This window comes from Pinus tabuliformis, chromosome 8, assembly GCF_031772625.1.
Source record: "Pinus tabuliformis cultivar Carrire ecotype Pingquan chromosome 8, CPIR1, whole genome shotgun sequence".
Taxonomy (NCBI): Eukaryota; Viridiplantae; Streptophyta; class Pinopsida; order Pinales; family Pinaceae; genus Pinus; species Pinus tabuliformis.
This window is the reverse complement of record NC_142294.1, coordinates 1,525,093,400-1,525,165,488: the sequence shown is the minus strand read 5'-3', so window position 1 is coordinate 1,525,165,488 and position 72,089 is coordinate 1,525,093,400. Positions and strand designations below refer to the sequence as shown.

Here is a 72,089-nt window from a genome sequence, read left to right as displayed (position 1 = left end):
TTGACTGTTTTTTGCAGAAATAAAATATGCCACTGCTGTTCAACTGTCACTGCAGTTGAAATTACAATTTCAACACTCCCCTTTAATTTCAACTGCTGGGTTATCAGTCATACCCAGACATTTCCTCAAATACTCAAAACCTTTTTGTTCCAAAGGCTTGGTCAAAATGTCCGCAACCTGTTCCTGAGTTCTGCAATGTTTTAAAACAATTTCTCCATTGTTCACCAATTCCCTGATGTAATGGAACCTTGTATCAATGTGTTTCGTTCGCTTGTGAAACACAAAATTCTTGGATAGGGCAATAGCTGAGCTATTGTCACAAAAAATAACTGTTGCTGTTGCCTGCTCTTAGTCTAAACTCCTTAACATCATTCTCATCCAAACCGCTTGACATGCTGCTGTTGTAGCTGCCACGTATTCTACCTCTGCTGTAGACAACGCCACAATGGGCTGTTTCTTGGAAGCCCATGAAATTTCTCCTGAACCCATGTGAAAAACGTAACCAGATGTGCTTTTCCGATCATCTACACTTCCAGCCCAATCGTTATCGGTGTAGCCAACTAAATCTGAGCTTTCTAAAAATGTATATAAAATGCCAAATATTTTTGTACCTTTGACATACCTCAGTATTCTTTTTACTGCCTGCCAATGTGCTTCTTTTGGCCTCTACATGAATCTGGAAATTAAGCTAACATCAAACATTATATTAGGCCTAGTTGCAGTTAAATACATAAGGCTGCCAACTATGCTCTTGTACACGCTAGGATCAAAATCCTTGCTGTTGTCCTCTTTGCTGACTTTTAATCCCATTACTGTGGGAGTGATTTCTGCCTTGTTGTCCTGCATGTTAAATCTGCCCAACACTTCATTTACATATTTTGCCTGTGAGATAAAAATTCCATTTTCATTTTGATCTACTTCTATTCCTAAGAAGTATCTCAGCAAACCCATGTCAGTCATCTCAAACTTTTCTTTCATGACTGTTTTGAAATTTTCAATGAGGTAGTCATCATTACCTATAAAAATGACATCATCAACATATAACACAACTATTAAAATTTTACCATCCTTTTCTTTGATGTAGACAGTGGGTTCTCCCTCACACTTCTCAAATCCATTTTCCAGTAGATAGGAATCTATCCTACTGTACCATGCTCTTGGTGCTTGCTTCAGCCCATAAAGAGCTTTCTTCATTCTGCACACTTTGTGCTCATGGGCTTTCTTTTCATAGCCTGGAGGTTGTTCAATGTAAACCTCTTCCATTAACACTCCATTTAGGAATGTTGACTTCACGTCCATTTGGTAAACTTTCCACTTGTTTTGTGCTGCTATGGACAACACTACTCTCACGGTTTCCATTCTTGCAACCGGTGCAAAAGTTTCCTCATAGTCTCTCCCATACTGCTGCTTGTATCCCTTGACAACCAATCTTGCCTTGTGTCTTTCTATTTTGCCTTCAGCATTGCTCTTGGTCTTGTAAACCCATTTAACTCCAATGACTTCTTTACCTTTTGGTAGTTCAACCAAATCCCATGTTTTGTTTCTTTCTGTGGCATTCATCTCTTCATCCATAGCTTCTATCCATTTCTTATCTTTAATTGCATCTTCGAAATGAATAGGGTCATCAACATGACAATACAAAGCAAACAAAGAATTCATTCCTTCATCATAAATATCACTTAAATTTTAGAATTTCTTACCTCTTTCATTCAGTGTGCAAGTGCTTGAAGATGCACTTGAATTTCCTCCTAGTGGTGTGCTTGGAGAAGCACTTTCATTTCTCCTCAAGGGTGTCCCTTGCTGTCCTTGAGTTGGCACTGCTGTTTGGGGATGTATTTCAGCCAACTCTTCATCATCTTCATCATGAGACAAACAATTTTTAACATTAATTGTTTTATCTATGCTTCCATCCCAAGCTTCCTCCTCAATAAACTGAACATCTCTACTCACAAAAAACTTCTTGGTGGATGGGATATACAGCCTATAAGCTTTGGATTCCTCACTGTATCCAATGAAAATACATTTCTCCCCTTTGCTGTCTAATTTCTTCCTTAGCTGATCTGGAATGTGTGCATAAGCCACACATCCAAAAACTTTCATGAGGGTGACTCCTTGCTTTCTCCCACTCCATGCTTCTTCCGGCACTTTGTTCATGATTACTTTTGTAGGGCATCTATTCAGTATATATACTACATAGTTTACAGCTTCAGCCCAATAATCATTTGGAAAATGCTTTGCCTTCAACATGCTCCTCGCCATATCCATGATTGTTATGTTCTTCCTTTTGGCAACTCCATTTTGCTGCGGAGTGTACCTAGTGGTAAACTGCTTATGAATTCCATTTTCTCTACAAAAACATAGGAATTCTTTGGAGATATACTCACCTCCTCTATCAGTTCTTAGAACTTTGATATGCAGCCTGCTTTGATTTTCTACAAGTGCTTTGAAATTTCGAAATTTTTCAAACACTTCACTTTTGTTCTTCAGGAAATAAACCCAACTTTTTCTAGTAAAATCATCAATAAATGTTAGAAAATATTGGCTGCCTTCTAGTGATGGAGCTTGCATTGGTCCACATAAATTTGAGTGGATAATTTCTAAGGGTGTGTTATAGACATTTTTGTGCCTTGCAGCTTCGAGCATGAAATGTCCATAATCCAAGGGATCCAAAGTCCCTAAAAGTGTTGTTCCAGCTCCTAAAGAAACAAGGTCAACAAATTACAGCTTCTCCCAGAAGTTCTCCACCAGAAACTGCTCAAAACTAGTCAAATCAGGATCAATTCAGATGCTCCACTAGCTGCCTGCGTTGCAAAGCACCCCAGTACACTAGCTAGGTGTGTTGCAATGCACCTAAATGCACTACCAGGGTGCGCTGAGCGAGAAATTCCAAATGGCAGTGTCATTCCGCGAGGTGTACAGACAATGGAAGCTTCCAGAATCTTCCTCAATGACACTTGCATCATTGAGTTCGACTAAGGATGAGTAAGAGGCTCTCAGCCTCCAAGTGGAAGCAAGAACTGACAGAGAGAAGCCACAAGTCAAAACATAATCTGACTCATCCTCTTTGCATACATCTATATATGGATCTCTCATTCCAGAGATCCAGAGGCTGGAATTTTGTACTTTGCAGAGAATTGTTGTTGGTTTGAGATTGAGATTAGTACATTGGGTGATTTATGCTTTGTTGGAGGTGAGGAAGGGATTCCTTTGTTGGGAGGTAGATGCTGGATCGGGACTCACTTGGTTGTATCTCCTCTTGGACTTTCTTATCATATCAATAAAATTATTTGAGTTTCTCCTACATGCTGTGTATCAATGATGTTTTGTTATATTTGCATGTTTAGCTTAATCTGATCCTAAGCTTTTTATGAATGTAAATCTATATCTTCGTGTACTTTCTCTCTTCTGTGATCTTGCAGGAATTTGGTGAAGCCGGGCCGGTAAGGGAACAGGGAGCTGGGAGCTATTGAAGAGAGGAGTGATTGGATCAACAAACTAGTGCAAGACACAGGTTAGTTTATCCTTCCTCTTCGTTTACATTTCATAAAGAAGAATACTCAAGTAGTTTTCCTTGTTTGTTGCTAAGGCACTGTCACACCTTAGAGTGGGATAGGGGCATTCTGAATAGATACTTTTCCCAACAACAAAATGGCGACTCAGCTGGGGATCATATCTAGTTAGTTTATTTGTGTTTCTATTGTTGTTCTTCTCATAAACTTAGGAGTGGCGAATCGAACTGCATTTTCCATTTACAAATGCAAAGTAGAGATCTGCTACTCTAGTCCATTCACTGGGCCTGTTTATGATCTGAACAGCTGATCCAAAAATGCTCTAACAGCCCTTTGCGATAGCTCTTAGTCCTCCTTTAAATCATCCCTCTAATTGTACCTTATTGATAGCTTTTATCCGGCCAAAAACCTTAGATCAAACTGCAAACCGTGACCCAGAACCCGAAGACAATTCTCATTTCTGCTTCAGCGCAGGCTCTGTGAAGAGACTCTCCATTTCAACGCAGGTCCCGAGAGGGCTACCTGCGCTGCAATTCAGTTTCTCTGTGCAACAGGTGCGCTGATCAGCGTTTGCCCTGTGCAGTTGTGGTTCTTTTCTTCATTTTCTTCAGTTTTATCTCTGATTTTTGCAGCCTGTTATCAGTGTGTGTACCTATCTGAAAATCCCTTTTCTTTGCCTTAATTCCACCTCAGTTGTATAAAAGAAACTGTACTTGTTTTTGTGTATTTGTTACATCATTTGCAGTTTCCCATTACAAAAGTAAACTAGTCATACTGTCGCCCTTAGATCTAGACCTGTCGTAAGTGTCGTTTTGATCTTAGGAGTGAGTTTGTTTGCTGTTGACAGTTGATTACGCTTTTACTTTTGTCTTTTGGTTTGAATTTATGAATTTCTAGTGTCGAAACAAGTGTTTATTTCAAAATCATAAAGTGTCGTAATCGTCTCTACTTTGTTGATTTTGAAAAAGAAGCCTGTTTGTGTTTTTCACTTGAAATCGAATTCAAATTTGTACAACAACTTTCTTTTTAGGCATCAATATTAAGAAAGTGAAAACAAATACATGCACAAGTGCATTTTCATTTTGACAGTTTGTATGGATTGATTTAGGAAAAGTGCATTTACAGTGTGCTCTATGCTCTTTGAGAAAATATTGTGTCTTTCTTTTCCCCTTGTAGCTAGGATTTTCATTGTTGAAAAGAGATAAAAGCTTGCTTATCATCTTTAGACTGCATTTAGGAATTTTATCTACATCTCGTGGTGATCCAAAAAGGCAAACTTCTAAGAAAGATCAACCTAAAATAAATTGAATGAACTTAACAACGCATTGGAACTTAACGCACAACATAGAGGTATAGGCTAGAGACGTGTTTCGGCGTCGTAAAACCTGATAACTGTTGGCCTCACTGATGGTTGGGTGATTCCTCCTGAGAGACGATAAGTGCCAGTACGGATTGTGCTCCCACGTACCGTCGAGTATATATTGGGAGACCCCTATAGGCTCAAAACCTTTATCCATAGGAAGCCGTGTCGGCCGCCCTACTGATCGCAATGCACTGAACACAGCATTCGGGAAGATTGACCGCCCGTACCCTAAAAAGTATTCTGCGATTTTGCGATTGGTTTGGCACACCCTCTACCTAGAACTCCAGAGCAGTCCCTTTCATTCCTTTTCAGACTCCTTAACGGAAAAGGTCCATCTGAGCACTTGTCACTTCAGGCTCATTAAAAATCGAAGGAGACTAGAGTCATCTGTTGCTTTTTCTCGACTCTTTAAAATTGAAAAAGCAAGTTGTGTCCGAGCGTCGTTAAAATTTATTTTAAATGGAATATTCACAGCCTTTTTCCTGCGTTGATCTTTAGGTTGAGAAAATGGAGCCTACCAACCAAGGAATTCCCCTTGGTGGAAATCCTAGTCCCTTCTCCTCTTGGGGAGATGTTGGTGCGCCCCATATGGCCACATTTTCGCTTCCAGGATTGACAATTGGCTTGCCGGTCTGGCTCTTCTCAACCAATGTCATTCAGAACACCACTATTCCTGAACAGTCGAATCAACAGTTAGACGAGTCCAGAGTTTCCCACCAACCTTCTACTTCCTCTAATTCTTCCTCTCTTCCTTCCTCTTCGCTTAACGGGACTGGTAAAGCTAAAAACCAAGTTCCTAAGGAGAAGAAGGAAAAGAAGAAGAAAGAGAAAAAGAAGAAGGAGCCAAAGGCAAATAAGGGAAAACAAGTGTCATCTAATGAAAATCCACACATAGCACTGACCAGGCCTAAATCGCCATGTGTCATTTGCAAGGGAGACCACTTTCACAGAGATTGTCCTTGCATCCCTCGGATACTAAGGGACTGGTCTCCCCATTTGCACAATCCGGTGTCGTCAACCTCTGATAGCCATGTTGAAAGCACACCGTCAACTAGCGAAAGTGAAGTCCCAGGACAAAGAGGGAGAGTTAGACATCCCTGTAGACTGTGCAAAGGCGACCATGCCCTCCACCGTTGTCCCTTCTTAGACGAGGCTAAAAGAGTTTTGGATGATCATCCGGTTTCACCGTTACGACTCCCTCCTGGATATAAAAAGCTCTTGCCGAGTCCGTCACTAGTTGAGAACCCAGCTGGCCCGCTCAAGTGGTCGGCTGAAGCGTCTATCATTGAGGATAAACCAACTAAATCCATACCAGACGAAAGTCAAAAGGTCGAGGCGGCAGTTGACCCGGTCTTGCCTTCAGAGGTTTTATCTTCGAATGATACAGTCACTGAGGAGAATAAGGATGACACCATCCAAATTCTCTTCATCAACATAGACTCCGACGAACACAGGGGCAATCCACCCATTCCTTTATCACAGGAAGGAAGTTCGTCAGAGCCATACCCGGCCGTCTACTCGGTCCCATCACCAAGCAACCTAGTTGTCTCCTTCGACTGGAATCAACTAGGCAGACCCCGTTTGCCAGCAAGCATACCATTCCAAATTATCGTTCAAATATACAGAATGGTCATGGCTGGCACCATCATTGATGAGGGGGCATCTGTGAGTATCCTTTCCTCTATTGCTTGGAAAGCGCTTGGTTCGCCATCACTTTTACCTGAGATGAGAAATCTGACAGGCTTCGATAAAGGAACCAGTCGACCTTTAGGGATCCTCCCCAATGTGCCCATAACATTGAAAGGGAAGACCGTTCAAATGAATGTGATGGTCGTTCAAGGACCCTTGGATTATAACCTACTCCTTGGACGAGACTATATATATTGCATGGGAGCCATCGTCTCCTCACTCTTTAGAGTAATGTGTTTTCCGCACGAAGGAAGAGTGGTCAAGCTCGTGGACCAGCTTTCATTTCCCGGATCACGCATCGCAAATAGTCATATACCATCCCTAAATGGTCTCTTCACGCAAGAAATGTCTCAACCCACGGTCCATCCTCCCGATGAGCGTGAGTGATTCGGAAGGATATGACTGGAACCCAGGGGGCATGCGTCCTGGTCTGCTTTGGCAGGAAAACTTTGGGTATAGGGTAGGTTTCCGCGAGAGAATATGACTAGTTCGTACCCCATCCGTGATTGGAAGAGGGGTTGTTCTAGAATAAGATTCTTTTGTCAAAGTTATGTGTTTGGCGCTCGTTGTCACTCACCTTTGTCTATTTCGGTAGACATCGTCGAAGAAGTGTTTTGTTTGCTGCGCAAATGAGACAATCTTTGGTAACCTGAAAGAGGTAGGCCTTTCCTGGTAGAACAAATGTTTTATCTGCAAATTGAGGGGTAACCTTGAAATCGTACTTTATACCTAGGGGCATGCAAACCTTTTGGAGTGCAAGCAAAGAGCGGTTATTTATCTGTTTTTTGGATTAGTCGTTTCCTAACTTGCATAAAGGAAGGATGTGGGGCAAAGCTTTGTAAGGCGCAAGCTCCATAAAAAATGGCATCTTACATGAGACATTCTTATCATATGACTGGATTATCGAGCAGTTTTAGCACATAGTTCATGCTCGTTAAAAAATAAACATAAGATCGAGCAGTTTTAGCACATAGTTCATGCTCGTTAAAAAATAAACATAAGATGGAGCAAGAGTTTCAATCTGCGTTTAAGCTCGTTAAAAAATGAACTATCCTCTGGTAAATAACCACCGTGAATGTAACATTATTAGCCATTAAAGCCTTGGTCGTGTTTGCACCGTCACCTCCACTTTTCCATTGGCCGATCATTCACCTCCATTTGATTGTTTACCCATTTTGAGGAACAGCTGCGAAGAGTGATTTCACTAGCCATCCTTGTGACACTGCCGTGATTGGAAAATTCCAACCCTTACCTGGAATCAGCTGCTACCCGTCTTATCACTCGTTCCTCAAAAGACGAGTCTTCTTTAAGTTCTTTTCATCTGACTCGTAAAATATGAAAAGATGGCCGAGTTTTGGCCTTCCAGCTCGTTAAAGTGACCGGAAGTGCTATCCCTCCTCTAGATTTTAATCTTTTTGGACCTGAGGGATTATTGCACAAAAAGATCGAGCGCTTGTTTTGTTCGGCTCGTTAAAACTATCGAAAATTCATCCCTTCTGTATTGTTTTATACTTTTTCGGACTTAAGGGATTAGATGACGAAAAAGGACTTCCGGAGTTATCTTTACGTACCTTTTCAGACTCCCTAAAAAGGAAAAGGACCGAGTTATCTTTGTCGTTAAACTCGTTAAAAAACATTAATAGCGACAAACTCATCTTTAGATGAGAACGAGTTTCACTATCGCTAGGCTCGTTAAAACATAGCGATGGGTTTGCCCAAAGGGCAAATTATAGAACAAGCATATGTTATCCTCCTCAAGCTTGACAAAAAAAAAGAGGTACTGGTCAGCAATGACTGGGGAAAAATTGGGAAGAAACTCAAAGAACCTTTATTGGTAGCAAGTCGCTCTTGAACATGACACTTCCACTCCGTGCCTGAGTCGGGTTGGGTTGTTTCATTCACCGGTCACATCACCATGGTCTCGCCATACCATCCACCTTTGGGGTAAATGCTACCAATCCATCATACAAGTGTCGCCGGTATGTTCAAGAGAAGTCATCCAGAGAAGTCACCCCTGTCCCATCCACTACCATACATTATACTTCATTCTTTCATGACCGCCACCCTGAACCATATATCATCAGATCGTTTTCACCTCCATCAAAATCATTTTCTCCGTTCCGTGTCATTGATGTGGGATACATTAAGGCCCTCCTTTGACGGATCGCTTCTTGTCGACATCAGCTCATTATCCAAGAAGTTGATCTAGGAACACCCCCTTCAGTACTTTGAAGCTTGCATGCCTCAATGGCAAGTTTCTCACTTCCGGCGACAGGTATACATCAATGACCTTCGACCGAAAGATTTTGCGTGGTGTTCGACGCCATGTCCTTTATTCACACCACGTGAATTGTACTGCAGTACCTTGAGGGTCATTATCATTATCGGTGATTCCTCTCGCGCTTGTTAACAGTTTACATCATTAACTGGTAATCAAGCGATGTCTTTCCATGTTCGACTTCAGAACATTTCTCACATGGATCGACTTGTACTTAGAGTGAAGATCGGACGAGATTGAAGACCCCGGATCTAGTTTCATCCATCCGGGTTGCGATATATATTCAGGAAAAATAAAGACATTGACATGTACAACATTGCAGCACAGATAATCATCCTACCAAAAGGATGATGATTTCATCAAGATCATCAGTCTACCATCAGACGATTTTCTGTCCTATGTACATATAAATGAATTTATAAAGCTAAGCATGGGAATGCCCGCCTCAGCTAGATCATGAAAAAAGTATGAAAAATAATGTATTGTATTGTATCTTATTACAAGTCTCCTCCCAGCATTGAAAGAACTTCGGATCCTCCTAATAAAGCATTTCACCCGATAAACGGCCTCATACTTTAGGGGGCAACTGTTATAGACATTTTTGTGCCTTGCAGCTTTGAGCATGAAATGTCCATAATTCAAGGGATCCAAAGTCCCTAAAAGTGTTGTTCCAGCTCCTAAAGAAACAAGGTCAACAAATTACAGCTTCTCCCAGAAGTTCTCCACCATAAACTGCTCAAAACTAGTCAAATCAGGATCAATTCAGATGCTCCACTAGCTGCCTGCGTTGCAAAGCACCCCAGTACACTAGCTAGGTGCATTGCAATGCACCTAAATGCACTACCAGGGCGCGCTGAGCGAGAAATGCCAAATGGCAGTGTCATTCCGCGAGGTGTACAGACAATGGAAGCTTCCAGAATCTTCCTCAATGACACTTGCCTCACTGAGTTCGACTAAGGATGAGTAAGAGGCTCTCAGCCTCCAAGTGGAAGAAAGAACTGACATAGAGAAGCCACAAGTCAAAACATAAGCTGAATCATCCTCTTTGCATACATCTATATATGGATCTCTCATCCCAGAGATCCAGAGGCTGGAATTTTGTACTTTGCAGAGAATTGTTGTTGGTTTGAGATTGAGATTAGTACATTGGGTGATTTATGCTTTGTTGGAGGTGAGGAAGGGATTCCTTTGCTGGGAGGTAGATGCTGGATCGGGACTCACTTGGTTGTATCTCCTCTTGGACTTTCTTATCATATCAATAAAATTATTTGAGTTTCTCCTACATGCTGTGTATCAATGATGTTTTGTTATATTTGCATGTTTAGCTTAATCTGATCCTAAGCTTTTTATGAATGTAAATCTATATCTTCGTGTAGTTTCTCTCTTCTATCATCTTGCAGGAATTTGGTGAAGCCGGGCCGGTAAGGGAACAGGGAGCTGGGAGCTATTGAAGAGAGGAGCGATTGGATCAACAAACTAGTGCAAGACACAAGTTAGTTTATCCTTCCTCTTCATTTACATTTCATAAAGAAGAATACTCAAGTAGTTTTCCTTGTTTGTTGCTAAGGCACTGTCACACCTTAGAGTGGGATAGGGGCGTTCTGAATAGACACTTTTCCCAACAACAGGGTGTTTTTGCTTTTATGCTTTTCCCTGATGGAAAAATTTCTCTGTGTTGTTTTCCCAATTTACAACCTTCACAAAGGCTGTCTGATTTCTCTATCAATGGTAATCCTCTTACCATTCCTTTTCTGCTCAGCAAGTTAAGACCTCCAAAGTTGAGATGTCCAAATCTTAAGTGCAACAACCAAGTTTCATCCTTTGGTACTCTTTGGAAAGCCTCTTGGGTAATCGTTGCAATTACTTCTTTGTTTTTCAAATCTGCCTTTATTCTGAGAGGGAACATCCCGTTCCTCGTCATCTTCACTTCAGCAATGCATCTGTTGTGTGTGGAGCATGATTGTTCAGAGGTCTTTGTTTCAGCCGGATGTATACACCAGGAAGTTTGTACACCCCTCCACGCAGGGGGGTGCGGGGGGGGGGGGACTTGTCTCCCCCGCGGGGGTCCGGGGGGGCCGATCGCCCCCGGCTGGGGCTCGGGGGCAGCGCCCCCGAAGCTAAAAACAAATGTAAAATTGCCTTGTAAAAGTATAGTAATTTCTAGTCAATCTGGGCCGTTCATTAGGCGGATGATCTGACAGTAGAACTTATGTTTAGTTTAGGGTTTTTTGCCCTAGAAGGCAACCCCTCTCTTTGTATGAGGGTATTGTATTTGAGGCTGTGAAATAGATGTGTATTCTGTGAGCGAGAAACAGAGAGGTGATACCGAGAGAGAAAACAGAGGATATTACAGCGGATCTGCTGTAGGTTGTGTCTCTTCATTTTGCTGGATAATAGAAAGGAAGGACTGGCTGTTCGGGGTGGACGTAGCCCAAACTGGGTGAACCACGTATATCTGTGTCTCTCTTGTTTTGTGCGTTTTCTGTGTTTATATTTCTGCAATATTTTATGTGTTCCATTGCTCCGTAATATATAATTTTCTAACAACTGGTATCAGAGCTGAAGGTCTATTTGGCTGATAAAATCGCAGGAAAGAAGGGTTCCTGGTTCGAGTGGGAGCAATGGCGGAAGATGGTAAGTTTAGGGTCGAGAAATTTAACGGCCAAAACTTCTCCCTGTGGAAGATGCAGATGGAAGATTATTTGTATCAGAAAGATCTATACCTACCATTGGGCGGAAAAACAAAGATGCCGACGGGTATGAAAGACGAGGAATGGAACCTTCTCGATAGAAAGGCACTCGGAACAATGCGGTTGTGCCTTGCTGCGTCAGTCGCCTTCAACATTTCGAAGGAAACCACGACAGAGCGTTTGATGCAGACGTTGTCGAAACTATATGAAAAACCCTCGGCCTCAAACAAGGTATTTCTTATGAAATGGTTATTTAATATGAATATGTCGGAAGGTGGATCTGTTGCAAACCATTTAAATGATTTTAATACAGTTACAAGTCAGTTAAGTTCTGTAGGGGTAAACTTTGATGATGATGTTAGAGCTCTGCTTTTCTTGTGCTCATTACCAGAAAGTTGGAATGGTTTGGTAATGGCCATTAGTAACTCCGTTTCTGGATCTAGTACTTTAAAGTTTGATGATGTTGTCGGTGCTATCCTTAGCAAGGAAATGCGACGGAAAAGCTCTGGTGAGACATCCGGAAATGCTTTGAGTGCAGAGTCTAGAGGAAGAAAAATGGAAAGAGGAAAGAGCTCAGGATATCGCAGTAAATCAAGGAAAGGCAGATCCAAGTCTAGATTAGGGATAGTGTGCTGGAAACATGGAAAGAAAGGACACCTAAAGAAAGACTGTAGATCTCGGAAGGTAAAAGAAGGAGATGCACAACAAGAAAACAATCACGAAGCAAATGTGACAGGTGAGGTGTTACAAGTTGCTTTGATTCTTTCTTTCGAATATATTACCGATTCCTGGGTGGTAGATTCAGGGGCCTCATTCCATGACACACCTGATAAGAAATACTTTCATGACTATGTTCAAGGAGATTTTGGACAAGTTCGTTTGGGTGACGATAAACCCTGTAAAATTATTGGAATGGGTAAGGTTCTTGTAAAACAACAGAATGGAAACCAATGGCTACTAAAGGAGGTAAGGCATGTTCCAGATCTAAAGAAAATTCTGATTTCAACAGGGCAGCTAGGCGGTGAAGGTTGTGTGACAACTTTCACAGATAAAGCTTGGAAGGTCACCAAAGGAGCCCTGGTAATAGCAAAAGGCGAAAAGGTTGGTACATTGTATTTATGCAATGGTATTTCTAACTCTGTTAATGCTTTAACTTCCAAAGGAGTAGATGTAGCATTATGGCATCATAGGCTCGGACACATGAGTGAAAAGGGGATGAAGATTCTTCACTCAAGGAATTTGTTGTCGGGTTTGAAGAATGTTGATTTGGACTTCTGTGAGAATTGCATTTATGGAAAACAGAAGAGAGTCGGATTTCTCAGAGTTGGGAAAGAAAAGAAGAATGAAAAATTAGAGCTTGTGCATACAGATGTATGGGGACCTGCTCAGGTATCATCTCTCGGTGGCTCTCATTATTATGTTACTTTTATTGATGATGCAACTAGAAAAACTTGGATTTATTGTATTAAGAATAAATCTGATGTATTTGATACTTTCAAGAAATGGAAAGCTTTGGTTGAGATTGAGACATGAAAGAAATTGAAGTGTCTTAGATCAGACAATGGAGGTGAATATTGCAGCAAAGAGTTTGATAGGTACTGTTCAGAACATGGAATTCACAGAGAGAAGACAGTTCCAAGAACACCACAAGAAAATGGTGTGTCAGAAAGGATGAACAGAACAATCATGGAGCGTGCAAGGTGCATGAGATTGCATGCAAGATTGCCTTTACAGTTTTGGGTAGATGCTGTAGATACTGTTGTTTATCTAATAAATAGAGGGCCTTCAAGTTCCTTGGATGGTGGTGTTCCGGAGGAAGCATGGACAGGTAAAAAGGTAAACTACTCTTTTTTAAAGCCTTTTGGTTGTGAGGCCTTTGTCCATATTGATAAAGAAAATAGAACAAAGCTTGAGGAAAAGTCAAAGAAATGTACCTTTATTGGATATGGTGTTAATGATTTTGGTTATCGCTTATATGATTACGAAAATCACAAAATCATTAGGAGCATAGATGTAATATTCAATGAAAAGGTCTTGTATAAGAATCAGTTGCAGGAAAAGAAACAGGAAAAGGAAAACAAGGAATACACAGTTCTTGATGAAATCACTGAAAAGGTAAAGGTGCCTGAAAATAATAACAATCAACAACAGTAACCACCACAATAGCAACAGGCACCCGAAACACCTGAAAGTGGTGTTAGAAGATCTACCAGGATAAGTAGACCCCTTGAACGATACTCTCCTTCATTATATTATTTATTGTTGATTGATTCTGGTGAACCCGAATGTTATGAAGAAACAATGCAGGTTGAATGCAGGAAGAAGTGGGAGGTAGCCATGGAAGAAGAGATGGACTCCTTAATGCATAACCAGACTTGGGATTTAGTCAGGTTGCCTGCAGGAAAAACTACATTGAAGAATAAATGGGTTTACAGGCTGAAGGAAGAAGATGGAGGAAAACAGAGGTACAAAGCTAGACTTGTGGTGAAGGGGTTTGCACAGAAGAAAGGTATTGATTTTGATGAAATATTTTCTCCTGTTGTTAAAATGACTTCAATCAGAACTATTTTAATTCTTGTAGCAGCTGAAGATTTGCATCTTGAGCAGTTAGATGTAAAGACAACCTTTCTCCATGGGGATTTGGAGGAAGAGATATATATGCAGCAACCACAAGGATATGAGGTGAAAGGGAAGGAGAAACTAGTGTGCAGGTTGAAGAAGAGCTTGTATGGCTTAAAACAGGCTCCAAGGCAGTGGTATCTAAAATTTGACAAGTTTATGTCTGAACAAGGTTATACTAGATGTCACTCTGATCATTGTGTTTATTTGAAAAAGCAAAATGATGGCAGCTATATTATATTGTTATTGTATGTAGATGACATGCTTGTTGCAGGATCTAACATGCAGGAAATAAATGTGCTCAAAAGAAAATTGGCAAATTCATTTGCAATGAAGGATTTGGGAGCTGCAAAACAAATCCTTGGTATGAGAATAACTAGAGACAGGAAAAATCGTAAATTAACATTGTCTCAGAATGAGTACATACAAAAGGTGTTGAAAAGATTTAACATGCACAATGCAAAACCAGTTAGTACACCTTTTGCTAGCCATTTCAAACTTAGCAAGGAAATGTGCCCAAAGACCCAAGAAGACATGGATTATATGTCTAAAGTTCCATATGCATCAGCAGTTGGAAGCTTAATGTATGCAATGATCTGCACAAGGCCTGATATTGCACATGCAGTGGGAGTTGTAAGCAGGTACATGAACAATCCAGGAAAGGAACATTGGATGACAGTGAAATGGATTCTCATATATTTGAAAGGTACCACAAATCAAGCATTATGCTTTGGTGGTTCAAACATCTCCCTACAAGGATATGTTGATGCAGATATGGCAGGTGACATAGATAACAGGGGGAGCACTATAGGATATGTATTTATTGTTGGAGGAATAGCTGTCAGTTGGGTTTCAAAAATCCAAAGTGTTGTTGCACTCTCAACAACAGAAGCAGAGTATGTTGCTGCTACAGAGGCTAGTAAAGAAATGATTTGGTTACAAAGGTTTATGGGTGAATTAGGTAAGGAGCATGATATGGGCACGTTATACAGTGATAGCCAAAGTGCCATTCATCTTGCAAAGAACTCAACATTTCATTCTAGGACTAAAAACATATAGCTCAAGTACCATTTCATACGATCAGTGTTGGAAGATGGAGAGTTGAAGCTGGAAAAGATACACACTAGCCAGAATCCTGCAGATATGCTAAAAAAAGTTGTAACAAGGGAGAAACTGAGAATATGCTCAGTTTCAATTGGTCTTCAAGGATGACGATGAAGATGAGAAACAACCAGGTCCAAAGAGGAGTCATTGTCCAGCAAATGAAGCAGCAGTGGAGTTTCTACAATCATTCTCCAAGTGGGAGATTTTTGTGTGTGGAGCATGATTGTTCAGAGGTCTTTGTTTCAGCCAGATGTATACCCAAGGAAGTTTGTACACCCCTCCACGTGGGGGTGCGGCGGGGGCTCAGGGGCAGCGCCCCCGAAGCTAAAAACAAATGTAAAATTGCCTTGTAAAAGTATAGTAATTTCTAGTCAATCTGGGCTGTTCATTAGGTGAATGATCTGACGGTAGAACTTATGTTTAGTTTAGGGTTTTTTGCCCTAGAAGGCAACCCCTCTCTTTGTATGAGGGTATTGTATTTGAGGCTGTGAAATAGATGTGTATTCTGTGAGTGAGAAATAGAGAGGTGAGACTGAGAGAGAAAACAGAGGATATTACAGCGGATCTACTGTAGGTTGTGTCTCTTCATTTTGCTGGATAATAGAAAGGAAGGACTGGCTATTCGGGGTGGACGTAGCCCAAACTGGGTGAACCACGTATATCTGTGTCTCTCTTGTTTTGTGCATTTTCTATGTTTATATTTCTGCAATATTTTATGTGTTCCATTGCTCCGTAATATATAATTTTCTAACAGCATCTTTTGTTGGGTGCTCTATCCATGATGGTGCATACGTCATTTAGAAAGAAAACATTGTACCCCTTTTGAACAAGTTGTCCAATACTCAAGAGGTTACACTTCATTCCAGGAACATAATAGACATCTGCTACGGTTTTCTTTTCACCTTTCTTTGTAAATATTTTAACTTCTCTTTTTCCCATAACAGAAATTTTACTATCAATCCCAAGTGTGACTTGTGACTGCACACTCTGATACAAATCAGAAAACAGGGCTATGTTTCCTGTCATATGGTTGCTGCAACCAGAATCTAGAAACCATATATCTTCACTGTTTGTTTCAGCCATATTACAAGCTAACAACACATTATCTTGGCTGATATTTTCTCTAGTGATATTTGCACTAGATCTATTGTTCATATCATGCTGCTTCTTTTTACATTCACTAGCATAGTACCAATATCTTTTACAATAATAACATTGGACATTGGATTTTTCATACCTTTGTCCTTGAGCATGATGTTGTCCACTTTGTTGGCTACTGCCTTGGCCTTGGTTCTGATTTGGATTGCTGCCTCTTCCTTGAGAATTTGCTGGACTGTTCCTTCCACCTCTGTTTTTGCTTCTGCCTCTTCCTCTCTTGTTTCCTCTGCCTTGACCTCTTCCTCTTCCAAAATACATCTGGGTCTTGAAGGTTTGTTCTAGAGATGAGTTTTCATTTCTACTCAACCTTTGCTCATGTGTTATCAGTGATGCATGAAGTTCATCAACTGAAAAGTTTGAGAGATCCTTTGTCTCTTCTATGGTGGTGACAATCACATCAAACTTTGAGGGTAGGCACCTCAATAGTTTCTCCACAATCCTCCTTTCTTCAAGAGTTTCTCCATGAGACCTCATCTGTGTGACCAATCCAATCACATGTGTGAAGAATGAGTCAATATTATCTGACTCCTTCATGCACAGATTCTCAAAATCTCTTCTCAGCAACTGTAGTTTTGCTGTTTTCACTTTCTCCATGCCTTGATAGGTTGTCTTGAGAGTTTTCCATGCTTCTTTGGATGTCTTGGCTGCTGTTATCCTTGTAAACACACTCTCATGCACTGCTTGATATAAGAAACAGAGGGCTTTTGAATCCTTCTTCCTATTTCTCTTCAATAGATCTTTCTCTGCCTGTGTCAAGTTATTAAACTCTTCTTCATTTGCTGGTTCTTCAAAACCATATTCAACAAGTTCCGATAAATCTTGTGAGGCAAACAGGGCTCTCATGGTTATTGCCCAATAGTCATAGTTTTTCCCATTAAACTGTGGGATCTAGGTATTAAACATACTCATGCTAGTGTTGGCGCTGGTGCTGGCCATTCTTGCAATAATTGACTGTATTTAGAAATTACTGACAGTCTTCAACAGCTACACAAAAAAAATGAACTTGAGAAAATACCATGATTCTTTTGTTGAGACTTCACTCTGCTGGAGAAGCTGCTGCAACAAAAGGAACCTTCCTTCAGCTTCTTTGATGTCTTCAAAGAGCCTGGAGCTGCTCTGATACCACTGTTGGGAATTTTTTTGGTAAAATTCCAAAAACAAATAAACTGAACAGAGAACGACGCTCTGTTTTGAACACAAGATCTTTACACAACGAAACAAAAATTTATTTGCAGCGGACAGAGTTTTTCACACACCAAGGATTTCTATTCATTAATAAAAATTCACACACTGTTGTATCTACTCTATATTCTATTTTGCTGCTGGAGCTTTCTTTTACATTCACGCACTGTTGCGTGTTACAGATGCACTGCTGTGCTTTTTCACACTCCTCTCTCACTCACTCTCACTCTGTCTCAACTCTCTATTGAAAAGAAAAACTAAAAACAATATATCTTCCGGGTGATGCGTGAAGAGGTCACAATGGCCACCAACCACATTTACAAAATGTTATGGACCTCTGATGCAGTTTGCTGACAAAATCAACCTTTTCTGGTACTTTGTTGATCTACAGGAGCTGGACGCAGTAGAATACACAAGAACCCATACTCCTTTTAATGCACTTACCTGATCGAGGCACGTCCTTCTTGTTCTCAGCCATTCTTCTTCTTTAATGTAGCTGGTGAGCAGTAATGGTGTAAAGCCGTCTTTCTTCCTTGGGAAATCAAAGGTAGGTTAAAACATAAATGAGGCATGGTGGAGGAGTACGCAAACCCAGAACAAATCACAATCGTTGGATCTGCAGATGAACGGCAGGATTACATCGCAAAAGGCTATCGGGAGGCTGAGACAAGGTGAGAGATGGGCGATTTGCGATGTGCGATAATATCGCATCGCTAAAACATATCGCATTGCAAAAGACAGCGGCATAAAGCGCGTAAGGCGAAACTTGCGATCTGCGATTTGCAATCGCATCACATCGCAAAAAGGTGGAGGGCTTAGCACAGGGGTGTTGCGATGTGCGATGTGCGATCTGATCGCATCGCAGGGAAAGAACTGACTGCTTTTTACAGAAATAAAATATGCGACTGCTGTTCAACTGTCACTGCAGTTGAAATTACAATTTCAACACTAACGTGGCTCTGATCTTCTACAAAGAGTTTGGCTAACCCAAAGTCTGTTATTTTGGGTCTTTGTTTATTATCCAGTAAAATATTGCTGGCTTTAATATTTCTATGGATTATCCGAATTTCAGATTTCTCGTGAAGATAGGCCAGCCCACGCGCAGTTCCAACTATGATTTCATATGGCTCTCTCCATTAAAGTAAATGACATTTTATGTAATCAATGCATATCGGGAAGTAAGAACATGAAGAAGCTACATACACAAACTAGAACAAATCCAAGATCCATGCAGCCATTAAGCAGATAGAGAGCTAGAAGCAACCGAATATAATTCTGGCGAGACTACTGTTCTACAGGTATTCATAAACCAACAACCTTTCTGAGCTTTCAACGTAGCAGCCAAGCAATTTCACTAGATTTCTGTGTTGAACACGACGAATGAAATTTGCTTCATTCAAAAATTGGGCGTCTCCTTGCCTTGAACCTATTTTCAGCTGTTTAACCGCAATCTCTTTGCCAATGGGTAGAACACCCTGTACATTAATCAGATTTAAATTCTTTATATTATGCATTATGACGTGGGATTTAAATTCTTTATATTCTGCATTATGACGTGGAGTTATTGCTGGCTCTATTTCAATTGAGAGCAAGTATTTAACGCTTACTTTTAATTATTTATATTCTCCATTACACCTTGAGCAGTTGTAAATAAATCCCTAATTCGATTGAAAGCAATGATTTAACACTCACTTTAAAGAGAGAGCTAAAACCTCCTTCTCTAAGTTTGTTCTCAGCGCTAAAATTGGAAGTAGCCTCTCTCAGAATATGGTACTTAAAAGTGAGTTCCGGGTTCACTTCTGGAAACGCTAAGCTGATTTCTCTTTGCTCACCTGCAAAAGGAATTACATGGCATCTAGTAAATCAATAGGTAAGCAGTTTGTAAGATACCTACTAATAAGCTGCACACTGAATGACTCAGCAATTTCGAGACCTCTGGTTATGGGAATCCATTTCCAACCTTTCGTGGAATCCAAATGAAAAGGCCTATGGATGCAATTAATCCAACCGTGGCGCCTACTCCACCTAGAGCTATCGGAAGCACCTTAGATCTTTTTCCTCCTGCAAATTTGCACAAAAAGGCTTCTTAAATTAGCTATTTTTATTTCACCGAATGAATTAATCTCTTTAAAACCAGTATGTCCCTAATCATGTGATGGGTTCATTATGTTTTTTTGTTTACATGTGTTCTTGTTCATAGTCAACAAGACATTGATGATCATCTCGTGGTGATGATTTAACATACATGAGTATATTGGTGACTATTATTGTGAAAAAATACTATTGATGATTATTGCATGTGGAAAGAGGCTATTTAGATGCACTTACATGTGATGAGTCGGCAATCTCTAGTTTGGCTTGAATTACATTTTATTGTCTCAAAAATTTTAAAATTCAATTAAAAATTCTACTTTGAATTCTAATGACATGTTAGTGGGTGCAACCACATGTTAGTTTCTTGGTTGTATGCCTCACACATGGGTGATAGGGCCATACAAATATATGGAATTACATGGGATGGGTAAGAGGCTGTCCCTGATTCTACCTATTAGCACTCTTGCTATGTCATGGGTTGGAAGGGTTGGGATAACTTCGCCTTGAAGATTGCAAAAACGTGGGAGAAATACATAGGTCGGGTCACTCATGAAGACTTTACTTGGGGGTGTGGACTAAGGTGGATTCCTCAATCCCTAACACTATTAGTCTCACTATATAGGTCAACATAGGAGAGGATAACGATCTTTATCGTTGCATCTACTTCCATCGTTCGTAGTCACTAGATGCTTGAAGGGCAAGTGGTGTGGCACCCTTGGAACCTCAAAGAGAAGTTCTTGAATGCCATGACCAACTTGGTACCCTTGGAATCAAGAAGAAATGGATTGGCATGGCACCCTTGGAACTTTAGAGGGAATTTCTTGAAGGGCACAACCGACATGGCACACTTGGCATAAAAAAGGAAACTCCTGAAATATTATAAGATTAGGTAATCATGCTGGTTCACATAATGAACTAAGTGAAACTTTAGAACTAGGTAAACTAAATTAATAGTAATCCTTGGAGTAAAGGGAGAATAGGAAGAAATAAAAGATTGTACCAATTAAGAACTCTACCCTTCCAACATTTGGAAATTATTAGGTAGAGAAGGTTCATATAAAGTAACTCCAAAGTACATAAAGTTTTAGTAAGAAAAGGGGAAAAAACAGCATAGAGTTAATTAGGAACATTAATGATAAAATAGTCTAGCCTCATTAAGGAAAGAGGGTGGAGAGTTAAAATAAATATTAATAAGTTAAATTAGAGAAGATTTAGAAAACCTCCATGTGGCAAGGGCCAACATGAAGATTTCCATTTAAGAGTCAATTTGAGTTAAATTAGGATGTAGTTGGGGACCAAATCTGAGAACTGTTAGTTGACTTTAGTAATGAACACAAATTAAGGAGTAGAAAAGGGGATCAAGAGATGACTAGGAGAAGAAATAGGGAGTTATGTTGGGGTGATTAAAAATCTTATTTTTGAATAAAAATTAAAAAAGAAATAGGAGAAGCATTCGTAAGAGGGTGTCACATGGGTGGGTGAATAATCAAACTATTAAATTAATAAAAATAGTTATTTTTGTACAAAGTGTGTCACTTATGAAGCCTCCTATAAAATAAGAAGCAAGCTATGGCTAAAGGGCTATTTTTTCCTATTGTTGGATGGATGACATAATGCTATTGTCTATGACTACGAAGACTATAGCGAGTTTGGTGAAGGTGAGGTGATTAGGAAGGGAGCTCTTAAGCTAGGAGTGCTCACCTCCATCAACTAGTATTTCATCATCTGCTTATAGCCCCATGCAGTTCAAGGATGTGTGGGCAAGAAGAGTACCCAAAGTGTAGGTTGGGAGCTCTAGTGATGAGTCATCAACGTTCAATCGAGACACATTATTCCTCACATGTGAGCATGAATGATAGCAAGACAATGCAAGAAACAACAAAGCCAAGAATCAAAACTCACTCCTTGGTGAATTGTACCTTGTGTATTCATAAAATTTATTATATGATTATCGATATATCTATAATGACGAGATTATAAAAAGGAATGTTATGATGGTTGAATTGTCATTCATGCCTATTGCCGATGTATCTCAAATTCATGTGTTTTCAATGATGATGTATTCTTTAGTGGTATGTGACTTCATAAAGGATATGGTTAACTATTGACTAGTATACAATGGATTGCCTAATTTCTTATTTTTCAATGTCTTATCTTAATCACATCACCTCCTATTTAATTAAATATGATTTGGTTCGTATATCTAGAATTGTTGTCTTATCTTTAGTTGTATTTAAGAAACAAATAGCGTGATAAAAAAAGTCCTGACAATATTAGTCAATTATAATTAAATCTATTATTCTTTTTAATTTATTAATTTTAAATTTTAAATTTACAAAAACCATCTATTTTAAAATTTAAACACTAACTCCATTTATACTTTTAAAACTCATTTTAAACAACTCAAATTTAATTTCTCAATTATATCGGGCCTTAAAATTTTAATAATTAAACTACTCCTTTCGTAACAAGCACAAATACACTTTAAGTCACACTAACAAACACACTTGAACGGTATGCATTATACACAAACGAAATGACACTTATTCAAGTACAAGTTTCTATGTAATTAGTGGAATTAAGTATATATGTCATTCATATATATGTGAGTTGCTAGTATTGCACTTTTTGATTTCCAGTAAAATACATTTTTGTTGTGGACAGAGGGATCGACGAAATCGGATGAGGATACATATTAGGCAGAAAAATAATGGAAATTTTATTAAGATTATGATAAGTTTTGTAGAAATGTTTGTAATTTAAGTTTTGTAGAAATGTTTGAAAAATTAAATTACAGTTATAATATTTTAAGATTTTAAATATCCCAAATTTTTTTGATGTTGTTAAATCTATTTCCACTATAATTTTTTATAATTTAAACGATTCAAACAATTTAACATTTTGATTGTTTGAATTTTTTTTTAAGAGATTCCAATCAGAAATCTGCTCCAAGCCCTTTTTCAAATAAAATAAAAATAAGAAAAACAGTAATAATCATCTTAACGTACGAGTAAATTGACCCAAAAGAAGAAATATGTTAATGTCGTTGAAGTTGTGAAAATGATTTTTGTGCTCAAATAACATGTTTTAATACTTTTCAGTTTTGAAATTTAATTCAAATATGCCTTTCATGGTGTACACCTAGTTTTTCAAATATGCCTTTCTTAGAGTAGACATTTGTTTTTCAAATATTACATAGTGAAATATAATTTGAAATTTCACATCCATCTACTTATCAAATGGAAAATTCATAACGTTGATTTGTGTTTTTTCATAAATTTTAATTTCGATTTTATTAATTTAAATAAATTTTATTTTCTAATTTATTATCATATTACAATTTTCCATTTTAAAAATAAATTTTGATTATATAATTCTGAAGTATCATGCTGATACTCATATATTAATATCGTTGAAGTTCTGAAAATGATTTTTGTGCTCAAATAACATGTTTTAATGTTTTTCAGTTTTGAAATTTAATTCAAATATGCCTTTCATGGTGTACACCTCGTTTTTCAAATATCACATAGTGGAATATAGTTTGAAATTTCACATCTATCTACTTATCAAATGGAAAATTGATAACTTTAATTTGGGTTTTTCATAAATTTTAGTTTACGCTTACTAATTTAAATAAATTTTATTTTCTAATTTATTATTATATTAATTTTCTATTTTAAAAATAAATTTTGATTATATAATTTTAGATAAAAAGGTGCATTGTTGGCTATTTATTTTATTGTTTTATTTAAATTTATAAATTTAAATTTCTTAATTATTATTATATTACAATTTTCCTTTCAATTTTTGATAGATATATTCTTCACTCTAATAAGTTTTGTGATTATTATATTAACATGGTCCTTATTAAAGATAATAAGCAAATATTTTAGTTAAAACAGGTCAAATTGGAGTGATATTATTCGTTGTGGTATCTAATTCAAATATCCATCATACTCATTAAAGAAATGGTCCACTCCATGTTTTTTTAGTTGAGTGATTTGAGCTAACAAATAATGAAGAAAATAGAGAGTAGAGGAAAAAATGGATGGAGATGAATAGTGAAGATATATAGCTTTAAATATTTTCTTGGATATAATATTATAAGTTAACCTTTAAAATTTAAAATTTATAAATAAAATGTAGATTTATAGTTTATTATTAAAATTGATAAATTTTTGGCTAATTTGTAATTAGATGTAAGAATATTAAAATAGCTAATTAGCAAAATTTCACCCATAAAATTTTCCCTAAGAAAGAGTAGCATGAAATGTCACCTCTAGGTATGGATCAACAAATCTAGAGATCTACCTATAGAGTGGTTATATAGACCTGAAAATGGAGATGTAGTCTATGGTTTGAGGATATTAAAGGAGGTAGCCAAGTGAAGGTAATGATTAGTAAAAACTAGAGATGTAGTGAGAGAGTGGTAGTATGGATGGAGAAATGGAGATAGAGTCAACTGTTTGAAGATGAGATATAAGGAGAGATAGTACCATGGCAAGGTCAAACCATGGATCAATAAATCTAGAGATGGACCAAGAGAGTGGTCATATGAATATGAAAATGGAGATGGCATCAATGGTTTCAGTATAATAAATGATGTTTCCATGTCAAGGTATGGATCAAGAAAGATAGAAATGTAGGTCGAGAGTGGTCCTGTGGACAAGAAAATGGAGATGGGGTCAATGGTTTAAGGATAGTAAAGGAACCTGCCTATGGTGAGAGCCACAATGGTGTAATAACATGAGTGGTGTGCGAATGACATAGGGATTTTGGTCCAAGGTAGGTGTATTTTCCTATGAAGTTATAAGCCTTGATGTTCATCCATACATGTTGTGTAGGAGCACAAACTGTTGATTAGCCATACATGTAATGGAGTGGCATATGTTGTCATCATGTGGTGGAATGGACCACTTGGATACAAATAATAGAATTGCTAATTACAAACAAATAACATACATAACATATTAACCGAACTCACAAATACGAAAATTTATGAAAATGAAAAAAAAAATAGAAAATTTGTTTGGAAAAAAATTGACTATATATATATATATATGTTTCATCTAAAATATATATATATTATTAATTCATAAATATATATAAAAATTAGTTATATATTAACCTGATAAAGATATTATTTCTTTTCAATCTCCTTTTGCTACGAATTTCATGTATAAAATTACTTGCTAAAGATGGCTGCACACTAACACACTAGTGTTTTTGGGTAGTATTAACGTATTCCCCTTAAGATCATGAGGGAAAATGTCACTTCTTAGACTTTGGGTTACTCTTCCAACCAAGAACGAATGCAATACTTCACGATGGACTTATGTATACCTATACTTTTCCATTCACTGAACTAAATGTTATAAAAATGTTGAAATTAATGGAGAATAGGTACTATTGGAGGAAATTTGTTTTACTGTGAGTTCTAGATTATGATTAGTTCCTATTTACTAGGTGCCATTATGTTTCTTAATAATGAATTGCAGAGCATTCTCTGCTTTGTGTAGCCTCCTAATATAACTTGCTCGCCTGAGAGCTGCAAGTTTCAAATTTATAATTTTGTTCTCCTTTTATTTTAACATGGTACCAGAGCTGGTGAACCCGATGTGAATGATCTTGCTGGCAATGAGTGTTTGGGGAGCAGTTGAAGGTCATCAGATCTTGCTGGAAATGAGTGTTTGGGGAGCAGCTGAAGGTTGGTGGTGTCATGGCTGGAGACACATTTTTTTTTGTTCCTCTCATGAAGTAGGCAGCGCAAGATTTTGGTCTATATTTCGCACTGGTCAACTAAGGTTTGGTGGGGGAGACAACAGGGGTCTGGGGCTCGTTTACACACTATTTGACCACAACTTAGACCAATTCCATTCAATGTGCCCAAAAAGCACGGATCCGGCCTCTGAACTGCACGTAGCAGCGACGGTGAATTGGGGTTTGGCACGCCCGATGGATTGACAGTCCTTGCCTGCGTGATCAGTGGTTGTCCATTGTTGTAGCATCCAGGTGTTGAATAATGGGTTGAACTGTTGTGATCGTGGTTGTGGCAGGAGTCTTTTTCCTCGGCTCCATCATGGGTATTATTTCCCTGGTTTATTGGTGGCCGCTAGTTCATTTTCTGAGCATCCTGTGGTATGCTCGTTTAAGCAGTGGTTAGATTCTACGAGTTTTTTTTTCCGATTGTCAGAGCTGCGATGCATGGGTGGATTGACAAATCGTGAACTATGATGTCATGGAGTGGCGCGACTGTGGTGGTGAACAGTGGTTGCAAATGCTTGTTGATTGCAGGTTGGCAGCTGATGGTTGCCATTCGGTGGGGTGTCAGGGACAGTAGTGCCATGAGCATGGAGTTGCCCCCACTGGTTGGCGGGAACTTGACTCACTAGCTTGTGTGTTTCATCCCCGTCGGAGTAAGTGTCGTGTGAACTGACTGCCTTGCACTGGTAGGATTGAGAGGCACAACGTTTATTGGTGTTGATATGAGGAAGCACAACGTGAACTTTGGATTCGAAGGTCATTTTTTGAAGAGACCATCTTTTAGACACGATGGTGTTGTTTTTTTCTTAGGTTTAGTGGTGGTTCCTACATTTTTTTCATATTAGTGGATTGGTGGATCTATTTGGATCGGTGCGAAAATCACTTAACTCGGCGACGCCCTTCCAACTCGGTGAGTCGAGTTCATATGTAATTGGTGGTATCTATTCGATTGTGGTGAGAAGCAGTGGTATCTACTTAAGTCGGTGGATGTTCGTGCAGCGGTGGGGAACGATAAAGTTGACCACCAATTTTTTTCTTCACAGTGAACGGTGATGTGTGGTGGAGCCTGCTGGTGCCTGGCGCTTTGTTGTAAGTGTTAGTGTCAGTCTTTGCAGCCTTTCACCAGCAATCAAACATGCTCTTACAAAGTGTTCTTAGGGTGTCAAAGTCAAATTTTGTCATTTCAGTGAGTCTTCAAGTAAAATTTGGTCACTAGGTATTGGGTCTAGGATTGTTTTAAGTCTACAATTGTTTTCACTCCTTCCAAAGTTTTCCAAATATTGGTCCATGTCACCATTCGGCTGAGTGTAACATCATTCAAAGAGTTTTCATCATCATTTCAGGTTCCAATGGGTCATTTTACACCTTGTTCGTGCTTCAGTTGTACTTAGGTAAGGCTCATTTCCCTCTCCTAGGGCTTTGAAGGTAATTTTCCTTGGATGGTCAAATCATCAAAGAAACTTATATCCTAATTCTCATACACCTTCTCCTACCCTTAAAATACCTTCTTAGACACTTCCCATCACTGATATCCCTCAAATTCATCATTTTCCCACAGACCCTACCCTATTGCTACAATTTGACACTTTTCTAGGTTAAGCCCGTGTTTTTCCCTTTTGGACCCCTTCCCCTCACTCAATATTTGAAATTCCACTTTCCCCTGCTTCTTAACATCCCTCCCTACTTCCTAATTTTTTTTCAAGAAATTAGAAGTCCCTCATCCCCTTCATTTCCCTTCATTTCTACAAATCCCTTGTTCGACACATCGGGATAGGTTTTATTCAAATGATGTTTCTGAGCAAGAAAAGATGAATTTGACAAAAGTGAGAAAGGTTTTTTTCCATCATAGACTCAAGAAGAGAAAAACCCTTGACTTTTACACTGGTCTCATGGTTTGGGAGAAATGTCCAAACAATCATTTGCCACAGGAGAGTTTATGCCCTTATAGAGTGACTTTGGGAAAATCAAGATGTCTCCTAGTTGGCTTGACCAAATGAATTGCTTGATGAGTCAAATGATAACTAAACACATAGGGCTTTCCAATGAGCTATCATGAGCTCAATTTGGAGTTGAGGAAGACCTCCAAACGTTGATTGGAACAACACTCTGCATTTTGGCAGCCTCATTCTTCACATTTTGACCAGTCTTGGGAGATTGAGCTTTTGATAGGGCAAACGAGCTCCAAAATGAAAAATTCAAGATGTTTTGGAAAGTAGACTCGATAGGATTTCCAAATCACTATCCCGCGCTCCATTTGGACATTGAAAAGGCAGTCAAAACTCATCTTGAAGATGGCGCTGTGCACTCCACAGTCAAGTAATTTTTTTTCAGTCCCTTGGTCAAATGCACAGTGCCCACTTTTTTTGGGGCATCTTTTGGAGGAATGGCCACCACAATTGGATTCAGAAGACCATTTACACTCAATAAAACCATGTTTCTAGATTTGAAATTCAAAACTACTAGGTGGAAAAAGCAAAAAACCACCTAAAAATCATGTTTCTGCCTATTTTCTTAGCCAGGCACTATGCGTTTGAGCAGTCTTGGGAGATTGTAGTTTTGGAGGGTAAAATTAAGCTCAATTTGGGAACTAGGGGCAGTTTTGGAAACTAGACAGGATAAGATTTCCAATGAGCTATCCTGAGCTAGATTTGGACACCAGAAAGGCAGTCAAACTCACTTTGAAGATGGCACTGCGCACTTCCTTTAGGCACTGCGGATTCACACTGGTGCTGCGCACTTGACAGGAAGCCAAATTTTTCACTGTTTCTCTCCAGAAAATAATTTTCACCTGTGGGATTTTGATTTTTCACTAATGTAATTCATAATGATGATGTAATTAAAGTGTATTTTTGTTACCTAGGGTAGATACATCAGATGAATGGCCTAAGTGGGATGTAATGAATCAGTTTGCTGCATATTAGGGATGAGTCAGCTTGACCACCCTATTCTTTAGCTATTAGTTTAGTCTTTTGTGCAATTGCACTTCCTCTCATGGATTCGATCCCTGATGCTAGGATTAGTTATTTTGAGGCCTATATCATGTAGTTTCTCAGTCATTTTACTGGTTGGAATCAGTGTGGATGCTCAAAGCTTGAATGTGCACCTTTGTTAGCAGTTTGGCAGGAAATGAAGAAGAATTGCAGCTATTTTATGGGATCCCTATGGTATGGAGTTCTAGTACAATTTCTTTTTCTATGATTATATGTTTATATGTTTTATGTATGCCATCAATCATTTCATTGCTTCTAGTTGAATGTTTTCAAGTTTGATAAGTAGAATCCATTGTATCAGTGCTCTGCCTTGGGAAATCATTCACCAATCCATGTTTTCAGCAGTCCAGGAAGGATCCATGATTTTCACATGCCCTTATTAGCTTGTTATCAGTCTTAAACATCTCACCTCATCAAGCCCTAGAGTGCTAAAGCCTATTCCTACCTTGCCCCATAGAACACCTTTCATTTCTAACCTAATTTCCCAGACCTAAACTGCCCAGGTCCTCCTGATCCAGAAAAATCTCTACAAAATCCAATCAAAACTTTCATGCTACTATACCTAGACTAAAATCCTTTACCTAATCCAGTCATCTTGACTGAGATCCTTAAGGAGAGATCCCTCTCTTGGCCCAGTAGGGCTAGCTACTTGGCTAAGCTTGGTTTGTGGTTACCCTGGCATTGCCTCCCTTCAGCCTGAGGTCACTCTAGGTGATAAGAGTAAGTAAATGAGTGAGCGCAATTTTATTTACTATTTGTTCAACTATGGTGGTGTGTTCCGCTCATCATGGGGCCTGTGTTGGAGAGAGGCATTTTTTACTATTTTAAAGTCGAGAGAAAAATGGTCACAACCTTAGTGGGAGGAATTATCAGATCGGAGCTATTATATGTCAACTAAGAGCAAGGAATGAACCCTTCCAACTCGGTGGGCAATGTTCATAGATCTTGTAATTGAATTCACTGTGTTCATAGATCTTATAATTGAATTCGCTCCTTGATCAATTGTTGGAGGCTAAGGGATCTTGGAGTAGATTCATAGATCAACTTGTCAAGATGAATAATCATATGGCAGAGGGGTACCTAAATGAGAGAAACAAGTTCAATGGGTTGAATTATTCAAACTGGAAATGCAAATTGCAGATATTGCTTGAGGGGTAAAGTGCGTGGGTGATTGCAAATTGGGATGAATTGAAGCCCACTGTAGATAAAGGCGGAACAACTGCAGCAATTTAGGATTGGGAGAAGAGGGATAACAAAGAGAAAGTGTTGTTGAAAATGTCAGTGAAATATTGCATTATCCCTCACATTAGAGAGTGTAAATAAAAAAATGATATTTGGACAACTCTCAAGGATTTGTATGAGATAAAGAATACAAATCGCTTATTGTTCCTGAAGAGTAAGATTCTCTCCATTAAAATGGAGGAAAATGAATTAGTCATTGCATTCATCTCTTGGATCAAGGAGCTAAGAAATAAGTTGGCCAATATAGCGGAGACAATGTCGAACACTAATCTTGTCACGTTACCATGAATGGTATGATTAATGATTATCATATGTTTATTACAAGCTTGAACGCGAGGGAGAAAGACCCCAATTTCGAAGAATTGACAGGGATGACTCTGAAACCCTAGAATGTAGATCTTGCATTAATAACGAAGAAAAAACCTTTCAAAGGGAAAGCAAGCGAAGGATAGAAAGATGGAGGTACACCACAGAGAAATCCACTGCAAGGTATGTCTTCGACCAGAAATGATTTAGGAACCAAGCGTTTTTACTATGGTAAGTTTGGTCACTTTTCTTGAATTTTTTTTAAGAAAAAGAATGATGAAGCTCGACATAGACATAAGAAGCAGGCAGGGCACTTTGCTGATGAATATCAGAATCAGGACCTCATACTATTTATGTCTGATTCTTCTTTCTCTATTGAGAATGATGATGCAGAAACTTGGTTTGTGGATTTAGGAGCTTCCACTCACATGATAGGTAATAGACATTGGTTTGAAGACTTTAAAGAGACCAACAGTGGTGTTAATATCTACCTTAGTGATTATAGAGAATACCAGATCAAAGGATATGGAAACATTCATGTAATATTGCATGATGGTAATATTAGGTGTATTCAAAATGTGATGTATGTACCAAGAATTAAAAAGAATCTGATCTTTGTTTCTATGATTACAGACTAGAATCTTAAGGTAGAGTTCTTTAAATCTTATTGTGTTATTAAATATTTGTTGGATCATTTGAAGCCAATTGCGATAGGAATACGAGTTGGAGGTCTGTACAAGCTGAATGTTACAAGCACACCACATCAAGCGTTAACTTCAACATCTGTGATAATAGTGAACCTGTGGCATCAAAGATTCAGACACATCAATCTTCCTGACTTATTGCTGCTACAAAAACAAGGTATGGTCAATGGACTCCCTGTTTTAAAAAAATGCTAATATTGATTGTGAAAGGTGTGCATTTGGGAAGATGCACAAGGATGAATTTCCCTCAAGTTTAAATAGAAGAAAAAGAGATATCCTTGAACTTGTGCACACTGACATATGTGGACCAATGCAGACAAGATCATTAGGAGGAGCATATTATTTTTTATTATTTGTTGATGACTTCACAAGATATACTTGGGTATATTTTTTGAGAAAGAAAATTCAGACATTTGAATATTTTAAAGAGTTTCGAAGTAAGATTGAAAAACAAATAGGGAAAGTCATCAAAATTCTCCACTCAGATCAAGGGGGAGAATAGAAGATGGGAAACTTCGTCAAATATTGCAGGAACCATGGAATGATTCAACAGTTTACACTACCCCACACTCCATAGCAAAATGGGGTGGCAGAGAGGAAGAACAAAACTTTAGTGGAGTGTGCACGTAGCATGTTGAAAGGTAAGAACCTATCTAATGGATTTTGGGGAGAGGATATAAATACTGCAATTTATTTAAAGAATAAGAGTCTAACAAAGAGTCTTGATCTTAAAACTCCATTCGAGGTCTTATATGGTTTTAAGCATGTAGTTAGTCATCTAAGAGTATTTGGTTTGAAATCTTTTGCTCATGTTCCTAAAGAGGATAGGAAGAAACTAGATTTGAAGGCCATCAAATGCATATTTGTAGGGTACTGTTGTGAGTTTAAAGCATACACACTATTTAATCCATCTACTCACAAGGTGTTTGTGAATAGAGATATTATATTTCATGAGCAGGTTGATGAAGGAAACCAAGACAAAGGAAATGAGGAGTGGCACATTCTTTTGATGATGGAGGACAACAGTGAGGAGATTAAAGAAAACCCTATGCAAAAACAACAACAAAAAGAAGAATCAAGTGATGCAAGTACAGTCAGCAAGCCAAGTCCACCAAGAAATGAGCAAGACAAATTTGAGGCAAGTCCACCACTAAGGAGATCAGGTAGGCAAACTCAATTACCAACAATATATAGGGATCATGCTCTTATAACTAGTATGTTAAATGTTGTTGAGCCCTCAAATTATAAAGAAGAAAGTCAATATGATGAATGGAGGGTAACCATGGAAGAGGAATATGAGTCAATACTTAAAAATAAAACCTAGGATTTAGTTGAATTGCCGGAAGGGAAAGAAACTAAAGGTTGCAAGTGGTTATATAAACCTAAATTTAAATCAGATTGTAGTGTAGACAGATACAAAGCTAGGTTGGTAGCTAAAGGTTACTCACAAAGAGAAGGAATTGATTATGAGGAAACCTTTGCTCTGGTAGCCAAGTTGAACACTATTAGAATGTTGATAGCTTTAACTACAAATCATCATTGGAGTCTACACCAACTAGATGTCTAGTCTACATTTTTAAATGGAGAATTGAAAGAAGAGGTTTATTTAAAACAACCTGAAGGGTTTATCAAATAGGGGTAGGAGCATTTAGTCTTAAAATTAAAAGATCATTATATGGTTTGAAACATGCATCGAGGTCATGGTATGAAAATATTGACTCATTTTTCTTGCAACATAGTTTTAAGAGGAGCAAAAATGACCCAAAATTGTATATTATGTTTGATGAAAAGGGGCAAGTTGTTTTGATTTATTTATATGTAGATGATTTAGCTATCACTAGAAATGTTGATGAATTGATTAAATAAATCAAAGTGCAGATGTCTTATGTGTTTGAAATGAAAGACCTTGGAGAATTACATTATTGTTTGGGTCTGGAAGTTTGGAGGGACTATGGGCAGAATTTTCTCACTCAAGGGAAGTATGTCAAAGTTTTATTGAAAATGTTCAGAATGCAGCAGTGCAAAGCTACCTCAGTCCCTTTACGACAAAATCTTAAACTTCAAAAGGAGGATGATTCCAAAGAGGTGGATGCCACATTGTATGGACAACTAGTTGGGAGTATGATATATTGGACTACTACTAGACCAAACTTAGCATTTTCAATCAGTATGTTAAGTCAATTCATGTCAAAACCTCTTGAGAATCCTTGGGTGACAACAAAAGGTGTCTTGAGATACCTTCAAGGAACCATTGATTTTGGTATTAGGTACATTGATTCTTTTGATGTTAATTTGACAGGTTTTTCAGATTCAGACTAGGCAGGAAACCTGGATGATAGAAGATCCATAACAGGTTATGCTTTCAACATTGGATCCAGGGTAATTGCTTGGAGCAACAAGAAGCAAAGTATTGTTTCCTTATCTTCTGTAGAAGCGGAGTATCAAGGAATGTGTGCAGCCACGTGTGAGGCTATTTGGTTGAGGAGACTTCTCCATGATGATGGAGAGGAATAAAAAGATGCAACAGTAATCATATGTGGCAACCAAATTGCAATCAAGCTGGAAAATAATTCAGTGTTTCACAAAAAACAAAAAACATATTGATACTCAGATTCATTTTGTTAGAGAGAAGGTTCAGTTGAAAGAGATTCTTGTTGAATATTGTAATACTTGTGATAATGAAACATATATTTTCACTAAGCCTCTTGGGAGGTTTATATTTGAAATGTTTAGGGAGATGTTAGGAGTACAGGTGAACCCTTTCTCCATTAAGGGGGAGTGTTGAAATTAATGGAGAATAGGTATTATTGGAGGAAGTTTGTTTTACTATTGAACGTGAGTCGTAGATTAGGATTAGTTCCTACTTTCTAGGTGTCAGTTTGAATCTCCCTATTATGATGTAAATTATATATTCTGTTTCTTAATAATGAATTGTAGAGTGTTCTTTGCTTTGGGCAACCTCCAGGTGTAGCTTGCTCGCCTGAGAGCTCCAAGTTTTAGATTTATTGTTTTGTCATCCTTTTATTTTAACAAAAAAGAAATATCCATTAAGAGATTTCACTCTTCTCTTAAAGTATTATAAAAAATTCTAAACATTAACTAGTGTTAGGGTAGTCCTTGCGAGTGTCATTGATGGAATACTCTTGTTTGTAGGAATGCTTGTCAAAATCAATAAGCAAAACATGTTAGGATATCGATTGGAATACATTATGGGTTTTATATAAAGTTAATTTAATTATTACAAGTTTTTGATTTTATTTTTTTATATTAAATTTGCCTAAAATTTGATGATTTTTTTTAAACGATAAATTTGAATTTTTGTAGGTTTTATAATTAATATTTGAATTTTTTCATATCTTGTACTACACTATTCACCTTACTCTCATGTGCATTAAATTTTAAATGTGTTACGATATCTAAGCAAAACTACTTAATTATTTGAGGTACTAGGGCTTCATTGCCTCATTATCTCCACTACCTTTTTACATATGAAATGACCAAGAATTTGCGCAAGTCTTAGTTAAGGATTCACCAACCTAATACGCGTGAACATATAAATAATATTGAATAGCAGATGGGAGAATGAACACAAACATTCGAAAGCCTTATGTGACTTTTCAAATTGATGATAACTTCTTAATTGTTCTATTGGGTGAGGATACAAAGCAATTTAAAAGTACACAACCTCCAACATCCACAAGCCATGGCATATTCAACTTCAATTTTTTCCACTCCAAACTCTTTACTATAATGTTGTACATTACAACAACCAAAATTTTATAAGTGCATTGGCTAATTATCCCTTATATTAGATTTAATACTCCATTAATGAAGAAATCAAGTTCTAAAGCGAAACTAAACAATCCATTTCTATCATAAAGAAAAATACAATAGGCTTACCTTCCTACATAGGCTAAATAAGAGCATCAAAGGATTTAAGCCCTCACAACATACAACAATTTCAACTATATATCTATTCAAGATTAGCAATATTAAGTTTTGATTAAATATTCCTTAAAATTTTTGAAACAATTAAGAGATATAAGTACTTGAACAATTCCTTCTACACGTGTGGAAAATTTTGTGAGCATAAATTATTAAATTCTCATTATGGAATCAAGAACACAAATATAATGTGCATGCTACTTACAAAGTTCATTTCTATAATATATTGGGAGAAAATTTTACATCTTAGTAAACTATTGATATATTAGAAAATTTTATTTTATATATAATTCAGGGCAAGGTCCTCTTTCAGTATTTGAAGAAGGCTTTTGAGATATTACATTTTTCTAGATTTGTGAAATCCATCCTCCCATGTAGATTGCAGCCGTAGTCCATCCCATCAATGTTCCTAATAGACTGGTGGAATATAGATTGTAGCCATAGTCCATCCATCCATGTTCCTAATTGACTGGTGGAATATACATTGTTTCCATAGTTCATCTCATCCATGTTCATAATAGACTGGTGGACTGATCACTTCTCATTAAGTCCTAGAATGCAATTGCCCTAGCTTCCCGAACTTAAACGACAACCATAAATAATTACATACATCAACAAATCTTGTTAATCTTGTTGAATTATTCTAAATTCTATGGTGTTCTTTTATGAGTGATAATATCCTTCGTATTACAGTTACCTACAAAATTTTCCTCCTTGTTATCACAACTATTGCCCTTGAATCATTTTTAGAAGAATCAAAGGTTCAAATGGCTTGTAAATGGAAATAATTGAGATCGCTAACTAAGAATATTGTTTCCACTACCTGGAGAAGCATTCAGAAAGAAAAAATAATAATACAAGAATTAGCCTTGCAGAGAAATCAAAATTATATTTGGAAATGATAAATGATAACTAGCCAAACTACATAACTATTAAATGAACAAGATGGTCAAATTGTTGTAACTAATGAAAAGTTTGTTGCACCAGATAGTGAAAATTATGAGCATGAGATATTATGGCATCTTGAATTTGATGGGTTAGTCAATAAGTTAGGAGCAGGAGCAAGAGTGTGGATGTACAATTTAGAAAATAATTACTTAGAAGACCATGCGTATAGATTGAATTTTAAATGTACCAATAATATGGCCGAGTACGAAGCATTAATTTTAGGTCTTAAGCTAGTTAGGAATTTAGGAGCTAAAAGAGTTTCTTTCATGGGAGACCTTGAACTAATTGTAAAACAAAATGATGTTGTATATATGACCAAAGACCCTAGATTAAGTTGTTACAAAGATACTATTGTAGAAATACTTAACACTTTTCTAGAAACAAAGCTTGCATTAATCCCTAGAAAACACAATATGCAAGCTCTTAGTTTAGCGATGTTTTCTAGCACCTGCAAATTACCTTTCCAACCTAACCATCAGTACACTTTTGAAGTTAGGCACAAACCTGCAATTCCAAACAATTTGAAGAATTGGAAAATATTCTCTAATGATAAACAGATAAATAAATTTTTAATTTCAGAAGAAGAATTTGTAAATAACAATATAGATATTGATGCATCCATAGTTCCTGACACTAAGGATGAAATAAAGATAAATGAGATAGAAGGTGAAGAAATAGACAGATTTAACCCTACTAAATTTACCAGATCAGATGTAGATAACCTAGAACAAGTTGAGATTGATGAAATAATCAGTGAAGAAACTGAAGTAATTAATCTCAAAGATAATTTTTTACCAAAGGGATTAACCCCTCTAGAAGATTTATTTGATTCTAATGATGTTCCTAGGAAACCTAAAATGGAACCTTTGAAGTCTGATATAGAAGAATGTAATATAGGCACTAATGAAAATCCTAAATTGGTCAAACTGTCAAAATCATTGCCCCCCACTGAAAGAGTGAAATACATTGAGTTACTGAAATAGTTTCAGGATGTCTTTGCCTGGAGTTATGAGGACCTCAAATCCTATGACACCAACATCATCCAACACACAATTCCCATTAAAGAAAATCAAAAGCCTTTCAGACAAAAACTTAGAAGGATTAATCCAGTCTTATTACCTTCAATTGAAAAAGAAATTCAGAGAATGTATGATGCCAAAGTAATTGCACCAATTAGATTTTCTGATTGGGTATCAAACTTAGTGCCAACTAGAAAGAAAACTGGTGAGATCAGGCTCTGTGTAGATTTCAGAAACCTCAACAAAGTGTCATTAAAGGACAATTACCCTCTCCCCAAAATGGACCACATTTTACAGAAGGTAGTTGTGTCAACTAGAATCTCATTATTGGATGGGTTCTCTGGTTATAATCAAATCTTGGTTCATTCTGATGACCAACCCAAAACTATCTTTACTACTCCTTGGGGCACATTTATGTATGTGAAAATGCCTTTTGGAGTGATGAAGATAGGAGCCACTTTCCAGAGGGCTATGGATATAGCCTTTGCAAAAGAAATTCATGATTTCCTTGCCATATATCTAGATGATATTACTGTGTTTTCAAAATCTGAAAATCACCATCAAGATCATTTAAGATAGGTTTTTATTAAATGCAGGAAATTTGGAATCTCCTTAAACCCCAAGAAGTCTTTGTTTGGGTTAGAAGAAGGAAAGTTGTTAGGTCACATAATTTCAAAAGATGGAATAAGAATAGACCCTACGAGAATAGAAGCCATCTTGCAAATACAACACCCAAGGAACATTAGAGAATTACAAGCTTTTTTAGGGAAAATTAACTTTCTTAGAAGATTTATATCTAATCTAGTAGAATTAATTAGATCACTAAATAATATGCTGAAAAAGATTCAACCATAAAATGGACTGTTGAGGCTAAAAAATCCTTTGAAGAAATTAAACTGGCCTTAACCAAAACACCTGTGTTAATTAGTCCCAAGTTTGATAGATATTTCATTTTATTTTCCTTTACCTCAGAGCACACAATAGCTGCAGTTTTACTGTAGAAAATGACTAGGGCTATGAACAACCCATTGCCTTCTTTAGCAAAGCCCTGAGAGATGCCCACTTAAAATACAATATAATGGAAAAACAAGCATTGGATTTAGTCAAATCCATTAAGGACTTTAGGGTATACATATTATATTCTCGTATAGTAGCCTATGTTCCTAATTCAGTAGTCAAAGATATCCTAACTTAGGATGGTCTAGATGGAAAGAGGGGAAAGTGGATAGATACTATTTTAGAATATGATATAGAAATCATACCTACTAAGTTAATCAAGGGCCATGGTTTAGCCAAGCTCATGGCTGAATCGAACTATAAGGCCTTGGATATAAACTTTATTGCAGCAATAGTTTATGAAGAGGAGATAGCAACTCCACTAATAAGCCAGGCCTTTATTGAATCGCCTTGGTATGCTGATATCATTTATGTTTTACAGAACTTACAAGCTCCTCCTGAATTATCTAGGACAAAAGCAGGTTTTTAAAGATGAAATCCTTGAAATTTGGTATATTAGAAAATGCTCTGTTTTGGAGAGATCATGAAGGAATTCTTCTTAATTTCTTATTAAAATATGAATTTGATAAGGTTTTAGAAGAATTTCATGCAGGTGACTGTGGAGGACACCTTTACTGGAAGACCACTGCAGATAAAATCCTTAGAGATGGTTTTTATTGGCCTACCTTGTTTTCTGATGTCAAAAATTATGTGACCTCCTGTCACAAATGTCAAATTTTTGAGGGGAAGAAAAAGCTTTTACCTTTACCCCTCAAACCAATCTCTGCTGAAATGCCTTTTCAACAATGGGGTTTAGACTTCATTGGTGAAACTCACCCACCCTCCTCTTCCCAGCACAAATGGATCCTCACAGCCACAGACTACTTCACAAAATGGATAGAGGCCATACCTTCGAGGCAAGCCACAGATAGTGTTATCATAACCTTCCTTGAAACCAATATTACATCAAGATTTGGATGTCCAACGAAGCTCATTATTGATAATGCAGTAGCCTTTAAATCCAAAGGAATGATAGATTTCTGCAACAAGTATCATATCACCTTGGGTCATTCTACAACCTATTACTATCAAGGAAATGGACTAGATGAATCCCCAAACAAGAGCCTAGTAATATGAAGAAGTTACTAGAGGATAATAAGAAAACTTGGAATAAAAAGCTAGTTAATGCCTTACGGGTAGACATATTGACTACTAAGAAAGCCATTGGTATTTCTCCCTATCAATTAGTCTATGGGATGGAAGCTATTTTCCCATCATCCTTGGGAGTTCAAGTAATGAAGATACTTCAAGAAATGCAGGTTCAACCAAATAGTATTCAAAGAAGAATCAATCAAACTATTCACCTTCAACAAACCAGAGAAGAGGTCTACATCAGGTCTCAAGTTGTGTAGGAAAGGATTAAAATTATTTTTGATAAGAGAACCAAGCCTGAATATTTCTACCTTGGTGACAAAGTCCTCAAATGGGATTCAAGGAGGGAAGATAAATGTAAACATGGGAAATTTGATTTTTTATGGAAAGGTCCCTATGTCATCTATGCTTACAAAGGAAATAATGCTTTCTTTTTAAGAGAAATTGATGGTACCGAAGCAGAAGGTGGGCTACTGAATGGTCGAATGCTTAAACACTATTTTGAACCTAACTACTGATTTTCATTTCCCATTTGTACATATTTTATTTTCAAAAGTCTAGTTTGGATTGGATGGTGATTTTTAAAGTTGAAGCCCGAAGAGAAGGCCCTAAGCTTTAAAGATTTACTGTCATAAGTATCAATAATGCAGAGGCATAGAGGAGCACTATGCAAGGTAACATCAACAACAACTCAAAGGCCACTGATCTTGAAAGTTCTTGACATTTCACTAGAAAATGCCATCCCCAAGTGGAGCCACTGTTAGGTTCCTATACCAATAGGAGTCATAATTTTGAATGACTAAGGTTAAGCCTTGTAATATTGTACATACCTTTGCCTTCTGCAAATGTTTTCTAATATTAAAAAATAAAAAAATGTAAAGAGGGTATGTCCTAAAAGAAAAATCAAAGGACAAAAAGAATGAAAAAGGTCAAAAAAGAAAGATATATGAACCCCAAAAGACAAAAAGAGACCATGAAAGTGTGCAAGTCAAAATGCCACTACTATTTACTTTCATGCATAATAATGATTGTGTGCAGCTTGTCACTCATGCCACAATCCATGGTAATCAAACTATTTAATCTTGATTATACCATGCTTTAAATTTTATGTTTATAGTTAGAGAATAAAATCTGACCAAACAGTTTAATCTTGGCATATCATTAGGTCGGTAGAGAAAATAAAAGGAGCTTATCAGTTTAATCTGATCCCTTGGATGATATAAGGTTAGAATTAGATAGTCTACTTTGTAAAAGGAAAAAGGATTAATAAGGGTTTGCTACCCTAAATGCACTTAAATAAAATGAAGAAAAAATGGTAGGGTAAGTAAATGGGTAAGTAGAAGAAAGGTTGCACAAATTTCAAGTGATTACTCATGTTTAAATGCATCTTTCAAATGTGCATAAGCAGTAAAGAAAGCAAGGACAATGGTTCACAACATGGTTACATGGTTTATTTAACATCCCCTTAGTCAGTTTACCCCTTTACTTCACTAATTTCCTATAAATAAGTTCTAATACTTAAATCCTTTGAGTCAAAGGGGCTCAGAGCATTTCTTTGACTTTTGGAGGGACCAGACCCTTGGCTTAATGACTTATGGATGGAAGTATTAGAATCCCCTTCATAAACATCATCCTCCTTCATTTCCCCTCATTATCCTAATAAAGTTCCTTTTCCTAAGGTTTAAGCACCTTTTAGCTAGAAAAAGCGAATCACTGCCATATAAAACCCTTTCATACAAAAAGCGCACAAAAAAAGCCTTTTTCCTAAGTATAAAACTAAGTACACAAATGTTTAATTTACCCTTGTACTAATGAAAAACCCACTCTCCCATTGAAATTTCATATTAATTTCTAATGTTATTACATAAACCCATTATAACCCTTTTCCCATAAATAATTAGAACCCCATATAAAATACCCCAACCCCTTAGTTTTAATAAAAACTAATATAAACTACCCCTGATCCCGATATAACATCACTTAAGTATACCTAACCCCAGTAAAACTTAATTTAATCCTGTATCGGCCTCACCCGACTCCCTAATCCCTCATTAAGGTCGGCCCGATCACTTAACTTTGGATTTGTCCTTAAACTAATCCCAAATCGCCATGATTAAATCCATAGGCCCCCCATCAATTCTTGTAATTTCCCCTGCATAGCTTTGCCTCCCAACTACCATTGATCATACCTCCCTCACATCCAATGGTGCACAACCATATCGACCGCAATAACCACCCAATAAAGTGGTTTTCACCCGAATCCCCAATGCTACGTGTCAGACGATGTATGGCATCGGGTGACCCCTCCCAAAAACTACCCGCACTACAAAACCGGTGCAATGACCCTCCAAAACCACTTCCCCCACTCAACCGAAAAACTGTCAACTGTTCATCTGAAAGTGAAACCTGCCAAAATTAATCATTTTCTCTATAAAAGGCCGCGAAGCCCTCTTTCGCCCTTTTTTCCATGCATTCTCTTTGTAAGTTGTGTAAACTATTGCTACCACTGCAAACGCTGAATTTACCTATAGACTTCCAATTCTGCTCCAGAAGATGCTACAGACAGACCATCCTACCTTTCAGACCGTACCAGGACTACTCCAACCACTGCAGTTTCCATGAACCATAAATTCTAGAGCCAATTCGACAAATTCCAAGTATTTCACCACGAATTACCTCTTACCCCTGCAAAATTTCAAAAAACTTTTAACCTGTGCAGTGTTTTGATTTAAAAGATTGGTTAAGAATATTACCAATTTTAAAGAAACTGCTTGCCTAAATCCTATGAAAAGTCTCAAAACCTCTACTAAAACCCCCTAGAGCCTAATTCAACTCCATAAGAACTGAATTATGGTTGTCCCTATCGCCATGGACATAAGACCCATTACCACTCCACACTTAGACCTGGACAACCTTCCCCTGGCCGATAGGGACTTCCAAATAAAAGATACTACTACCCTAGAGCTTCTGCTTAAAATTCATTGCTTAAGCAAAGACAGATACTTGAACCATACAGATGATATTGGCCTCTGGGAGTCCAATTTACCCAGATACTAGTTCCCCCAAGTTCACATCTTTCCAGAAATTGTTCATATGTGCTATGCATGATATGTCCCCAGCCATAGAGCCATAATGTGTCATGACCAGAGGGTTCTGTTCACTATCACAGCTGAATCCATTAATGAAATGCTACAGTTCCAACCAAGGCCAAACTTAACCCCACTCTCAATTGGAGACTTGTTGGACCAGTATCCCAAACTAAGCCCATCAATATTGGCCCAGTTGTTTCAAACCTTCATTAGAGAGGAAAAGCACATATGTATCAGCTATTTTCTCCTAAAGACCCCCCTCCATATGTATAAGTTATTTTCTCTTAATGGGGCAAGAGCATTGTAACTATGATATCCTTTGTTTTGGGTTACTCTACCAGTGAATACATTGATGAAATTATTCTTGCTTTCATGTCCATCTATACCCCAGGGAAGCCTCCTCCAACCACATATGACTTTGCCACATTCATAGCTAATAAAATGCATGAGCAATTCACAAGAATGGGCAATGAGAGAGTTTTCAAATACTCCTCTGTATTGTACCATCTATTTTTGTATTATCAGTCGGATAAGTTCCCTTTCACCCTCCAGAAGCTTGACACCAGGGGCCAACCCAGATCTGTCATCTTTTGGACCCCACTTTTCCATGAGTATAGATCACCATATACATACTCAAACTTCATAGATTCTTTTGTGAACCCAATCATGACTATGCTCTCTGGGAATCCTCCACCCAGGATAAGTCCAGAGATAAAAAGAGTCCTCCAGATTTCCAAGAAAACCAAAGTGGGAGATTGGTATCTTTACCAAAACCACACGGAAATCAGAATATATGGTTGCCAGCATGCACCATATAAGTTGCCAAGATACCTCCCCATGAGGTTGTTTGCCTTAGAATATTATAGATAGATCATCAATGCAGATGAAGTCAACTTTGTCAATGCCAAGAAGAAGGCCAATTTTAGAATCAAAGACCAGTTAGGCCCCTTCATATGCAATGCCAGAGAGGCAAGGAAAGAGGCAAACCTGTTCCTGCAAAGAATAAAATTCCAAAGGAGTTTTGTATGGAGATATGACCCTTTAGAATTCATTACCAAGAAAAGGCAAAAGGTCAATCTAGGACCTTTTATCCACCACCCCATACCAGAAATAGAGGCATATGCCAATCAAACAAAATGGGTGGAAAATACCTTTGTATATAGGGACAACACAAAAATAGATGTAGAAAATGCTCTGATTGATTTGGAAAAGAAGCTTGATGAGATCTCTTTTCTGCAGGTACCAGAAGAGCAAGAAAGAGCCATGAGCACCCCTCCAGTCATGTAGACTCCTTAGAATGAGGATAAAAATCCAAAAAGAAACAGAGAGGGAGCTTCCACTTCAGGAATGGACACCTCTAATCTGCAGTAGGAAACAAGTCAGAGCAAAACGCAAAGGCTCAATCCGGCCTCTAAACAGGAATATATAGAAGGATCAGCACAGGTAACCAACATAGAGGTAGAAAAATGCAGGCCCACTACTCCATCTGAGGACATACAAGAGCCTTCCACATCACAGACTCAGATGTTGGAAAGGCAGCTTAGTGTGGAAGTGTCTTCCTTCAGTAGGTCTGCTGACAAAGACCAAGACATAAAGGACAGGTATAAAGAAATCAAAATGAGGAATGAGAAACTCAAAGCTCAAACATATGCTCAATACTTGAAGCTCACTCCCACAAATCAAACAAGGCTGATGTCAGCCTTTGACATCAAGGAGGGAAAGCTGCAGATGTCCTTTATTAAGCCTACAACACAACAGCCCAAAACATCATCAGACTTCAAAAAGGTTGACTTTGAAGTATTGGCTAGGGATATCCATCCCATAGACCAAATAGAGCTGCATAAATAGGCTGGGGAGATGATATACTCCACCCTGACAAGTAAAACCATAGTTGCCCATCAGCTGCAAAACTCATTAACCAACATCTCATCTCAATATCAGTTGGAGAAGGCCTCCTCACAGGCCAAGGATACTAGGATCAAGTCCTTAGAGGACTTAGTGATTGAATTGGGACACGATCACAAAGATATCAAAGCTATAGAGTAGCTTATAAAGAAGAAAAACGATGATATTGCTGCACTGAAGAGGCAATTAAAAATACCCCAACCGCAAAATCCTCAAACACTTGAAGTCTTAGAAAGCCAAACTAGACATGACGAGGTGATGGAATTGGTCCTAAATCTTAATGATCAGCTAAAGGAGACAGAAAAGGAGTTGGACACTTTAATTCAATAGAAGCAAAGTGACTTGGCCACAACTTCTACAAATGTCATCCCTACAGTATGTCAACACTAACAACTTCACTAACACCTACAGCTCCACTTGCCACAACATTGCCAGTCACAATAGAATCTACAACAATAGGTGCATCAGGATAAAAAGCAACATAATTAATTCAATCCATGGAAGAAATTTCTATCCAGGCTATAGAAATGAATAGACTAAGAGAAAAGGTGGCAAGTTAAGAAAATGACTACAAACTTGCCCAACTTAAGCAAAAGGAAGAGGCACAAAAGGCCCAAAGACTGAGTGAAAGAATCAAAGTCATAGAGAAAGACTTAACATTGGAGAAACCCCTTGGGCAAACCAAGGAACTATTATGGGACAATATCATTGACTCTATCAATAATATTTGGCCTTCTATTAAAGTTATTTTTGAGCAGAAAGAATTGATAAAGATAGCTACAGAAGTTGTCTAAAAGGTCAATGAGGAATTGGGAGACATGCCTAAGGATGCCAATAGACTCATCCATTTCCTTAACAACAAAAATAGATATAAGCTTTAGGAGATAAATATAGAAGACATAACTAAAACTATTTTAGAAATAAGAAAGGTTCTTTCCAAGAGGAACCTAATGCTAAATTTGGAGGAAAAGTGCAAGAACATGCAGGTGGCCATTGATAGATTCATGGCCAAATTCAAAATTTTGAGGGAAAAAGGTTTGCCCAGTCCATTGGTCGTCAATGAAAACCTTATGACACAGTAGGACTATGACAATAGACTCAGGCAGTTGGCTAAAGAACAAGCTAGCGCTTCATCTATTAAAGCCCTACCAACAGACAAAGTTTTATATAACACTTTTGAGAACTTGCTTTTCCTCCAACATGACGTAAAACAATTATTCATCACCAAGCCCAATTTTGCCACGTATACTGAAGCTGACAAGATATACTGAAGGATGGTGAATGTCAAATTACCCGAGGCAGAATGGTGGGAAAGCATGACTGATTTACTGTGAGAAATTTACAGTAAAAAGTTACTACACAATAAAAATAGAGCAGCCAGGTAAATAAATGAAAACAGGATAGCACGGTCAAAGAGTATCAGGTGAAAGATAAAAATTGAAGAAGATTCCAGGGTAGAAAACCACAATAGCAAGTTAGCATAAAGGGATTAAAACCAACCATAAAAGCCAGCAACACCAAAATAAAAGGGACAACATGAAGCAGTTCAATAGCTGCCTCTATCTTCTAGCAAGAATATATTTGTATTTCCTAGATTAAATCTCAAGTTAGTTTTGAGATATTTTGTAATAATTTTTGTATAAATACTTCATAAATCGAAGTATGTAGGGTGGATTCTTAGACATTTCTATAGAACTTTTTGATCAAAAGACTATAAGCTATTATATCACCGATTGGACCAGCAAGCTGGATTAATGAATAAAGACAAGACATTTCACTGGATTCATGTGTATAGCAAAGTGCATATAGTATTTTCTCTTGTATTGTTATCTTTCTTTCAAAATTTTTCCACAATCTTTAATGTATCTGAAATCTGAATGCTATAATATGGAATGATATCTCAGAATTTGCTTCATTACACTCTGTTTTAACTATTATGTATTTTAATGTTTTCTGAAAATTATCTAAGTTAAGGAATTCTTGATTGCTCCTTAGTTTAGGTAGTTTCCCCCTGATCCATAGTAAAGGATTCTTAATTTCCCTTTGCTCATGATTAACCTCTGTTCCTCATCTTAATCCCAGTCTGAGAATTCTTAAGTTCTCTCTCACTCTGGTTAAGATTCATTTCACCCATTTGGCCTAAAGACCTACACTTTTCTCTGCTAGCTTTCCCTTTGAACACTCCCTTTATTGAGCTAATTCCAGTCTTGCTTCCCATCTTTGACTCCACAGCCAAATGGTCCAAAGACATCACTATATCCATCTGTTTTAAGGATTCCACCATCCAAATCTTCAATACAAATCAAAAACCCCTTGAATCTTTAGAACTAGCCTAAAATCCCAGCAAACAAAGCTAAATCATATAGAGAGAGCCCTTTCTGAGCCATAGGTTGGCTAGAGCCTATGCATAAAAGTTGGTTTGTGGTTACCTCAGTTATTTTCTTTCTTGTGATAACTTCTAGAGAAAATTGTGAGTGATAACATACCACAATATCGCATTTCGCATATTACGACGGGCTTTTTGAGTTACGTATTTTGTGAAAGCTGATATGCGATTGCAATAAGTGCTTCATTTTACAATGAATATCTGAAGTCTTAGATTTGAATGAAAAGTCTAATGATATCCTAAGTTAAATGCGGTGATCCCTTCCATCACAATTCATGTCCAATTTTGGTTGTTAATTAACCTTCGACACACTTGGTCCAACGATATGTAAAAAAAGCAAGAATTGCTAGTCTTAAATGGATTGACTTGATATCTTAATTTATTTCTAAAAATTTAAAAAGAAAGCACCTAAGTGCTAAATTTTTCTTGGAGGGTTTTTAATAAAGGGTCCCCATTTATTAATCGAATATTAACTATTAAATAAATAAATTGGTGGGTTGTTGAATAGCACAATACACTACTCATAGCAATGTTTAAGCTTTTGGATGGCCTCCTCCAACAATCTAATCTCATCAAACTCATTCCAGTCTTTGTATGCTACTAGCAGTCCACTAATGAATCTTTGAACCTTGGCCTTCTCCTCCTTGAGGTAAGGCAAATATCTCAACAACTCTAAGAACCTCCTAGTATACTCATCATCTGTCATGTAACTGATCCGTAACTCATACTTCTTCTTGAAGAGCCTCTCAAACTCATTCCAAGTCAATTCATCTTCCTGAATGAATTTAACATTCTTCACATCCTCCCACCAGATATCTACTTTCCATTTAAGAAAAAAAGTGACTATCTTTGCTTTCATGTTCTCTGAATAATCATGCAGTTTGAAGAAATTCCTCATATCGAGAAACCATGCCTCTGTATCGTATGATTTATTCATCTCTCCATCAAATATAGGTCGATTTTCTTTATTAAACTCATCCAACAAATATCCCTTATCACTCCTCCCATAATGATGATAGCGATGACGATCATAATGTCTGTCAGAACCATAACTAGAATAGTACTCATGTCTATCACCCCTCCTATCCAGAGTATCCAAGGACCTGTCATCTCTAACTGTGTCGTCTCCATCCAACCTGTACTCACCATGAGACCTGCTGCCATATGCCCCATTAGTTTTTTCCAGTTTCTCATGGCTGATCCGAAGTGGTCCCTGTCGCTGCAATTCTGACAAACTCTGAAGTATCAATGCATTTACCTCTGCTTGTTTCTCCTATGCCTGTATGATTATGTCATTGTCTTCCTTGCAACTCCTTATTTATGCAATTAAGCTTCTCAGTGTATCTTCCAAATAAGAAGAGTGTCCAACACCACGTCCCTCATTTGATCCATAGGGATAGTCTCAGGAACTATAGTCTATCATCTTGCTAGTCATCTTTAATATTCTTCCTGCAAGGTATGTCATGTTAGCTAAATCAAATCACAATAAACCAACATACCTTAGCATAATTTGGGGAGGATACCTTATCTGCAAGATCAACAAATCAACATAATACATGTATAACATAATCATGACAACATATAGAAATATAACACATAAGCATGTAACCATATATCCATCATTATAAATAGAGTCCAGTCATCAATGCATGACCATATCAACTACACATACCATGACCTCATGCATGACAACAGAAACCATATCAATGTATGTTGACAATACAGAAGCATAAAAAACATGTAACCAATCATACACTCATGACGACACACTTCACAATAACAACATCCTCTTTCACATGGCGAAATAACTACAATCATGACTACCACCATGCATATGCAACAAGCATATAGACTAGAAGGATGATTAACACACGTAAAATAGACATGTATGCATGACCAACACACAACCCATCCAATCCGAGGGGTGAACCATGCTCTGAAACCACTCTGTAATGCCCTCCTCCCACATCTACCCAAGTAATCAGGCATCCGGGGTAAACATGTGATAAGAAGTTATCATGTTATGATTAAACCTCCTAAGTGACCTTTAGGAATTGGAATCGATAGAAACACACCATACCAGACCTTCTACACCTATTATAGGACTCCCAGAATGCATCCCAGTCATTCCTGTCACTAATCCCTGGGCCCCATTGAACTTTTAGATCACTAAACGACTTGACGCTCCCTTGATATGGACAAGGGTGCGTCTTAGGACCTCTGGATGCATGCACAACATGGGCATGCTAATGTTCGGGGACTTTTATGCTCAGAGCTGTGCCTACGACTCCAGGATTTGAGGCACTTTTGAAGCCCACAATCCAGGTCACTGCCCAGAAACCCTTGTAGCTTTCAAAATCCACAAATTTCATTATGATAAGACTTACGAATCAAAAACTGACTCCAGGACTAGGCCTGCCCATCCCCAACCAGGACTGACATTCTACCCAACACTTCGCATTAATGAAATCTACAGGAAATGAATACAAAACATATCATAAATGACTGAAAACTCATATGGAACTTGACAAGAAGGATCACCACCCACTTCTCTTAAGTGTTTTGACAATAATATTGTATTGCATCCATTATCCTTTCAGTTACGAGTAAATACATTAAATAACCAAGACAATAACCAGTTGCATAACCATGCTTATCAAAAACATTAAACCATGAAAATAACAATGAGATAACAAACATTAAAGCCACATATTAACAAGTAAAAAAGCAACAGAACTTAGCTTTTATTAAACATAGGCATAGATGACTAGGTTCAAGACTTCCACATACCACTCAACTGTAGACATGGATGAACCAAATCTTTCTTTCATATACTCACCCCCATGCCATATTCCAAGCATGAATGTGGGATCTCATGGATAAACCAATCCAAAAACAACTAAGGGAATCTAGAGCTTAAACCACCTCCACCCTCACCAAATAGTGATCTCACCAAAATTAGCATCGAGATCGCAAAACCAAATCGAGCTTGGATTTCCTCCAGACTCTATCACTATCCTTGAGTAATTTTTCGTCTCCTTGTGTCTCAGGCTTTACCGCAATCCACACCAGATTACTAGGCCCTAAACTGAGACACCAGTCTCTCAGGCTTTACCGCAATCCACACCGGATCACTGAGCCTTAAACTAAAACTCCATCCTCATGCTTCACCATGTATCCTGCCAAAACCGGTCAAGGGATTCCTAGGCCTTCGGGATTTTCCTGAGACCACCTCCACCCCAGATTCCGAAACCATCTGGAAATTCCAAAGCTTAAAACCAAGAAAATAATCCCATCATACCATGGCTATCCAGAAAAAGTCAAGGCTAGGCTAAAAACCGTTGTCATAACCCGACAAAACCATGCCACCAATAGCATAAGAACCATATACCAACATGCAAATTCATGCATATCAAAACTAGCTAGGAAATCACACAAGCAATATGTTGCCTGCAACTATTCTTGCTGAAGCTGCTTGATCTTGTTCTTCCTTGCTTGATCATTTCTTTCCTTCCTTTCCTTTTCTTGCTTTTTCCTTCCTTGCTCAAAAGCTAGAGTGCTCCAAGAAAAATCTAAGTGTCCAAGAGTGAGAGAGAGAGAGAATAATGAGAGAGCTCCAAAACCAAACTGGAAAAGGGTACCAACTGATCCTTATAAACCTTTTTATCAATGAGGCCTTTATTTTCTTCACTTTCCATTATTTTCCTTCAATTTCCCCCTCACATGAAATCTGTGACCTCTCACCTCCCCTTTCTCCTATTTTCCTTTATATTCATAAATAAATGTGTCAAAAATACCTCTTTTTGTTTTTAATGCCTTAGCCATTGGCTTTGCCAATTTCCCTTAGCCATAAACACATCTACTAATGCCGACTAGGCTATGTTTGCCCAACATTAAGTTTGGAATAAGTGTCTCTAAACCTTGGTTTTATTTTTCCTATATTAAATTTTAATGCATGAACTTTTAATTAGGGGTTGTTACACTATGTGAGGAATATCAATTTCAACACCAGTGGATTTTATGTCATGCATAATGGATCTGACTTCTAATGTCAAGGAAAAATGGTCATCTTTTTCAATTCAAGATTGAACAACTTAATCATCAATTGAACAAATTCAAGTTCAGAGTGTGAGTCATATAATTCCTTCAACTTATTTAACGCTCCAAAGGCATTTGAAAATGGTGAAATATGTCTACTCACCTCTTCATTTACTGGCGTTGCAATCAATGCATATGCCTTGTTGTTCTTGTTTTCCCGAATGGAAAGCTACTTATCTGAAGTAGGATTTTTTGTTGCATTGTCTCATTCTCCATCACAAACTCCTTTCCACAACTCCTTGAAAATCAAGGTGTGCTTTATCTTCCTGGACCACTCATGATAGTTCTCTTTTCCAAACAGAACTACTCCCTCAATGGAGATGACTGAATGCATCATAAAAAATGGTTGTGTTTTTTATTTTCAGAATAATGCAACCATTATCTTCTTGGGTAAAAGATTGATTTAATTATGTAGATGGTGAAACTCCACTTTTCACTTTACCAAGTTAATATTTTATTTTTTCATATGTAATATATCACCACTCCTAACATAATATACCACTTAGCTTATGCACGTTCCATAAATCAATGTGCACTTCATGTCATTCATAATGTATTATATAACATATGTAGCCTTTAAAAAAATTAATTCAAACCATGGCATTGAATTAAGTGCCATACTACCACTCATGTATGCACTTTCCATATCATATATATGGCATACATATCCTTTTGAAAAGCCGACTATTCAAACCATATCATATGCTCCATCGAAACATATTTGACCCAACACAATGTTAAAAAAATGAATTCAAGTCACATGGTAGCACAAGGGATATATGTACCCAAAAATAAAGTGCACCTCATGGCCTTCAATGCACAATTGAATAAAAAAATTGCTTCAACACACAGGTATCTATATTCCATGCACAAAGTTAGAAATGCACAAGGGAAATGCCAAATACAATTACCATACCCAACACCATTGCTCGGTCATTTAAGCACATGTATCCATAGAATATCATTTGCAAACACATGGAGTATACAAAACCATGCATGCACGGTTTAAAATTATATTTGACATCATCACACGACCTCCAACAAAAAATACATACCATTTTCAATGAACAACCACCATGGTCATAGTTAGCATAGACTTAATGCCCAATGTAAATGGTCAAATGCATCACGACACACATATTATTAGCCTTTACATCCCAACAAAGTTTTGTTCAACACATGAAGCCATCAAGCAAGGATGCATAGTCAGACATCCTTCAAAATCATATACGCACTCACCAAATGCATGCAAATGAACAGTTAAGGAGTCCACGTCCTTCACAACCCTCACCAAGGGAAAAAAAACTTTTCATTAATGAATGGACAAAGGATACAGAGAATAAGATAGAGAATTTCTAGGAGTTACGATGAAGAAAACTAAATTAGGAGTTGGCTCTGATACCATGTCAGGTCAAGAGTAACTCCGAATGAAATTGTTTCTTTTGCATTAAGATAGAATATGAATATATACAAGGAGAGGGAGACTATTGGGTTTCATCTCCTAATGTCTCTTTTTCTTCCAAATATTTGTCGTTCAACACAATCACAAGGAAACAACATTATGAGGATATGCAATGTTCAATTCTACCATAGTCCCAACTAAAAGGGAGGAGGGTTCTAAAAAGAATTGACAAAAGATAAATTGTTGCCATGAATTACTAAGAAATTATTTCTCAGAGCAATAGTTACTTGGGAGAGGAAAAATAGGAGATCATTTTGCTTGCTAACCGCTACAACTCCAAATACTTTGGTATCCACTCTCTTGACTAGTTGCTAGGCAAAGAAGGTGTCCAAATTGGTTTCACCCGACTCCCCTAGTACACTCTAGCATGAAGTTTGGAAACAACCTCCATCAAAGAGCTCCTATGGCTAGATTCATATTTTATGCCCCTTGTCACAACTGTTTAGAGGCCAACTTTTAGTCAGCTATAAAAATGCTTTCTGCTCTTGACATGACTTCATGCCTTGTACAATTGGAATGTTTGTCCCTTTATTGAGTTGCATTCTTCGAATAACCTCCTCCATCATGACGAAAAACCTACTGAATGTAAATTCCCACTCCCTCACACGGATCTGGCCACCCCTCTCCACATTTTGGCTATCCTGCAATTAGGGAATTAGCCAATACCTAGTACTATGCTAAAGTTCGTACCCTCCTCTTCCATTAAATTCCAAATGTTGGGCTCCTTCTCCAGCATGTTCTCACATGTGATCTCTTACATCACATGCATTCTTGGATGACGTAATTGGTACCAGACTAGAAGATATCATCTATAACTAGGATCTACCATCTAGAGGGGGTGTGTTTCCATGTCTATTGATCAGGTGGGGAAGTGGCAGCCGCCGCCCACCCCCACTCTACTCTACTAACCCCATCTGGGTGAAAATTTGATAGAAAACCATTGAAATTATATATAACAATTTAAATTACAACATTATTAACCATTGGTTACATAATTTGCAATTAAGTATTGTTAAACCTTTTAAGTAAAAACTAAATCATACAATGAAGTTCTTAAAACACTTTCAGATATTCTAAAAGAATAAAAAATACCATTATTACTTAATAATGTAATTTTAAATTTACAACATTATTTTCTATACTTTTACAACTTTTATTAATTATTAGAAATATAGTTTTAAATTTATTCACTTTTATAATGATATAATTATTTGATGTTTTGATTTTTTTTATGGCAATATAAGCAATTTTAAGAAATTATTACAGTAATATTCAGAATTGGATGGAAAATATATAACTAATTTTTGTTTTTACACTAAATCTTAGTAAAATAATTATAAAAATCAAAACTTAAGCACTATGTAAAAAAGAGTATTATTTCCTATTTTTAAAAATTAATAAATTTACATATTTAATTTAATCATTGACACAATTATATTTAGATAAAACAATTTTATGTGCATTAAAAGATTATGATTTTGAAAATATCACAATAATTAAATACATTATTACCTTGGCCAGGAACATCATTCTTTGTTTGTGATTAATTTTTATCATCTCTATTAAAAATTGAGAGATGGTTGGATAGTCATGTTAAATTATTAAAACCAAACTTATATGTCCAAAATTAATAAAGAGAAACATTGAATAACCAAAAGACTAAATAAATCTCATCACATTGCATAAACTTAAGGATAGTATGTCATGTTGATTGTATATCCAACCTTGTGGAGCCTGCTCATTAAATTATTTATGTTTAACTTATTCAGTTTTTATATATATATATTTGGGAAATGTAATGATTTTCATAAACTCTTATAATGAAAATCTCTGACTTATGTTTAACTTATTCAGTTTTTATATATATATATTTGGGAAATGTAATGATTTTCATAAACTCTTATAATGAAAATCTCTGACTTCAAATCGAATCTATTTATCTAATCATAGAATTAACGCATTCAACTCCATCAATCTCATATGGAGACACCACTTTTAATTTAATTTATAAGGTAATTATTAGATTAAATAGTTTGAATATTAGACAATATATTTCCATCTTATATTTAAGATATTCTAATAGTTTATTTTTAAATTTTTCATCCTTTAAATGTTAGTTTTTAAGTATAAACATGATTTGATAAAACTCCCCAAAAAACAAATAATATAATGGTTAACCATTCTAATTAAAATCATAGAAATATTGTTGTTAAACTATTTATAATACTCCCATGTACATTATAAAGGTAATTATAAAGATTATAGAAATGTTGTTATTAAATTATTTATAATATTCCAAAAAATCTATTTGAAATACAATTATATAATATAACACTAATATATAATATATTTTATTTTTTATTTTAACAGTGCTAATGTGCCAAAAATCAAATTAATATGTAATCCAACAATTTAATTGATAAAATTTAAAAAAAAAATAAATAAATAAATAAATGAATACCATAAATTTTAAAAAATATAGTTATTTAAAATAGAGTTATAAAGAATTATTTAAATAGTAAAATTATCGTCAGTGAAAACTTAAACTTAATGAAACCAATATAATCCCCTCAAAATAATTTGGTCTTTATTAATTTCACTCAACCCTTTCACGTGACAATTTAAAAACAAACATTACCAAAAAAGGAGAATTTAAAAACGAAATTCATAATTTAGATTTTCCCAAATTTTCTATTTGCTTTATAAATAATCTTTAACCTACCCTTTCAATTTTATGTTTCACGTGACAATTTAAAAATGAAATTCATAATTTAGATTTTCCCAAATTTTCTCTTTTCCTTTAAATAATCTTTAACCTAGCCAATACACTCTAACCATGTAGACAAGTCAAATTATCAATAATTACGCAAATGATATACACATTTTTATGAAAAAATGTATAACGACATATTACATGAACCTTTTATATGTATCACTACATAATCCCCCGTTTCCCATGGTGTGCCAGTAAGCGTTTAACTACACAGTTTGACGCGCCTAATTGTGTCACAACTAATGATTGCAATCCTATAATCAACGGATATAATGCAACGCAACGGATATAAAGCATATAAACTAGTGCCAAGAGGCATGGCCTGATTTTCATCTCGGCTCCAGAATGCCTGAAGAAGGATCAGCAGCTGCAGAATAGACATCGGAAGGTGTCGTGGAAGAAGTTGCTGCACTGCTCGATGTTCTGTCAGGGTCAGGTGCTCGAAATGATGAAAGTATTGAAAAAGTTGTAAATCTCGTAACGCATACCGCAGTGACGACTTCTGTAGCGTGCTCCATTAGCACCAGTGGCGCATGCCGTATGATTGATATTATTCAATCTACCGGCACCGGATATCTTTGACCGACCTACAGATAAACAGGAGCGGCAGTTTGTTGGGGACAGATCTCTCCAACACTGGGCTAAGCCGTACATTTCCCTTGAATCCGAATAGACGGTGTCAACTTTAATTTTAGCAAAACGTTGAGGACTCTGCACAGCTTTTTCGATGATATTTGAGAGCACTTGGTGAGTAATATTTCCAAACTGCGCTGGAGCATAGCTTTTTGCGAGGTTGCAAACAACATTCGTAGCCTCGCTCTCATTATAATCATTGTAAAAGCTATGATTGTCGTAACGTAAGAAGCACTCGTTTAGCCAAACGAATCCAGAGGTGTTGCTTGGACATATCTCAACAACCAATGCTGCCGCCTCCGTTTCGCACTGTTTGCAGTCCGAGGCATTTATATTCCCGCTGCATTGTGCAAGCCCATAAACAACATTATTGGTGTTTTTCCCCAAAACACTAGTGTTGAATCCGCTCGTTGAAACCTTCTCCACCAATGATTTAAAAGTCTGGTTTAGATTATGCTGGAAATCGCTACCGTAACTATATTGGTTAGGCGAGCAATCGCCCCAACTGGAATAATTAAAATCGTCAGCCGCTGATAGGTGCAAATCCTCAGCCGCTAAGAGGTGCAGACGCGTCCACACACTGACCATAAGCAACACACAGCTGATCAATGTTTTCGCCTTCATCGCCATTGCAGAGCAGGGCAGGACCTACACGCCCTTCTCGTTCCCCTGTTCTTTTTTTTGTAGATTTGATGACGGAAGGTGCTCCTCTAATTTGAAGGTATTGTATAGTGAGAGCAAACCCACAGGGTTATGGATGTCAGATGGTAATGTTTGAGGTTCCCATTCTTATATTATTATGGACGCCGTATCAAACAAGTTGTTTCATAAATTATTATGGAGGCCTTGTGAAGCAAGTTCTTTTGTCATTTACGGGTCAACAAATAATAATATTGAACGTTAACACCATTGGACTTTAACATCAATTTAATAATTTCACCTGACGAGGCGTGAGGGTCGTCGCTATTAGTTCTGCAAGGCGTGGAGGAAGGGTAAGACGATTTTAATTACAATAGTATATTGCCTTTCTGCAAGGCGTGGACGACGGGGAATGCAATTTTAATTATGGCAGGAGTCGTTTCTGTTGGCTTTCCAAGGCGTGCACGACGGGAAAGACGATTGGAATTACGACCGGGGTCGTTTCTATTGGATTTCCATAAGCCGTCAGGAATACGAATTTAATTACCACCCGGTTTGTACAAGGTTTTCATTGTCCTCCAAATAAGTAGCACTCCTTTGATTTCCAAAATGGAAATAAGTAAAATGTATTGTTTATCTGGTATTAGAAATTCTATAGCCTCAGAAGTTTTAGTAAAATGTCTATATACAGGAAGGAAATTATTATTCTCTATACTTCTTGTGTCATGTATATTATCTGGAAAAAGAATCATTTTCTCTTGCAAAGAAGAGAATTTCAACCTGTTTTAAGAGCATACATCCAAGATTTAACTTGTAACCTCACAATCAATAATGCATTTTGTTGTATCGGATCCCATTAAACATTTGTACATGGCTAAACTAACTAAAGTACTTTGAAATTGCATAGTAAGCATTTTCATGAAATCATATTTCCGATATCTACAAATAATAGAACTGCTAATTACAAAGAAATACCATACATAACATATTAACAAAACTCACAAATAAGAAAATTTATGAAAATGGAAAAAAAAATAGACAATTTGTTTGAAAAAAAATTGAATATATATATATATAAATAATTTCATCAAAATATATATATATATATTATTAATTCATAAATATATAAAAAAAATTTAGTTATATATCAACATAAAGATATTATTTCCTTTCAATCTCCTTTGCTACGAATTTCATGTATAAAATTACTTGCTAAAGATGGCTACACACTAACACACTAGTGTTTTTAGGTAGTATTAACGTATTCCCCTTAAGATCATAAGGGGAAATGTCACTTCTTAGAGTTTGGGTTAGTCTTCCAACCAAGAATGAATGCAATACTTCACGATGGACTTATGTATACCTATACTTTTCCATTCAGTGAACTAAATGTTATAAAAATGTTGAAATTAATGGAGAATAGGTACTATTGGAGGAAATTTGCTTCACTGTGAGTTCTAGATTATGATTAGTTCCTATTTACGAGGTGCCACTATGTTTCTTAATAATGAATTGCAGAGTGTTCTCTGCTTTGTGCAGCCTCCAAAAATAACTTGCTCACCTGAGAGCTACAAGTTTCAAATTTATAATTTTGTTCTCCTTTTATTTTAATATGGTACCAGAGCTGGTGAACCCGATGTGAATGATCTTGCTAGCAATCAGGGTTTGGGGAGCAACTAAAGGTCATTGGATCTTGCTGGCAATGAGTGTCTGGGGAGCCGCTGAAGGTTGGTGGTGTCATGGCTGGAGACGCATTTTTTTTTCCTCTCATGAAGTAGGCAGCGCAAGATTTTGGTCTATATTTCGTACTGGTCAACTAAGGTTTGGTGGGGGAGACAGCAGGGGTCTGGGGCTTGTTTACACGCTGTTTGACCACAACTCAGACCGATTCCATTCAGCGCGCCCAAAAAGCGCGGATCGGCCTCTGAACTGCACGCAGCAGCAATGGTGTGTTGGGGTTTGGCACACCCGATGGATTGACAGTCCTTGCCTGCGTGATCGGTGGTTGTCCATTGTTGTAGCATCCAAGTGTTGAATAATGAGTTGAACTGCTGTGATCGTGGTTGCGACAGGAGTATTTTTCCTCGGCTCCATCATGGGTATTATTTCCCTGGTTTATTGGTGGCCGCTAGTTCATTTGCTGAGCATCCTGTGGTATGCTCGTTTAAGCAGTGGTTAGATCTTGCGAGTTTTTTTTTTCCGATTGTCAGAGCTGCGATGTGTGGATGGATTGACAAATAGTGAACTGTGATGTTGTGGAGTGGCGCAGCTGTGGTGGTGAACGGTGGTTGCAAATGCTCGTTGATTGCAGGTTGGCAGCTAATTGTTGCCATCCAGTGGGACGCCAGGTACAGTAGTGCCGTGAGTGTGGAATTGCCCCCAATGCTTGGCGGGAGCTTGACTCATTGGCTTGTGTGTTTCATCCCCGCCAGAGTAAGTGTCGTGTGAACTGACTGCCTTGCACTGGTAGGATTGAGAGGCACAATGTTTATTAGTGTTGATATGAGGAAGCACAACGTGAGTTGTGGATTCGAAGGTCATTGTTTGAAGAGACCATCTTTTAGACAAGGTGGTGTTGTTTTTTTCTTAGGTTTAGTGGTGGTTCCTGCATTTTTTTCGGATTAGTGGATTGCTGGATCTATTTGGATCGGTGCGAAAATCGCTTAACTCGGCGACACCCTTCCAACTCGGTGAGTCGAGTTCATAGGTAATTGGTGGTATCTATTCGATTGTGGTGAGAAGTAGTGGTATCTACTTGAGTCAGTGGATGTTTGTGCAACGGTGGAGAACGATAAAGTTGACCACCGATTTTTCTTCTTCACAGTGAATGGTGATGGGTTGTGGAGCCTGCTGGTGCCTGGCGCTTTGTTGTAAGTGTTAGTGTCAGTCTTTGCAGCCTTCCACCAGCAATCAAACATGCTCTTACAAAGTGGTCTTAGGGTGTCAAAGTCAAATTTTGTCATTTCAGTGAGAATTCAAGTAAAATTTGGTCACTAGGTATCAGGTCTAGGATTTTTTTAGATCTAGGATTGTTTTCACTCCTTCTAAAGTTTTCCAAATATTGGTCCACGTCACCATTCGGCTGAGTGTACCATCATTCAAAGAGTTGTCATCATCATTTCAGGTTCCAATGGGTCATTTTACACCTTGTTTGTGCTTCAGTTGTACATAGGTAAGGCTCATTTCCCTCTCCTAGGGTTTTGAAGGTAATTTTCCTTGGATGGTCAAATCATCAAAAAAAAACTTGTATCCTGATGCTCATACACCTTCCCCTACCCTTAGAATACCTTCTTAAACACTTCCCATCAATGATGTCCCTCAAATTCATCATTTTCCCACAAACCCTAGCTTATTGCTATAATTTGACACTTTTCTAGGTTAGGCCTGTGTTTTTCCATTTTGGACCCCTTCCCCTTACTCAATATTTGAAATTCCACTTTCCCCTGCTTCTAACATCCCTCCCTACTTCGTAAAATTTTCTCAAGAAATTAGAAGCCCCTCATCCCCTTCATTTCCCTTCATTTCTACAAATCCCCTGTTCCACACATCGGGACAGGTTTTATTCAAATGATGTTTCTGAGCAAGAAAAGATGAATTTGACAAACGTGAGAGAGGTTTTTGTCCATCATAGACTCAAGAATAAAAACCTCCTTCATGTTTTACACAGGTCTCATGGTTTGGGAGAAATGTCCAAACAATCATTTTCCATAAGAGTGTTTCTACCCTTCTAGAGTGACTTTGGGAAAATCAAGATGTCTCCTAGCTGGAGTAACCAAATGACTTTCTTGATGAGTAAAATGCTAACTAGACATAAAGAGCTTTCCAATGAGCTATCACATGCTCAATTAGGAGTTGAGGAAGACCTCCAAAAGTTGACTGGAACAACACTCTATATTTTGGCAGCCTCATTCTTCACTTTTTGACCAGTCTTGGGAGATTGAGCTTTTGACAGGGAAAATGAGCTCCAAATTGAAAAATTCAAGCTCTTTTGGAAAGTAGAATCGACAAACTTTCCAAAGAGATATCCCACGCTCCATTTGGACATCGTGAAGGTAGTCAAAACTCACCTTGAAGACGGCGTTGTGCACTCCCTTCAGGCGCTGCACACTCCACAATCGGGTAATTTTTGTATCAATCCTTTGGCCAAATGCGCAGCGCCTAGGGCGCTAGGCACTTTTTTGGGGAATATTTTGGAGGAATGGCCACTACCATTGGATTCAAAAGACTATTTACACTCAAGAAAACCATGTTTCTAGATTTTAAAGTCAAAACTACTAGGTGGAAAAGGCAAAAAACCACCTAAAAACCATGTTTCTGCCTATTTTCTAAGCTAGGCACTGTGTGTTTGAGCAGTCTTGGGAGATTGTAGTTTTGGAGGGGAAAATCAAGCTCAATTTGGGAACTAGGGGCAGTTTTGGAAACTAGATAGGATAAGCTTTCCAATGAGCTATCCTGAGCTAGATTTGGACACTAGGAAGGCAATCAAAACTCACTTTGAAGATGGCGTTGCGCACTTCCTTCAGGCGCTGCGTGTTTGACACTGGCGCTGCACACTTGACAGGCAGCCAAATTTTTCACTGTTTCTCTCCAGAAAATACTTTTCACCTGTGGGATTTTGATTTTTCACTAATGTAATTCATAATGATGATGTAATTAAAGTGTATTTTTGTTACCTAGGGTAGATACATTAGATGAATGGCCTAAGTGGCATGTAATGAATCAGTTTGCTTCATATTAGGGATGAGTCAGTTTGACCACCCTAGTCTTTAGCTATCAGTTCAGTCTTTTGTGCAATTGCTCCTCCTCTCATGGATTCAACCCCTGAGGCTAGGATTAGTTGTTTTGAGGCCTATATCATGTAGTTTCTCAGTCATTTTACTGGTTGGACTCAGTGTGGATGCTCAGAGCTTGATTGTACACCTTTGTAAGTAGTTTGGCAGGAAATTAATAAGAATTGCAGCTATTTTTATGGGATCCCTGTGGTATGGAGTTCTAGTATAGTTTCTTCTTCTGTGATTATATGTTTATATGTTTTATGTATGCCATCAATCATTTCATTGCTTCTAGTTGAATGTTTTCAAGTTTGATAGGTAGAATCCATTGTATCAGTGCTCTGCCTTGGGAAATCATTCACCAATCCATGTTTTCAGCAGTCCTGGAAGGATCCATGATTGTCACATGCCCTTCTTAGCTTCTCATCAGTCTTAAACATCCTCATCAAGCCCTAGAGTGCTAAATCCTATGCCTACCTTGCCCCATAGAACACCCTGCATTTTTGACCTAATTTCCTGGACCTAAACTGCCCAACTCCTCCTCATACGATAAAACCTCTACAAAATCCAATCAAAACTTTCATGCTACTATACCTAGCCTAAAATCCTTTACTTGATCCAGTCATCTTGATTGAGATCCTTAAGGAGAGAGCCATCTCCCGGCCTAGTAGGGCTAGTTACTTGGCTAAGCTTGGTTTGTGGTTACCCTGGCATTGCCTCCCTTTAACCTAAGGTCAATCTAGCTGATAACAGTAAGTAAATGAGTGAGTGCAATTTTATTTATAGTTTTTTTTACTGTGGTGGTGTGTTGCGCTCATCATGGGGCCTGTGTTGGAGAGAGGCATTTTTTACTATTTTAAAGCTGAGAGAAAAAGGGTCACAACCTTAGTCGGAGGAATTATCATATCAGAGCTATTATATATCAAGTGAGAGCAAGGAATGAACCCTTCCAACTCGGTGGGCAGTGTTCATAGATCTTGTAATTGAATTCTCTCCCTGATCAATTGCTGGAGCCTAAGGGATCTTGGAATAGATTCATAGATCAACCTGTCAAGATGAATAATCATATGGCAGAGGGGTACCTAAATGAGAGAAACAAGTTTGATGGGTCAAATTATTCAAACTGGAAATGCAAATTGCAGATACTGCTTGAGGGGTAAAGTGCGCGGGTGATTGCAAATTGGGATGAATTGAAGCCGATTGTAGAAAGAGGCGGAACAACTGCAAAAATTCAGGATTGGGAGAAGAGGGAGAACAAAGTAAAAGTGTTGTTGAAATTGTCAGTGAAAGACTGCATTATCCCTCACATTAGAGAGTGTAAATCAACAAACGATATTTGGACAACTTTAAAGGATTTGTATGAGATAAAGAATACAAATCGCTTATTTTTCTGAAGAGAAAGATTCTCTCCATTAAAATGGAGGAAAATGAATCAGTCGTTGCATTCATGTCTCAGATCAAGGAGTTGAGAAATAAGTTGGCCAATATAGGGGAGAGTGTCGAACACTGATCTTGTCACGGTTACCATGAATGGTATGATTAATTATTATCATATGTTTATTACAAGCATGAACGTGAGGGAGAAGGCCCCCAATTTCGAAGAATTGACAGGGATGACTATGAAACCCTAGAATTCAGATCTTGTATTAATAATGAAGAAAAAGCCTTTCAATGGAAAAGCAAGCGAAGGACAGAAAGATGGAGGTACACCACAGAGAAAGCCACCGCAAGGTATGTCTTTGACCAGAAATGATTTAGGAACCAAGTGTTTTTACTGTGGTAAATCTGGTCACTTTTCTTGAAATTGTTTTAAGAAAAATAATGATGAAGCTCGACATAGACATAAGAAGCAAGCAGGGCACTTTGCTGATGAATATCGAAATCAGGACCTCATACTGTTTATGTCTGATTCTGCTTTCTTTGCTGAGAATGATAAAGCAGAAACTTGGTTTGTGGATTTAGGAGCTTCCACTCACATGATAGGTAATAGACATTGGTTTGAAGACCTTAAAGAGACCAACAATGGTGCTAATATCTACCTTGGTGATTACAGAGGATACCAGCTCAAAGGATATGGAAACATTGCTGTAATATTGCATGATGGTAATATGAGGCGTATTCAGATCATGATATATGTACCAGGAATTAAAAAGAATATGTTCTTTGTTTCTATGATTAAAGACCATAATCTTAAGGTCGAGTTCTTTAAATCTTATTGTGTTATTAAAGATTTGTTGGATCATTTGAAGCCAATTGCGACAGGAATACAAGTTGGAGGTATGTACAAGCTGAATGTTACAAGCAGACCACATCAAGTGTTAACTTCAGCATTTGTGATAGCAGTGAACCTGTGGCATCAAAGATTCAGACACATCAATCTTCCTGACTTATTGCTGCTACAAAAACAAGGTATGGTCAATGGACTCCCCATTTTAAAAAATGCACATATTGATTGTGAAGGATGTGCACTTGGGAAGATGCACAAGGATGAATTTCCCTCAAGTTTAAATAGAAGAAAAAGAGATATCCTTGAACTTGTGCACACTGACATATGTGGACCAATGCAGACAAGATCATTAGGAGGAGCATATTATTTTTTATTATTTGTTGATGATTGCACAAGATATACTTGGGTATATTTTTTGAGAAAGAAAAGTCATACATTTGAATATTTTAAGGAGTTTCGAAGTAATATTGAAAAAAAAACAGGGAAATTCATCAAAATTCTCCTCTGGGATCAAGGGGGAGAAAGAAGATGGGAAACTTCGTCAAATATTGTAGGAACCATGGAATGATTCTGCAATTTACAATACCCCATACTGCACAGCAAAACGGGGTGGCAGAGAGGAAGAACAAAACTTTAGTGGAGTGTGCACGTAGCATGTTGAAAGGTAAGAACCTATCTAATGGATTTTGGGCAGAGGCTATAAATACTGCAGTTTATTTAAAGAATAGGAGTCCAACGAAGAGTCTTGATCTTAAAACTCCATTCGAGGCATTATATGGTTTTAAGCCTGTAGTTAGTCATCTAAGAGTATTTGGTTCAAAAGCTTTTTCTCATGTTCCTAAAGAGGATAGGAAGAAACTAGATGTGAAGGCCATCAAATGCATATTTGTAGGGTATTGTTATGAGTTTAAAGCATACAAACTGTTTAATCCATCTACTCACAAGGTGTTTGTGAGTAGAGATGTTATATTTCATGAGCAGGTTGATGAAGGAAACAGAGACAAAGGAAATGAGGAGTGGCACATTCCTTTGTTGATGGAGGACAACAGTGAGGAGATTAAAGAAAACCCTATGCAACAACAACAACAAAAAGAAGAATCAAGTGATGTAGGTACAGTCACCAAGCCAAGTCCACCAAGAAATGAGCAAGACAAATTTGAGGTAAGTCCACCATTAAGGAGATCAGGTAGGCAGACTCAATTACCAGCAAGATAGAGGGACCACGCTCTTATAACTAGTATGTTAAATTTTGTTGAGCCCTCAAATTATAAAGAAGAAAGTCAATATGATGAATGGAGGGCAACCATGGAAGAGGAATATGAGTCAATCCTTAAAAATAAAACCTAGGATTTAGTTGAATTGTCGGAAGGGAAAGAACCTAAAGGTTGCAAGTGGTTATATAAACCTAAATTTAAATCGGATGGTAGTGTAGACAAATACAAAGCTAGGTTGGTAGCTAAAGGTTACTCACAAAGAGAAGGAATTGATTATGAGGAAACCTTTGCTCCGGTAGCTAAGTTGAACACTATTAGAATGTTGATAGTTTTAACTACAAATCATCATTGGAGTCTACACCGACTAGATGTCAAGTCTACATTTTTAAATGGAGAATTGAAAGAAGAAGTTCATTTAAAACAACCTGAAGGGTTTATCAAATAGGGGCAGGAGCATTTAGTCTACAAATTAAAAAATCATTATATGGTTTGAAACATGCACCAAGGTCATGGTATGAAAACATTGACTCATTTTTCTTGCAGCATAGTTTTAAGAGGAGAAAAAATGACCCAAAATTGTATATCGTGTTTGATGAAAAGGGGCAAGTTGCTTTGATTTATTTATATGTAGATGATTTAATTATCACTGGAAATGCTGATGAATTGATTAAATGAATCAAAGTGCAGATGTCATATGCGTTCAAAATGAAAGACCTTGGAGAATTACATTATTGTTTGGGTCTGGAAGTTTGGAGGGACAATGGGCAGAATTTTCTCACTCAAGGGAAGTATGTCAAAGGTTTATTGAAAAAGTTCAGAATGGAGTAGTGAAAAGCTACCTCAGGTCCTTTACAACAACATCTTAAACTTCGAAAGGAGGATTATTCCAAAGAGGTGGATGCCAAATTGTATGGACAACTAGTTGGGAGTATGATATATTGGACTACTACTAGACTAGACTTAGCATTTTCAGTCAGTATGTTAAGTCAATTCATGTCAAAACCTCTTGAGAATGATTGGGTGACAACAAAAGGTGTCTTGAGATACTTTCAAGGAACCATTGATTTTGGTAATGGGTACATTGATTCTTTTGATGTTAATTTGAGAGGTTTTTCAGATTTAGACTAGGTAGGAAACCTGGGTGACAGAACATCCATAATAGGTTATGCTTTCAACATTGGATCCAGGGTAATTGCTTGGAGTAGCAAGAAGCAAAGTATTGTTTCCTTATCTTTTGCAGAAGCGGAGTATCAAGGAATGTGTGCAACCACGTGTGAGGCTATTTGGTTGAGGAGACTTCTCCATGATGATGAAGAGGAATAAAATGATGCAACAGTAATCAGATGTGGCAACCAAAATGCAATCAAGCTAGAAAACAATCCAGTGTTTCACAAAAAACACAAAACATATTGATACTCAGATTCATTTTGTTAGAGAGAAGGTTTAGTTGAAAGAAATTCTTGTTGAATATTTTAATACTTGTGATAATGAAACAAATATTTTCACTAAGCCTCTTGGGAGGTTTAAATTTGAAATGTTTAGGGAGATGTTAGGAGTACAGGTGAACCCTTTCTCCATTAAGGGGGAGTGTTGAAATTAATGGAGAATAGGTATGATTGGAGGAAGTTTGCTTTACTATTGAGCGTGAGTCATAGATTAGGATTAGTTCCTACTTTCTAGGTGTCAGTTCGAATCTCCATATTGTGATGTAAACTATATAATTTGTTTCTTAATAATGAATTGTAGAGTGTTCTCTGCTTTGGGCAACCTTTAGGTGTAGCTTGCTCGCCTGAGAGCTCCAAGTTTTAGATAATAGCTTTTTCCTCCTTTTATTTTGACAAAAAATAAATATCCATTAAGAGATTTCACTCTTCTCTTAAAGTATTGTAACAAATTCTAAACATTAACTAGTGCTAGGGTAGTCCTTGCGAGTGTCATTGATGGAACACTCTTGTTTGTAGGAATTCTTCTCACAATCAGTAAGCACAACATGTTAGGATATTGATTGGAATACATTATGGGTTTTACATAGCATTAATTTAATTATTACAAGTTTTTGATTTTATTTTTTTTATATTAAATTTGCTTAAAATTTGATGATTTTTTTAAATGATAAATTTGAATTTTTGTAATTTTTATAATTAATATTTGAATTTTTTTTCATATCTTGTACTACACTATTCACCTTAATCTTATGTGCATTAAATTTTAAATGTGTTACAATATCTAAGCAAAACTACTTAATTATTTGAGGTACTAGGGCTTCATTGCCTCATTATCTCCACTATCGTTTTACATATGAAATGACCAAGAATCTGTGCAAGTCTTAGTTAAGGTGTCAATGACCTAATACTCATGAACATATAAAGAATATTGAATAGTGGATGGGAGAATTAACACAAACATTCGAAAGCCTTATGTGACTTATCAAATTGATGATAACTTCTTAATTGTTCTATTGGGTGAGGATATAAAGAAATTTAAAAGTACACAACCTCCAACATCCACAAGCCATGGCATATTCAACTTCAATTTTTTCCACCCCAAACTCTTTACTATAATGTTGTACATTACAACAACCGAAATTTTATAAGTACATTAGCTAATTATCCCTTATATTAGATTTAATACTCTATTAATGAAGAAATCAAGTTCTAAAGCGAAACTAAACAATCCATTTCTATCACAAAGAAAAACACAATAGGCATACCTTCCTACGTAGGCTAAATAAGAGCATCAAAGGATTTAAGCCCTCACAACATACAACAATTTCAACTATATATCTATTCAAGATTAACAATATTTAGTTTTGATTAAATATTCCTTAAAATTTTTGAAACAATTAAGAGATATAAGTACCTGAACAATTCCTCCTACACCTGTGGAAAATTTTGTGAGCATAAAATATTAAATTCCCATTATGGAATCAAGAACACAAATATAATGTGCATGCTACTTACAAAGTTCATTTCTAGAATATATTGGGAGAAAAGTTTAGATCTTAGTAAACTATTGATATATTAGAAAATTTATTTTATATATAATTCAGGGCAAGGTCCTCTTTCAGTATTTGAAAAAGGATTTTGCGATATTACATTTTTCTAGATTTGTGAAATCCATCCTCCCATGTAGATTGCAGCCATAGTCCATCCCATCAATGTTACTAACAGACTGGTGGAATATAGATTGTAGCCATAGTCCATCCATCCATGTTCCTAATCGACTGGTGGAATATAGATTATTTCCATAGTTCATCTCATCCATGTTCGTAATAGACTGGTGGACTGATCACCTCTCATTAAGTCCTAGAATGCAATTGTCCTAGCTTCCCGAACTTAAATGGTAATCGTAAATAATTACATACATCAACAAATCTTGTAAATCTTGTTGAATTATTCTAAATTCTATGGTGTTCTTTTATGAGTGATAATATCCTTCGTATTACAGTTACCTACAAAATTTTCCTCTTTGTTATCATAACTATTGCCCTTGAATCATTTTTAGAAGAATCAAAGGTTGAAATGGTTTGTAAATGGAAATAATTGAGACCGCTGACTAAGAATATTGTTTCCACTACCTGGAGAAGCATTTAGAAAGATAAAATAATAATACAAGAATTAGCCTTACGTAGAAATCAAAATTAGATTTAGCAATGATAAATGATAACTATCCAAACTACAAAACTATTAAATAAACAAGATGGTCAAATTGTTGTAACTAATGAAAAGTTTGTTGCAACAGATAGTGAAAATTATGAGCATGAGATATTATGGCATCTCGAATTTGATGGGTCAGTCAATAAGTTAGGAGCAGGAGCAGGAGTGTGGATGTACAATTTAGAAAATAATTACTCAGAAGTCCATGCATATAGATTGAATTTTAAATGTACCAATAATATGGCCGAGTACAAAGCATTAATTTGAGGTCTTAAGCTAGTTAGGAATTTAGGAGATAAAAGATTTTCTCTCATGGGAGACTCTAAACTAATTGTAAAACAAAATGATGCTGTATATATGACCAAAGACCCTAGATTAAGTTTTTATAGAGATACTATTGTAGAAATACTTAACACTTTTCTAGAAACAAAGCTTGCAGTAATCCCTAGAAAACACAATATGCAAGCTCATAGTTTAGCAATGTTTGCCAACACCTGCAAATTACCTTTCCAACCTAACCATCAGTACACTACTGAAGTTAGCCACAGACCTGCAATTCCAGAAAATTTTAAGAACTAGAAAATATTCTCTAATGATAAACAGATAAATAACTTTCTAATTTCAGAAGAAGAATTTGTAAATAACCATATAGTTACCGATGCATCCATAGTTCCTGACACTAAGGATGAAATAAATATAAATGAGATAGAAGGTGAAGAAATAGATAGATTTAACCCTACTAAATTTACCAAATCATATGTAGATAACCTAGAACAAGTTGAGATTGATCCCCCTAGAAGATTAACCCCCCTAGAAGATTTATTTGATTCTAATGATGTTCCCAAGAAACATAAAATGGAACCTTTGAATTCTGGTACAGAAGAATGTAATATAAGCACTAATGAAAATCCTAAATTGGTCAAACTGTCGAAATCATTGCCCCCCATTGAAAGAGTAAAATACATTGAGTTACTGAAAAAGTTTCAGGATATCTTTGCCTGGAGTTATGAGTACCTCAAATCATATGATACTAACATCATCCAACACACAATTCCCATTAAAGAAAATCAAAAGCCTTTCAGACAAAAACTTAGAAGGATTAATCTGGTCTTATTACCTTCAATCGAAAAAGAAATTTAGATAATGTACGATGCCAAAATAAATGCACCAATCAGATTTTCTGATTGGGTCTCAAACTTAGTTCCAACTAGAAAGAAAACTGGTGAGATCAAGCTCTGTGTAGATCTCAGAAACCTCAACAAAGTGTCACTAAAGGACAATTACCCTCTCCCCAAAATGGACCACATTTTACAGAGGGTAGTTGGGTCAACCAGAATCTCATTATTAGATGGGTTCTCTGCTTATAATCAAATCTTGGTTCATCCTGATGACCAACCCAAAACTGTCTTTACTACTCCTTGGGGCACATTTATGTATGTGAAAATGCCTTTTGGACTGAAGAATGCAGGAGCCACTTTCCAGAGGGCTATGGATATAGCCTTTGAAAAAGAAATTCATGATTACATTGTCATATATTTAGATGATATTACTGTGTTTTCAAAATCTGACAATTGGCATCTAGATCATTTAAGGCAGGTTTTTATTAAATGCAGGAAATTTGGAATCTCCTTAAACCCGAAGAAGTCTTTGTTTGGGTTAGAAGAAGGAAATTTGTTAAGTCACATAATTTCAAAAGATGGCATAAGAATAGACCCTATAATAATAGAAGCCATCTTGCAAATACAACACCCAAGGAACATTAGAGAATTACAAGCTTTTTTAGGGAAAATTAACTTTCTTAGAAGATTTATATCTAATCTAGCAGAATTAATTAGATCACTAAATAATATGCTGAAAAAAGATTCAACCATAAAATGGACTGTTGAGGCTAAAAAATCCTTTGAAGACATTAAACTGGCCTTAACCAAAACACCTGTGTTAACCAGTCCCAAGTTTGATAGAGATTTCATTTTTTTTCCTTTGCCTGAGAGCACACAATAGCTGCAGTTCTACTGCAGAAAAATGACTAGGGCTATGAACAACCCATTGCCTTCTTTAGCAAAGCCCTGAGAGATGTGCACTTAAAATACAATATAATGGAAAAACAAGCATTGGCTTTAGTCAAATCCATTAAGGACTTTAGGATATACATCTTATATTCTCATATAGTAGCCTATGTTCCTAATTCAATAGTCGAAGACATCCTAACTCAAAATGGCCGAGATGGAAAGAGGGGAAGTGGATAGCTACTATTTTAGAATACGATATAGAAATCAAACCTACTAAGTTAATCAAGGGCCAAGGTTTAGCCAAGCTCATGGCTGAATCGAACTGTCGAGCCTTGGATATAGAACTTATTGTAGCAATAGATAATGAAGAGGAGATGGCAACTCTAATAATCACCCAGGCCTTTATTGAATCACCTTGGTATGCTGATATCATTTTTGTTTTACAGAACTTACAAGCTCCTCCTGAATTATCTAGGACTAAAAGCAGGTTTTTAAAGATGAAATCCTTGAAATTTTGTATATTAGACAATGCTCTATTTTGGAGAGATCATTAATGAATTCTTCTTAATTGCTTATTAAAAGATGAATCTGTTAAGGTTTTAGAAGAATTTCATGCAAGTGACTGTGGAGGACACCTTTACTGGAAGACCATTGCAGATAAAATCCTTAGAGTTGGTTTTTACTGGCCTACCTTGTTTGTTGATGTCAAAAAGTACGTGACCTGCTGTCACAAATGTAAAATTTTTGAGGGGAAGAAAAAGCTTTTACCTTTACCCCTCAAACCAATCTCTGGTGAAATGCCTTTTCAACAATGGGGTTTAGACTTCATTGGTGAAATTCACCCACCCTCCTCTGCCCAACACAAATGGATCCTCACAACCTCAGACTACTTCACAAAATAGATAGAGGCCATACCTTCGAGGCAAGCCACAGATACTGTTGGCATAACCTTCCTTAAAACTAATATTCTATCAAGATTTGGATGTCCAATGAAGCTCATTACTGATAATGCAGCAGCCTTTAAATCCAAAAGAATGATAGATTTCTGCAACAAGTATCATATCACCTTGGGTTATTCTACAACCTATTACCCTCAAGGAAATGGACTAGCTAAATCCTCAAACAAGAGCCTAGTAAACATTATCAATAAGTTACTAGAGGATAATAAGAAAACTTGGAATAGAAAGCTAGTCAATAACTTATGCTTAGACAAATTGACTACTAAGAAATCCATTGGTATTTCTCCCTATCAATTAATCTATGGGATGGAAGTTGTTTTTCCATCATCCTTGGGAGTTCCAGTAATGAAGATACTTCAAGAAATGCAGGTTGAACCAAATAGTATTCAAAGAAGAATCAATCAAACTATTCACCTTCAACAAACTAGAGAAGAGGTCTACATCAGGTCTCAAGTTGTGCAGTAAAGGATTAAAAATATTTTTTATAAGAGAATGAAGCCTGAATATTTCTACCTTGGTGACAAAGTCCTCAAATGAGATTCAAGGAGGTAAGATAAAGGTAAACATGGGAAATTTGATTTCCTATGGAAAGGTCCCTATGTCATCTATGCTTACAGAGGAAATAATGCTTTCTTTTTAAGAGAAATTGATGGTACAGATGCAGAAGGTGGGCTAGTGAATGGTCGAATGCTTAAACACTATTTTGAACCTAACTACTGATTTTCATTTCCCATTTGTACATATTTTATTTTCAAAAGTCTAGTTTGGATTGGATGGTTATTTTTAAATTTGAAGCCTAAAGAGAAGGCCCTAAGCTTTAAATATTTATTTTCATAAGTATCAATAATGCAAAGACATAGAGGAGCAATATGCAAGGAAACATCAACAACAACTCAAAGGCCACTAATATTGAAAGTTCTTGACATTTCACTAGAAAATGCCATCCCCAAGTGGAGCCACTATTAGGATCCTATACTAATAGGAGTCATAATTTTGAATGACTAAGGTTAAGCCTTATAATATTGTACATACCTTTGCCTTCTGCAAATGTTTTCTAATATTAAAAAATAAAAAAAATGTAAAGAGGGTATGTCCTAAAAGAAAAATCAAAGGACAAAAATAATGAAAAAGGTCAAAAAAGAAATATATATGAACCCCAAAAGACAAAAGAGAACATGAAAGTGTGCAAGTCAAAATGCCACTACTATTTACTTTCGTGCATAATAATGATTGTGTGTAGCTTGTCAATCATGCCACAATCCATGGTAATCAAACTGTTTAATCTTGATTATACCATGCTTTAAATCTTATGTTTATAGTTAGAGAGCAGAATCTGACCAAACAGTTTAATCTTGGCATATCATTAGATAGGTAGAGGAAATAAAAGGAGCTCATCAGTTTAATCTCAGCCCTTGGATGATATAAGGTTAGAATTAGATAGTCTACTTTGTAAAAGGAAAAAGGATTGATAAGGGTTTGCTAGCCTAAATGCATCCAAATAAAATGAAGAAAAAAT

General features: G+C 37.0%; 1 protein-coding gene across 1 annotated transcript; it reads right to left on the bottom strand.

Moving 5' to 3' along the window:
* Positions 1 to 18,884: 18,884 nt before the first annotated feature.
* LOC149241727 (cysteine-rich receptor-like protein kinase 2) lies at positions 18,885 to 55,727 on the bottom strand. Its single transcript, XM_089370640.1, has 3 exons — positions 54,953 to 55,727; positions 19,285 to 19,424; positions 18,885 to 19,067 (listed from the first exon to the last, which is right to left on the bottom strand). The coding sequence occupies exons 1-3, from the start codon at positions 55,725 to 55,727 to the stop codon at positions 18,885 to 18,887; spliced, it is 1,098 nt and encodes a 365-aa protein (XP_089226766.1).
* Between the last annotated feature and the right edge of the window lie 16,362 nt (positions 55,728 to 72,089).

Coding starts and splice junctions, on each gene's coding strand:
- LOC149241727 (XM_089370640.1), bottom strand. CDS start 55,727: ATGGCGATGAAGGCGAAAACATTGATCAGCTGTGTGTTGCTTATGGTC. Junction 19,425..54,952: donor CTACAGAAGTCGTCACTGCG/GTATGCGTTACG, acceptor TTCCTTTTGCAG/GTGAGCAAAGAGAAATCAGC. Junction 19,068..19,284: donor GTTTTAGCTCTCTCTTTAAA/GTGAGTGTTAAA, acceptor ATTAATGTACAG/GGTGTTCTACCCATTGGCAA.